At 45.4% G+C, this 72,089-nt stretch overlaps 3 protein-coding genes and 1 pseudogene across 5 annotated transcripts; 1 reads left to right on the forward strand and 3 right to left on the reverse strand.

Annotated features, from left to right (window-relative positions):
• Positions 1–43,696: 43,696 nt before the first annotated feature.
• Positions 43,697–46,104, reverse strand: LOC100277907 (uncharacterized). Its single transcript, NM_001151352.2, has one exon. It carries the CDS (start codon positions 46,048–46,050, stop codon positions 45,241–45,243), a length of 810 nt encoding a protein of 269 aa, NP_001144824.1. The 5' UTR covers positions 46,051–46,104; the 3' UTR covers positions 43,697–45,240.
• Positions 46,105–49,363: 3,259 nt separating this feature from the next.
• LOC111590563 (uncharacterized) lies at positions 49,364–50,546 on the forward strand. Its single transcript, XM_023301344.2, has one exon. The coding sequence runs from the start codon at positions 49,600–49,602 to the stop codon at positions 50,338–50,340; it is 741 nt and encodes a 246-aa protein (XP_023157112.1). The 5' UTR covers positions 49,364–49,599; the 3' UTR covers positions 50,341–50,546.
• On the reverse strand, positions 49,472–50,364 carry LOC107403165 (uncharacterized; annotated as a pseudogene). The gene is made up of 2 exons (NR_135647.1): positions 50,018–50,364; positions 49,472–49,888 (listed from the first exon to the last, which is right to left on the reverse strand). The product of NR_135647.1 is annotated as an uncharacterized protein (transcript).
• An 85-nt stretch (positions 50,547–50,631) lies between the features above and the next one.
• LOC103643542 (E3 ubiquitin ligase PQT3-like) lies at positions 50,632–59,410 on the reverse strand. 2 transcript variants are annotated; one of them, XM_008666713.3, is made up of 15 exons: positions 58,425–59,410; positions 57,689–57,788; positions 57,418–57,496; positions 57,118–57,278; positions 56,827–56,906; positions 56,505–56,567; positions 56,142–56,298; positions 55,892–56,040; positions 55,540–55,707; positions 55,176–55,466; positions 54,076–54,126; positions 53,727–53,979; positions 53,306–53,434; positions 52,094–52,349; positions 50,632–51,427 (listed from the first exon to the last, which is right to left on the reverse strand). In XM_008666713.3, the coding sequence occupies exons 1-15, from the start codon at positions 58,588–58,590 to the stop codon at positions 50,849–50,851; spliced, it is 2,682 nt and encodes an 893-aa protein (XP_008664935.1). In that variant the 5' UTR covers positions 58,591–59,410; the 3' UTR covers positions 50,632–50,848. The 2 variants fall into 2 exon arrangements, with proteins under 2 accessions (XP_008664935.1, XP_008664936.1); XM_008666714.3 differs by having other exon boundaries at positions 50,635–51,427; positions 54,076–54,120.
• Between the last annotated feature and the right edge of the window lie 12,679 nt (positions 59,411–72,089).

Consider the following 72,089-nt stretch of genomic DNA (forward strand, 5'->3'; position numbering starts at 1 on the left):
TCCTGGGCGATGGATTTCTTGGAAGCGCGCAGTTCTTTGATAGCAGCATCCTTAGCCGATATCAACTGCCTGAGACGGATCACGTCATTCGTGGATTCCTGCAGCTTACAACGATGGTTGTCTAACTCCTCCATGGTAAAGCGATGACTCCTCTCCAGAATGGTCAATGAGTTGCTAGAATCATGATATAGTCTGTCAAGATTGTCGCGAGAAGCAACAAGGGCACGTTTTTCTTCCTACAAACAAGAATCAGCTCCTTCAAACATCAAGCAAGCAATAGGAACACAGCAATACAAGGCACAGTTTCATAAATCACCTTTTCAGAATCAAGCTGAGCGCGAAGAGTAGAGTTCACCGTGTTAGCGTCACTCAGAGCAGCAGAGACCTGGCCAGCTCAGTCTGGCTTTGAGAATACTTTTCCTCAAAATCAGAACACCGCCGGACCAGTTCGGCCTGACCTTGAGAATGTTTTTCTTCAAGAACGGAAATCTGCCGAGCCATATCTAGCGAGAGACAATCAAGCAAAAAGGGTCAAAGTGTAAAGAAGTTCAATAAGGTAGACGAAGAGAAGCAAAAGAGCACTAACCAGCATTTGTCGCCTCCAAGTTAGAGACACGATGTTGAAGCAACACCGGATTCCAACGTGCCAGAGACGAAGCTCCTTCTGGAACAGAAGCACCTTGCAACCTCAGCTGACTAGCCATCCCGTCCACCAATGCCTGATATGGAGAACAGATGAGTGTAATGACAGCAGTTCGTATGGTGTAAAAGTCAGGCTAGAATATATCACAGTACCTAGAGGTTGGAGAAGAACGAAGGGACTCCCAAATCGTGAGAGATCAATTGATGACTTGGCATAGGGTCACCACCTGAAGCAGCTCGCAATGAATCAGCAGGAACCAACTCAGTGCCATCAACAGAGCCCAAAACTTGGTCGACGGGAACGCTAGCCTCTAAAGCGACTCCCTGGCCCAAAGCTTGGGCTACCACCATGCAACCAGAGTGTGGAGGAGATCCTGCGTGAACATCCATGGAAGTACAAGAGGGAGACCCCGCTCGGACACCCTCGGGGGCTGGGCCATAGTTTGCGCTACCCACTTGAGCCGGATCATCTCCGGCAGTACCCTCGGGGGCTGGGCAGTGGCTTACGCTTCCCACTCGAGCCGAATCATCCCCGGCAACACCCTCGGGGGCTGGGTAAGTGTCAACACCATCCTTGAGGACCAAGTTCTCTACAGTAGCCGCCTCTAAGGCTGAGGGTCCCTTAGTTACTTCCATGGGAACTGAAAGGGAATTAGGCTTACACCTAGTTCCTAATTGATTTTGGTGGTTGAATTGCCCAACACAAATAATTGGACTAACTAGTTTGCTCTAGTTTATAAATTATACAGGTGCCAAAGGTTCACACTTAGCCAATAAAAAGACCAAGAATTGGGTTCAACAAAGAGAGCAAGGGATAACCGAAGTGTACCCTGGTCTGGCGCACCGGACTGTCCGGTGTGCCACCGGACAGTGTCCGGTGCACCACCGGACAATGTCCGGTGCACCAGGGGACTTCACTCTGAACTCTTCACCTTCGGGAAAATCCAGGGACGCTCCGCTATAATTCACCGGACTGTCCGGTGTACACCGGACTGTCCGGTGTACACCGGATAGTGTCCGGTGCCCCAGGAAAGAGCGACTCTGGAACTCGCCAGCTTCGAGAATTCGCTCCGCTATAATTCACCGGACATGTCCGGTGTGCACCGGACTGTCCGGTGAGCGAGCGGAGCAACGACTACTTCGCGCCAACGGTCACCTGCAACAGCATTTATTGCGCGCCAGAGCGCGCAGAAGTCAGGCACACGCGAAGTGGCGCACCGGACACTCTACAGTACATGTCCGGTGTGCCACCGGACATCTAGGCGGGCCCAGCAGTCAGAGCTCCAACGGTCAGAACCCAACGGCTTGGTGACGTGGCTGGCGCACCGGACACTGTCCGGTGGCGCATCGGACTGTCCGGTGCGCCATGCGACAGCAGCCTCCACCAAACGGCTAGTTTGGTGGTTGGGGTTATAAATACCCCCAACCACCCCACATTCAAGTCATCCAAGTTTTCAACCTTCCAACCACTTACAAGAGCTAGGCATTCAATATAAGACACACCCAAGTGATTAAATCCTCTCCCAACTCCACAAAAGCTTTAGTGTTAAGTGAGAGTGATTTGTTGTGTTCGTTTGAGCTCTTGCGCTTGGATCGCTTTCTTCTTTCTCATTCTTCCTTGTGACCAATACTCAATTGTAACCAAGGCAAGAGACACCAATTGTGTGGTGGTCCTTGCGGGGAAGTTTTGTTCCCAGTTGATTTGAGAAGAGAAAGCTCACTCGGTCCGAGGGACCGTTTGAGAGAGGGAAAGGGTTGAAAGAGACCCGGTCTTTGTGACCACCTCAACGGGGAGTAGGTTTGAGAGAACCGAACCTCGGTAAAACAAATCCGCGTGTCACACTCTTTTATTTGCTTGCGATTTGTTTTGCACTCCCTCTCACGGACTTGATTATATTTCTAACGCTAACCCGGCTTGTAGTTGTGATTAGTTTTGTAAATTTCAGTTTCGCCCTATTCACCCCCCCTCTAGGCGACTTTCAATTGGTATCAGAGCTTGGTACTTCATTAGAGCCTAACCGCTCGAAGTGATGTTGGGAGAACACGCCAAGAAGGAGATAGAGACCGGCGACAAGCCCGCTACAAGCCATGGGAAAGCTTCATCGGAAGAGTCCCGCAAAAAGGGAAAAGAGAAGGAGAAGAAAGCCTCTTCCCACAAGTCGCATCGGAGTGGGGACAAGAAAAAGAAGATGAGGAAGGTGGTCTACTACGAGACCGACACTTCATCACATTCCACCTTCGGCTCCGACGCGCCCTCCGTAACTTCTAAGCGCCATGAGTGCAAGAAGTTTAGTAAGATTCCCTTACACTATCCTCGTACTTCTAGACATACTCCATTACTTTCCGTTCCATTAGGCAAACCGCCAACCTTTGATGGTAAAGATTATGCTAGGTGGAGTGATTTATTGAAATTTCATCTAACCTCACTCCACAAAAGCATATGGAATGTTGTTGAGTTTGGAGCACAGGTACCATCTGTAGGGGATGAGGATTATGATGAGGACGAGGTGGCCCAAATCGAGCACTTCAACTCCTAAGCCACAACCATACTCCTCGCCTCTCTAAGTAGGGAGGAGTACAACAAGGTGCAAGGATTGAAGAGCGCCAAGGAGGTTTGGGACGTGCTCAAGACCGCGCATGAGGGTGATGAACTCACCAAGATCACCAAGCGGGAAACGATCGAAGGGGAGCTCGGTCGCTTCCGTCTTCGCCAAGGGGAGGAGCCACAAGACATGTACAACCGGCTCAAAACCTTGGTGAATCAAGTGCGCAACCTCGGGAGCAAGAAGTGGAATGACCACGATGTGGTTAAGGTTATTCTAAGATCACTTATTTTCCTTAACCCTACTCAAGTACAATTAATTCGTGGCAATCCTAGATACACAATAATGACTCCCGAGGAAGTAATCAGGAATTTTGTGAGCTTTGAATTTATGATCAAGGGCTCACGGAAGATCAACGAGCTTGACGGTCCTTCTACGTCCGAAGCTCAACCGGTCGCATTCAAAGCGACGGAGGAAAAGAAGGAGGAGTCTACACCGAGTAGAACACCCATCGACGCCTCCAAGCTCGACAACGAGGAAATGGCGCTTGTCATCAAAAGCTTTCGCCAAATCCTCAAGCAAAGGAGGGGGAAAGATTACAAGCCCGGCTCCAAGAAGGTTTGCTACAAGTGTGGTAAGCCCTGTCACTTTATAGCTAAATGTCCTATTTCTAGTGACAGTGACAGGAGCGACGACAAGAAGGGGAGAAGAAAGGAGAAGACGAGGTACTACAAGAAGAAGGGCGGCGATGCCCATGTTTGTCGCGAGTGGGACTCCGACGAAAGCTCTAGCGACTCCTCCGACGACGAGGATGCCGCCAACATCGCCGTCACCAAGGGACTTCTCTTCCCCAACGTTAGCCACAAGTGCCTCATGGCAAAGGACGACAAAGAGAAGAAGGTTAAATCTAAATCCTCCACTAGATATGAGTCCTCTAGTGATGATAATGCTAGTGATGAGGAAGATAATTTGCGTACCCTTTTTGCCAACTTAAACATGCAACAAAAAGAGAAATTAAATGAATTAATTAGTGCCATCCATGAAAAGGATGACCTCTTGGACTCCCAAGAGGACTTCCTAATCAAGGAAAACAAAAAGCATGTTAAATTTAAAAATGCTTATTCTCTAGAAGTTGAAAAATGTGAAAAATTATCTAGTGAACTAAGCACTTGCCATGAGACTATAGACAACCTTAGAAATGAGAATGCTAATTTGTTAGCTAAGGTTGATTCTATTGCTTGTAATGTTTCAATCCCCAATCTTAGAAATGATAATGATGATTTGCTTGCTAAGATTGAAGAATTAAGCATATCTCTTGCTAGCCTTAGGAATGAAAATGAAAAATTGCTTGCTAGGGCTAAAGATTTTGATGTTTGCAATGCTACTATTTCCGATCTTAGAGATAAAAATGATATATTGCGTTCTAAGATTGTTGAACTAAAATCTTGCAAACCATCTACATCTACCGTTGAGCACACTACTATTTGCACTAGATGTAGAGATGTTGATATTAATGCTATACATGATCATATGGCTTTAATTAAACAACAAAATGATCATATAGCTAAACTAGATGCAAAAATTGCAGAGCATGAAATTGAAAATGAAAAATTTAAATTTGCTCGTAGTATGCTTTATAGTGGGAGACGCCCTGGCATTAAGGATGGCATTGGCTTCCAACAGGGAGGCAATGTCAAACTTAATGCCCCTCCTAAGAAATTGTCTAATTTTGTTAAGGGCAAGGCTCCCATGCCTCAGGATAACGAGGGTTACATTTTGTACCCTGCCGGTTATCCCGAAAGAAAAATTAGGAGAATTCACTCTAGGAAGTCTCACTCTGGCCCTAATCATGCTTTTATGTATAAGGGTGAGACATCTAGTTCTAGGCAACCAACCCGTGCTAAGTTGCCTAAGAAGAAAACTCCTAGTGCATCAAATGATCATAGCATTTCATTTAAAACTTTTGATGCATCCTATGTTTTAACTAACAAATCCAGCAAGGTAGTTGCCAAGTATGTTGGGGGCAAGCACAAGGGGTCAAAGACTTGTGTTTGGGTATCCAAAGTTCTTGTGTCTAATGCTAAAGGACCCAAAATCATTTGGGTACCTAAAGGGAAGAACTAAACTTGTTTTGTAGGTTTATGCATCCGGGGGCTCAAGTTGGATCATCGACAGCGGGTGCACAAACCACATGACAGGGGAGAAGAAAATGTTCTCCTCCTACGAGAAAAACCAAGATCCCCAACGAGCTATGACATTTGGGGATAGAAATCAAGGTTTGGTCAAAGGATTGGGTAAAATTGCTATATCTCCTGACCATTCCATTTCCAATGTTTTTCTTGTAGATTCATTAGACTACAATTTGCTTTCTGTATCTCAATTATGTCAAATGGGCTACAACTGTCTATTCACTGATGTAGGTGTCACTGTCTTTATAAGAAGTGATGATTCAATAGCATTTAAGGGAGTGTTAGAGGGTCAGCTATACTTGGTAGATTTTGATAGAACTGAACTCGACACTTGCTTAATTGCTAAGACTAACATGGGTTGGCTATGGCACCGCCGACTAGCCCATGTTGGGATGAAGAATCTTCATAAGCTTTTAAAGGGAGAGCACATTTTAGGATTAACAAATGTTCATTTTGAGAAAGACAGGATTTGTAGCGCATGCCAAGCAGGGAAGCAAGTTGGTGCCCATCATCCACACAAGAACATCATGACGACTAACAGGCCACTGGAGCTCCTACACATGGATCTATTCGGCCCGATTGCTTACATAAGCATCGGCGGGAGTAAGTACTGTCTAGTTATTGTGGATGATTATTCTCGCTTCACTTGGGTATTCTTTTTGCAGGAAAAAACTTATACCCAAGAGACCTTAAAGGGATTCTTGAGACGAGCTCAAAACGAGTTCGGCTTAAGAATCAAGAAAACAAGAAGCGACAACGGGACGAAGTTCAAGAACTCACAAATAGAAGGCTTCCTTGAGGAGGAGGGCATCAAGCATGAGTTCTTCTCTCCCTACACGCCACAATAAAATGGTGTGGTGGAGAGGAAGAATCGAACTCTATTGGACATGGCAAGAACCATGCTTGATGAGTACAAGACATCAGATCGGTTTTGGGCCGAGGCAGTCAACACCGCCTGCTACGCCATCAACCGGTTATATCTACACCGAATCCTCAAGAAGACATCATACGAACTCCTAACCGGTAAAAAGCCCAATATTTCATATTTTAGAGTCTTTGGTAGCAAATGCTTTATACTTGTTAAAAGAGGTAGAAAATCTAAATTTGCTCCTAAGACTGTAGAAGGCTTTTTACTAGGATATGATTCAAACACAAGGGCATATAGAGTCTTTAACAAGTCCTCTGGACAAGTTGAAGTTTCTTGTGACGTTGTGTTTGATGAGACTAACGGCTCTCAAGTAGAGCAAGTTGATCTTGATGAGATAGGTGATGAAGAGGCTCCATGCATCGCGCTAAGAAACATGTTGAAAGGGAAATGTGCCCTTGGGCCATTTCTAAGTATTTTGGTGATTGAGTGCCAACACAAGTGCTTAAATGTGAATCTATACCCATGGATGGACAAAGTGCAAATCAAGAGTAAAGGTATGTTTCTAAGAATGCTCTGATACCAATTGAGAGCACCTAGAGGGGGGGTGAATAGGTGATCCTGTGAAACTTAAACTTATAGCCACAAAAACTTGTTAAGTGTTAGCACAATAATCGCCGAGTGGCTAGAGAGGAGTCTCAACAAAACACAATACCACAAGAGATCAAACACAGAGATGACACAGTGGTTTATCCCGTGGTTCGGCCAAGACCAATGCTTGCCTACTCCACATTGTGGCGTCCCAACGGACGAGGGTTGCAATCAACCCCTCTCAAGCGGTCCAAAGACCAACTTGAATAACACGGTGTTTTGCTTTGCCTTTCAATATCCCGTTTGCGAGGAATCTCCACAACTTGGAGCCTCTCGCCCTTACACTTGAGATTCACAAAGAAATATGGAGTAAGGGAGGAACTAGCAACGCACACAAGACTCAAAATCAGAGCAACAGCACGCACACAAGTCGCAACAAAAGCTCGCAACACAACTCAATGAGTTCACAACTCAACAAGAGCTCTAGATGCTATCACAATGAACCAAATGCGCGGAATCGATGTCTTGGTGCTTAGGAATGTTGTAAGAATGCTTGGTGTTCTCCTCCATGCGCCTAGGGGTCCCTTTTATAGCCCCAAGGCAGCTAGGAGCCGTTGAGAGCAAATCTGGAAGGCTGATCTTGCCTTCTGTCGACTGGTGCACCGGACAGTCCGGTGCACACCGGACACTGTCCGGTGCCCGATTTCTTTCCTTAAACGGCGTAGCCGACCGTTGGCTGCCAGAGAGCCGTTGGCGCACCGGACAGTCCGGTGCCCCCTTCTAGCCGTTGGCTCGGCCACGTGTCCCGCGCAGATCGCGCGGCCGACCGTTGGCCCGGCCGACCGTTGGCTCATCGGACAGTCCGGTGCACACCGGACAGTCTGGTGAATTATAGTCGTACGTTGCCGGTAAATTCCCGAGAGCGGCCAGTTCGCCCGAGTCAGTCTGGCGCACCGGACACTGTCCGGTGCACCACCGGACAGTCCGGTGCTCCAGACCGAACAGCCTTTTGGCTGTACACAGCCAACTTTTCTCTGACTCGATTTCTCCTGTTTCAAGCACTTAGACACAATACATTAGTCTTCAAAACAATGTACTAAGGCTTAGAAACATACCTTTACTCTTGATTTGCACTTTGTCCATCCATAGGTATAGATTCACATTTAAGCACTTGTGTTGGCACTCAATCACCAAAATACTTAGAAATGGCCCAAGGGCACATTTCCCTTTCAATCTCCCCCTTTTTGGTGATTTATGCCAACACAACATAAAGCAACTAGAACAAGTGCAATATCACTTCAAATAAAACTCAAATTTATTTTGATTCAATTTTGGCATATATGGATCATCCTTTGCCACCACTTGGTTTGTTTTTGCAAATCAAACTCAAATATCTATCTCTAAGTCAAACACACATGTTGAAGCATAAAGAGAGTCATTCCAAAGGATATTGATCAAAGATTTCAAAAACTCCCCCCTATTTCCCATAATCAACACTTCTCCCCACAAGAGGCCAACTTTTGACAAAAGAGACAATGCAAGAGTTTTGACAAAACAAAAAGCTCTATTTTACTATTTTCAAAATTTCTCAAGTGGTAGCTGATCCATTTATTGCTTTGGCCTTCATTTTCTCCCCCTTTGGCATCAAGCACCAAAACGGGATCAATCTTGGCCCTATAACCCCATTGCCTCACCAAAATCTTCAATTAAGAGCAAATGGCAATAAGAGTTCATGAGATGAACTTGGAATAAGTTACCCTCTCATCGGAGTGCAGTGGAAGTCTTTCATGGTCCAAGTCCACCTTTTGTCCCTGTCAATTCTCCTTCGAGACTAAATCAACCAAACTCAAGTACATGGTTAGTCTCAAAGGGTCAAGTTGTAGCACAGCTCCCCCTAAATATATGCATCACTTGCAAACAGGACTTGTGAGGTCCAGGGAGTGTTTGTACAACTTGAGCACCACAATAAACAGCAAAATGCAGAATGAACATGATCAAAAGCATAAACACATGTATGCTACATTTCAATCCAAGTTCCGTGAATCTAAGATATTGAGCTCACTACGCAGCCTGCAAAAGGTCTTCTCATCTAGAGGCTTGGTAAAGATATCGGCTAGCTGGTTCTCGGTGCTAACATGAAACACTTCGATATCCCCCTTTTGCTGGTGGTCTCTCAAAAAGTGATGCCGGATGTCAATGTGCTTTGTGCGGCTGTGCTCAACAGGATTTTCCGCTATTCGGATAGCACTCTCGTTATCACATAGGAGTGGGACTTTTCTCAGATTGTAGCCAAAGTCCCTGAGGGTTTGCCTTATCCAAAGTAGTTGCGCGCAACACTGTCCTGCGGCAACGTACTCGGCCTCAGCGGTGGATAGGGCAACGGAGATTTGTTTCTTAGAGTTCCATGACACCAGGGACCTTCCTAAGAATTGGCACGTCCCCGATGTACTCTTCCTATCGACCTTACATCCAGCATAGTCGGAATCTGAGTACCCAATTAAGTCAAAGTTAGACCCCTTTGGATACCAGATCCCGAAGCACAGCGTAGCGACTAAATATCTAAGAATCCGCTTCACAGCCACTAAGTGACACTCCTTAGGATCGGATTGAAATCTAGCACACATACATACGCTAAGCATAATATCCGGTCTACTAGCACATAAATAAAGCAAAGAACCTATCATGGACCGGTATGCTTTTTGATCAACGGACTTACCTCCTTTGTTGAGGTCGGTGTGTCCGTCGGTCCCCATCGGAGTCTTTGCGGGCTTGGCGTCCTTCATCCCAAACCGCTTCAGCAAGTCTTGCGTGTATTTTGTTTGGGAGATGAAGGTGCCGTCCTTGAGTTGCTTCACTTGAAACCCAAGGAAGTAGTTCAACTCGTCCATCATCGACATCTCGAATTTCTGCGTCATCACCCTGCTAAACTCTTCACAAGACTTTTGGTTAGTAGAACCAAATATTATGTCGTCGACATAAATTTGGCACACAAAAAGATCACCATCGCAAGTCTTAGTAAAAAGAGTTGGATCGGCTTTCCCAACCTTGAAAGCATTAGCAATTAAAAAGTCTCTAAGGCATTCATACCATGCTCTTGGGGCTTGCTTAAGTCCATAGAGCGCCTTAGAGAGCTTACACACGTGGTCGGGGTACCGTTCATCCTTGAAGCCAGGGGGTTGCTCTACGTACACCTCCTCCTTGATCGGCCCGTTGAGGAAAGCGCTCTTCACATCCATTTGGTACAACCTGAAAGAATGGTGAGCGACATATGCTAGCAAGATGCGAATTGACTCTAGCCTAGCCACAGGAGCAAAAGTCTCCTCAAAGTCCAAACCTGCGACTTGGGCATAACCTTTTGCCACAAGTCGAGCCTTGTTCCTCGTCACCACCCCGTGCTCGTCCTGTTTGTTGCGGAACACCCACTTGGTTCCCACAACATTTTGCTTGGGACGAGGCACCAGTGTCCAAACTTCATTGCGCTTGAAGTTGTTTAGTTCCTCCTGCATGGCCAACACCCAGTCCGGATCTAGCAAGGCCTCTTCTACCCTGAAAGGCTCAATAGAAGAGACCAAAAGAGTAATGCTCACAAAAATTAACTAATCTCGAGCGAGTAGTTACTCCCTTGCTAATATCACCCAATATCTGGTCGACGGGATGATCCCTTTGAATCGTCGCTCGAACTTGGGTTAGAGGTGCCTGAGGTGCTTCTTCCTCTTCAACTTGAACATCCTGTGCTCCCCCTTGATCATGCGCCTCCACTTGAGGTACCTGTTCGTCATCTTGGGTTGGGGGATGCACCATAGTTGAGGAAGACGTTTGATCTTGCTCCAATTGTTCCTGAGGCCGTACATCTCCAATCGCCATGGTGCGTATCGCGACCGTTGGAACGTCTTCTTCATCTACATCATCAAGATCAACAACTTGCTCTCTTGGAGAGCCATTAGTCTCATCAAATACAACGTCGCTAGAGACTTCAACCAAACCCGATGATTTGTTGAAGACCCTATACGCATTTGTATTTGAATCATAACCTAATAAAAACCCTTCTACGGCTTTAGGAGCAAATTTGGAATTCCTACCCTTCTTTACTAGAATGTAGCATTTACTCCCAAAAACACGAAAATACGATACATTAGGTTTGTTACCGGTTAGCAGCTCATACGAAGTCTTCTTGAGGAGGCGGTGAAGGTAGACCCTGTTGATGGCGTGGCAAGCCGTGTTCACGGCTTCCGACCAAAAGCACTCGGGGGTCTTGAACTCTCCAAGCATAGTCCTCGCCATATCTATGAGCGTCCTGTTCTTCCTCTCTACCACACCATTTTGCTGAGGTGTGTAGGGAGCGGAGAACTCGTGCTTGATCCCCTCCTCCTCAAGGAACTCCTCCACTTGAAGGTTTTTGAATTCGGACCCATTGTCGCTCCTTATCTTCTTCACCTTGAGCTCAAACTCATTTTGAGCTCTCCTTAGGAAGCGCTTGAGGGTCCCTTGGGTTTCAGACTTATCCTGCAAAAAGAACACCCACGTGAAGCGGGAAAAGTCATCAACAATAACTAGACCATACTTACTTCCTCCTATGCTCAGATAGGCGACGGGTCCGAAGAGGTCCATATGCAGCAGCTCCAGAGGTCTTGATGTGGTCATCACATTCTTGCTGTGATGTGCTCCACCCACTTGTTTACCTGCTTGACAAGCTGCACAAGGTCTATCTTTTTCGAAATGAACATTGGTTAGACCTATCACGTGTTCTCCCTTTAGAAGCTTGTGGAGGTTCTTCATCCCCACATGTGCTAAGCGGCGATGCCACAACCAGCCCATGCAAGTCTTAGCCATTAAGCATGCATCTAGACCGGCCTCTTCTTTTGCAAAATCAACTAAGTAAAGTTTGTCGTCTAGTACACCCTTAAAAGCTAGTGAACCATCACATCTTCTAAAGACAGACACATCTATGTTTGTGAATAAATAGTTATATCCCATATTGCACAATTGACTAACAGATAGCAAATTGTAACCAAGAGACTCAACTAAAAACACATTGGAGATAGAGTGCTCATTAGAAATTGCAATTTTACCTAACCCTTTTACCTTGCCTTGATTCCCATCACCGAATATAATTGAATCTTGGGAATCCTTATTCTTGACGTAGGAGGTGAACATCTTCTTCTCCCCCGTCATATGGTTTGTGCATCCGCTGTCGATAATCCAGCTTGAACCCCCGGATGCATAAACCTGCAAGGCAAATTTAGGCTTGGGTCTTAGGTACCCAACTCATGTTGGGTCCTACAAGGTTAGTGCAAATATCCTTAGGGACCCAAATGCAAGTTTTGTCTTCCTTGCATTTTGCCCCTAACTTCCTAGCAACTATTTTCCTATCCTTTCTACAAATAGCAAAGGAAGCATTTAAAGCATGATAAATTGTAGAGGGTTCATTCATTACTTTCCTAGGAGCATTAACAACATTTCTCCTAGGCATATTATGAACAACATTTCTCCTACCAACATTTCTATCATGCACATAAGAAGAACTAGAAGCAAACATGTCATGAGAATCAAAAGCATCATATGCGTTACATCTCCTATAAGCATTTCTAGATTGTCTCCTATCATGGTACATGAAGGCATGGTTCTTTTGCATACTACTAGCCATAGGGGCCTTCCCTTTATCCTTGGCGGAGATGGGAGCCTTATGGCTTGTCAAGTTCTTGGCTTCCTTCTTGTAGCCAAGTCCATCCTTAATTGAGGGGTGTCTACCAATTGTGTAGGCATCCCTTGCAAATTTTAGTTTATCAAAATTACTCTTGCTAGTCTTAAGTTGAGCATTAAGACTAGCCAATTCATCATTAAGTTTGGAAATTGAAACTAGGTGTTCACTACAAGCATCAATGTCAAAATCTTTACACCTATTGCAAGTTTCAACAATTTCTACACAAGATGTTGATTTACTAGCTATTTCTAACTTAGCATTCAAATCATCATTAACACTTTTTAATTTAGAGATGGATTCATGACAAGTAGATAATTCACTAGAGAGCATTTCATTCCTTTTAATTTCTAGAGCAAGAGAATTTTGTGCACTAACAAATTTATCATGCTCCTCATATAAAAGATCCTCTTGTTTTTCTAGTAATCTATTCTTGTCATTCAAAGCATCAATCAACTCATTAATCTTATTAATTTTAGATCTATCTAATCCCTTGAATAAGCATGAGTAATCTATCTCATCATCATCACTAGACTCATCCTCACTTGAAGAAGCATAAGTACTAGTATCATGAGTGCTTACTTTCTTCTCCCTTGCCATGAGGCAAGTGTGACGCTCGTTGGGGAAGAGGGATGACTTGTTGAAGGCGGTGGCGGCGAGTCCTTCATTGTCGGAGTCGGAGGAGGAGCAATCCGAATCCCACTCCTTTCCGATATGTGCCTCGCCCTTGGCCTTCTTGTAATGCTTCTTCTTCTCCCTTTTGTTCCCCTTTTCCTGATCACTTTCATTATCGGGACAGTTAGCAATGAAATGACCAATCTTACCACATTTGAAGCACGAGCGCTTCTCCTTTGTCTTGGTCTTGCTTGGCTGTCCCTTGCGACCTTTAAGTGTCGTCTTGAAGCGCTTAATGATGAGGGCCATCTCCTCATTATTTAGCCCGGCCGCCTCAACTTGCGCCACCTTGCTCGGTAGCACCTCCTTGCTCCTCGTTGCCTTGAGAGCACTGGGTTGAGGCTCATGAATAGGACCGTTCAACGCGTCATCCACATATCTTGCCTCCTTGATCATCATTCGCCCGCTTACGAACTTCCCCAGAACTTCTTCGGGCGACATCTTGGTGTACCTAGGATTTTCACGAATATTGTTCACCAAATGAGGATCAAGAACGGTAAAGGACCTTAGCATTAGGCGGACGACGTCGTGATCCGTCCATCGCGTGCTTCCGTAGCTCCTTATTTTGTTGATAAGGGTCTTGAGCCGGTTGTATGTTTGAGTTGGCTCCTCGTCCCTTATCATTGCGAATCGTCCAAGCTCGCCCTCCACCAACTCCATCTTGGTGAGCAAGGTGACATCATTCCCCTCATGAGAGATCTTGAGGGTGTCCCAGATCTGCTTGGCATTGTCCAAGCCGCTCACCTTATGGTACTCGTCCCTGCACAAAGAGGCTAGCAACACAGTAGTAGCTTGTGCATTTTTATGAATCTGTTCATTAATAAACATGGGACTATCCGTACTATCAAAGTGCATTCCACTTTCTACAATCTCCCATATGCTAGGATGGAGAGAGAACAAGTGACTACGCATTTTGTGACTCCAAAATCCATAGTCCTCTCCATCAAAATGAGGAGGTTTACCAAGTGGAATAGATAACAAATGAGCATTAGTACTTTGAGAAATACGAGAGTAATCAAAAGAAAAGTTCGAATTGACCGGTTTCTTTCTCTCGTATTCGTTGTGGTCGTCGTCCTTTTGGGAGGAAGTAGACTCATCGCTGTCGTAGTAGACGATCTCCTTGATGCGTCTTGTCTTCTTCTTCTTCCCATCTTTGCGTCTGTGGCCCGAGCCCGAGTCGTTGGACTTGTCATCCCTTGGCTCGTTGACGAAGGACTCCTTCTCCTTGTCGTTGATCACGATTCCCTTCCCTTTAGGATCCATCTCTTCGGGCGGTTAGTCCCTTTGTGAAAAGAACGGCTCTGATACCAATTGAGATCAAAGGCAGGTTGGCCCAGTGCATTCTCAGACAAATCTCGGCTCACAATGTGTGAGGGGGAGATTGTTGGGAATAGTCCCACATTGTCTGGTGAGAGTGGAAAAGCATGGTTTATATGGTTGAGGGTGCAACCCCCTATAAGGCTAGCTTTTTAGGGGGAGTGTTGGCCCAAAAGACCTAAAGCCCGCTGCTATACGTGCGGGCGCGTGTGTCGCGGCCCGACAGCCTAGGTGGGCGCACCGTGTGTGCGGGCGGCCTCGACGGACACGCCATGTGTCGGCGGTCCGGTTCCAACCCAGTGCATTCTCAGACAAATCTCGGCTCACAATGTGTGAGGGGGAGATTGTTGGGAATAGTCCCACATTGTCTGGTGAGAGTGGAAAAGCATGGTTTATATGGTTGAGGGTGCAACCCCCTATCAGGCTAGCTTTTTGGGGGGAGTGTTGGCCCAAGAGACCTAAAGCCCGCTGCTATACGCGCGGGCGCGTGTGTCGCGGCCCGACAACCTGGGTGGGGCGCGCCGTGTGTGCGGGCGGCCCTCAGCGGACACGCCATGTGTGGCGGTCCGGTTCCATCAATTGGTATCGGAGCCGTTCTCTTCACAAAGGGACTAACCGCCCGAAGAGATGGATCCTAAAGGGAAGGGAATCGTGATCAACGACAAGGAGAAGGAGTCCTTCGTCAACGAGCCAAGGGATGACAAGTCCAACGACTCGGGCTCGGGCCACAGACGCAAAGATGGGAAGAAGAAGAAGACAAGACGCATCAAGGAGATCGTCTACTACGACAGCGATGAGTCTACTTCCTCCCAAAAGGACGACGACCACAACGAATACGAGAGAAAGAAACCGGTCAATTCGAACTTTTCTTTTGATTACTCTCGTATTTCTCAAAGTACTAATGCTCATTTGTTATCTATTCCACTTGGTAAACCTCCTCATTTTGATGGAGAGGACTACGGATTTTGGAGTCACAAAATGCGTAGTCACTTGTTCTCTCTCCATCCTAGCATATGGGAGATTGTAGAAAGTGGAATGCACTTTGATAGTACGGATAGTCCCATGTTTATTAATGAACAGATTCATAAAAATGCACAAGCTACTACTGTGTTGCTAGCCTCTTTGTGCAGGGACGAGTACCATAAGGTGAGCGGCTTGGACAATGCCAAGCAGATCTGGGACACCCTCAAGATCTCTCATGAAGGGAATGATGTCACCTTGCTCACCAAGATGGAGTTGGTGGAGGGCGAGCTTGGACAATTCGCAATGATAAGGGGCGAGGAGCCAACTCAAACATACAACCGACTCAAGACCCTTATCAACAAAATAAGGAGCTACGGAAGCACGCGATGGACGGATCACGACGTCGTCCGCCTAATGCTAAGGTCCTTTACCGTTCTTGATCCTCATTCGGTGAACAATATTCGTGAAAATCCTAGGTACACCAAGATGTCGCCCGAAGAAGTTCTGGGGAAGTTCGTAAGCGGGCGAATGATGATCAAGGAGGCAAGATATGTGGACGACGCGTTGAACGGTCCTATTCATGAGCCTCAACCCAGTGCTCTCAAGGCAACGAGGAGCAAGGAGGCGCTACCGAGCAAGGTGGCGCAAGTTGAGGCGGCCGGGCTAAATAATGAGGAGATGGCCCTCATCATTAAGCGCTTCAAGACGGCACTTAAAGGTCACAAGGGACAGCCAAGCAAGACCAAGACAAAGGAGAAGCGCTCGTGCTTCAAATGTGGTAAGATTGGTCATTTCATTGCTAACTGTCCCGATAATGAAAGTGACCAGGAAAAGGGGAACAAAAGGGAGAAGAAGAAGCATTACAAGAAGGCCAAGGGCGAGGCACATATCGGAAAGGAGTGGGATTCGGATTGCTCCTCCTCCGACTCCGACAATGAAGGACTCGCCGCCACCGCCTTCAACAAGTCATCTCTCTTCCCCAACGAGCGTCACACTTGCCTCATGGCAAGGGAGAAGAAAGTAAGCACTCATGATACTAGTACTTATGCTTCTTCAAGTGAGGATGAGTCTAGTGATGATGATGAGATAGATTACTCATGCTTATTCAAGGGATTAGATAGATCTAAAATTAATAAGATTAATGAGTTGATTGATGCTTTGGATGACAAGAATAGATTACTAGAAAAACAAGAGGATCTTTTATATGAGGAGCATGATAAATTTGTTAGTGCACAAAATTCTCTTGCTCCAGAAATTAAAAGGAATGAAATGCTCTCTAGTGAATTATCTACTTGTCATGAATCCATCTCTAAATTAAAAAGTGTTAATGATGATTTGAATGCTAAGTTAGAAATAGCTAGTAAATCAACATCTTGTGTAGAAATTGTTGAAACTTGCAATAGGTGTAAAGATTTTGACATTGATGCTTGTAGTGAACACCTAGTTTCAATTTCCAAACTTAATGATGAATTGGCTAGTCTTAATGCTCAACTTAAGACTAGCAAGAGTAATTTTGATAAACTAAAATTTGCAAGGGATGCCTACACAATTGGTAGACACCCCTCAATTAAGGATGGACTTGGCTACAAGAAGGAAGCCAAGAACTTGACAAGCCATAAGGCTCCCATCTCCTCCAAGGATAAAGGGAAGGCCCCTATGGCTAGTAGTATGCAAAAGAACCATGCCTTCATGTACCATGATAGGAGACAATCTAGAAATGCTTATAGGAGATGTAACGCATATGATGCTTTTGATTCTCATGACATGTTTGCTTCTAGTTCTTCTTATGTGCATGATAGAAATGTTGGTAGGAGAAATGTTGTTCATAATATGCCTAGGAGAAATGTTGTTAATGCTCCTAGGAAAGTAATGAATGAACCCTCTACAATTTATCATGCTTTAAATGCTTCCTTTGCTATTTGTAGAAAGGATAGGAAAATAGTTGCTAGGAAGTTAGGGGCAAAATGCAAGGAAGACAAAACTTGCATTTGGGTCCCTAAGGATATTTGCACTAACCTTGTAGGACCCAACATGAGTTGGGTACCTAAGACCCAAGCCTAAATTTGCCTTGCAGGTTTATGCATCCGGGGGTTCAAGCTGGATTATCGACAGCGGATGCACAAACCATATGACGGGGGAGAAGAAGATGTTCACCTCCTACGTCAAGAATAAGGATTCCCAAGATTCAATTATATTCGGTGATGGGAATCAAGGCAAGGTAAAAGGGTTAGGTAAAATTGCAATTTCTAATGAGCACTCTATCTCCAATGTGTTTTTAGTTGAGTCTCTTGGTTACAATTTGCTATCTGTAAGTCAATTGTGCAATATGGGATATAACTGTTTATTCACAAACATAGATGTGTCTGTCTTTAGAAGATGTGATGGTTCACTAGCTTTTAAGGGTGTACTAGACGACAAACTTTACTTAGTTGATTTTGCAAAAGAAGAGGCCGGTCTAGATGCATGCTTAATGGCTAAGACTTGCATGGGCTGGTTGTGGCATCGCCGCTTAGCACATGTGGGGATGAAGAACCTCCACAAGCTTCTAAAGGGAGAACACGTGATAGGTCTAACCAATGTTCATTTCGAAAAAGATAGACCTTGTGCAGCTTGTCAAGCAGGTAAACAAGTGGGTGGAGCACATCACAGCAAGAATGTGATGACCACGTCAAGACCTCTGGAGCTGCTGCATATGGACCTCTTCGGAACCGTCGCCTATCTGAGCATAGGAGGAAGTAAGTATGGTCTAGTTATTGTTGATGACTTTTCCCGCTTCACGTGGGTGTTCTTTTTGCAGGATAAGTCTGAAACCCAAGGGACCCTCAAGCGCTTCCTAAGGAGAGCTCAAAATGAGTTTGAGCTCAAGGTGAAGAAGATAAGGAGCGACAATGGGTCCGAATTCAAAAACCTTCAAGTGGAGGAGTTCCTTGAGGAGGAGGGGATCAAGCACGAGTTCTCCGCCCCCTACACACCTCAGCAAAATGGTGTGGTAGAGAGGAAGAACAGGACACTCATATATATGGCGAGGACTATGCTTGGAGAGTTCAAGACCCCCGAGTGCTTTTGGTCGAAAGCCGTGAACACGGCTTGCCACGCCATCAACAGGGTCTACCTTCACCGCCTCCTCAAGAAGACTTCGTATGAGCTGCTAACCGGTAACAAACCTAATGTATCGTATTTTCGTGTTTTTGGGAGTAAATGCTACATTCTAGTAAAGAAGGGTAGGAATTCCAAATTTGCTCCTAAAGCCGTAGAAGGGTTTTTATTAGGTTATGATTCAAATACAAAGGCGTATAGGGTCTTCAACAAATCATTGGGTTTGGTTGAAGTCTCTAGCGACGTTGTATTTGATGAGACTAATGGCTCTCCAAGAGAGCAAGTTGTTGATCTTGATGATGTAGATGAAGAAGACGTTCCAACGGCCGCGATACGCACCATGGCGATTGGAGATGTACGGCCTCAGGAACAATTGGAGCAAGATCAAACGTCTTCCTCAACTATGGTGCATCCCCCAACCCAAGATGACGAACAGGTACCTCAAGTGGAGGCGCATGATCAAGGGGGAGCACAGGATGTTCAAGTTGAAGAGGAAGAAGCACCTCAGGCACCTCTAACCCAAGTTCGAGCGACGATTCAAAGGGATCATCCCGTCGACCAGATATTGGGTGATATTAGCAAGGGAGTAACTACTCGCTCGAGATTAGTTAATTTTTGTGAGCATTACTCTTTTGGTCTCTTCTATTGAGCCTTTCAGGGTAGAAGAGGCCTTGCTAGATCCGGACTGGGTGTTGGCCATGCAGGAGGAACTAAACAACTTCAAGCGCAATGAAGTTTGGACACTGGTGCCTCGTCCCAAGCAAAATGTTGTGGGAACCAAGTGGGTGTTCCGCAACAAACAGGACGAGCACGGGGTGGTGACGAGGAACAAGGCTCGACTTGTGGCAAAAGGTTATGCCCAAGTCGCAGGTTTGGACTTTGAGGAGACTTTTGCTCCTGTGGCTAGGCTAGAGTCAATTCGCATCTTGCTAGCATATGCCGCTCACCATTCTTTCAGGTTGTACCAAATGGATGTGAAGAGCGCTTTCCTCAACGGGCCGATCAAGGAGGAGGTGTACGTAGAGCAACCTCCTGGCTTCAAGGATGAACGGTACCCCGACCACGTGTGTAAGCTCTCTAAGGCGCTCTATGGACTTAAGCAAGCCCCAAGAGCATGGTATGAATGCCTTAGAGACTTTTTAATTGCTAATGCTTTCAAGGTTGGGAAAGCCGATCCAACTCTTTTTACTAAGACTTGCGATGGTGATCTTTTTGTGTGCCAAATTTATGTCGACGACATAATATTTGGTTCTACTAACCAAAAGTCTTGTGAAGAGTTTAGCAGGGTGATGACGCAGAAATTCGAGATGTCGATGATGGGCGAGTTGAACTACTTCCTTGGGTTTCAAGTGAAGCGACTCAAGGACGGCACCTTCATCTCCCAAACAAAATACACGCAAGACTTGCTGAAGCGGTTTGGGATGAAGGACGCCAAGCCCGCAAAGACTCCGATGGGGACCGACGGACACACCGACCTCAACAAAGGAGGTAAGTCCGTTGATCAAAAAGCATACCGGTCCATGATAGGTTCTTTGCTTTATTTATGTGCTAGTAGACCGGATATTATGCTTAGCGTATGTATGTGTGCTAGATTTCAATCCGATCCTAAGGAGTGTCACTTAGTGGCTGTGAAGCGGATTCTTAGATATTTAGTCGCTACGCCGTGCTTCGGGATCTGGTATCCAAAGGGGTCTAACTTTGACTTAATTGGGTACTCAGATTCCGACTATGCTGGATGTAAGGTCGATAGGAAGAGTACATCGGGGACGTGCCAATTCTTAGGAAGGTCCCTGGTGTCATGGAACTCTAAGAAACAAATCTCCGTTGCCCTATCCACCGCTGAGGCCGAGTACGTTGCCGCAGGACAGTGTTGCGCGCAACTACTTTGGATAAGGCAAACCCTCAGGGACTTTGGCTACAATCTGAGAAAAGTCCCACTCCTATGTGATAACGAGAGTGCTATCCGAATAGCGGAAAATCCTGTTGAGCACAGCCGCACAAAGCACATTGACATCCGGCATCACTTTTTGAGAGACCACCAGCAAAAGGGGGATATCGAAGTGTTTCATGTTAGCACCGAGAACCAGCTAGCCGATATCTTTACCAAGCCTCTAGATGAGAAGACCTTTTGCAGGCTGCGTAGTGAGCTCAATATCTTAGATTCGCGGAACTTGGATTGAAATGTAGCATACATGTGTTTATGCTTTTGATCATGTTCATTCTGCATTTTGCTGTTTATTGTGGTGCTCAAGTTGTACAAACACTCCCTGGACCTCACAAGTCCTGTTTGCAAGTGATGCATATATTTAGGGGGAGCTGTGCTACAACTTGACCCTTTGAGACTAACCATGTACTTGAGTTTGGTTGATTTAGTCTCGAAGGAGAATTGACAGGGACAAAAGGTGGACTTGGACCATGAAAGACTTCCACTGCACTCCGATGAGAGGGTAACTTATTCCAAGTTCATCTCATGAACTCTTATTGCCATTTGCTCTTAATTGAAGATTTTGGTGAGGCAATGGGGTTATAGGGCCAAGATTGATCCCGTTTTGGTGCTTGATGCCAAAGGGGGAGAAAATGAAGGCCAAAGCAATAAATGGATCAGCTACCACTTGAGAAATTTTGAAAATAGTAAAATAGAGCTTTTTGTTTTGTCAAAACTCTTGCATTGTCTCTTTTGTCAAAAGTTGGCCTCTTGTGGGGAGAAGTGTTGATTATGGGAAATAGGGGGGAGTTTTTGAAATCTTTGATCAATATCCTTTGGAATGACTCTCTTTATGCTTCAACATGTGTGTTTGACTTAGAGATAGATATTTGAGTTTGATTTGCAAAAACAAACCAAGTGGTGGCAAAGGATGATCCATATATGCCAAAATTGAATCAAAATAAATTTGAGTTTTATTTGAAGTGATATTGCACTTGTTCTAGTTGCTTTGTGTTGTGTTGGCATAAATCACCAAAAAGGGGGAGATTGAAAGGGAAATGTGCCCTTGGGCCATTTCTAAGTATTTTGGTGATTGAGTGCCAACACAAGTGCTTAAATGTGAATCTATACCCATGGATGGACAAAGTGCAAATCAAGAGTAAAGGTATGTTTCTAAGCCTTAGTACATTGTTTTGAAGACTAATGTATTGTGTCTAAGTGCTTGAAACAGGAGAAATCGAGTCAGAGAAAAGTTGGCTGTGTACAGCCAAAAGGCTGTTCGGTCTGGAGCACCGGACTGTCCGGTGGTGCACCGGACAGTGTCCGGTGCGCCAGACTGACTCGGGCGAACTGGCCGCTCTCGGGAATTTACCGGCAACGTACGACTATAATTCACCGGACTGTCCGGTGAGCCAACGATCGGCCGGGCCAACGGTCGGCCGCGCGATCTGCGCGGGACACGTGGCCGAGCCAACGGCTAGAAGGGGGCACCGGACTGTCCGGTGCGCCAACGGCTCTCTGGCAGCCAACGGTCGGCTGCGCCGTTTAAGGAAAGAAATCGGGCACCGGACAGTGTCCGGTGTGCACCGGACTGTCTGGTGCACCAGTCGACAGAAGGCAAGATCAGCCTTCCAGATTTGCTCTCAACGGCTCCTAGCTGCCTTGGGGCTATAAAAGGGACCCCTAGGCACATGGAGGAGAACACCAAGCATTCTTACAACATTCCTAAGCACCAAGACATCGATTCCGCGCATTTGGTTCATTGTGATAGCATCTAGAGCTCTTGTTGAGTTGTGAACTCATTGAGTTGTGTTGCGAGCTTTTGTTGCGACTTGTGTGCGTGCTGTTGCTCTGATTTTGAGTCTTGTGTGCGTTGCTAGTTCCTCCCTTACTCCATATTTCTTTGTGAATCTCAAGTGTAAGGGCGAGAGGCTCCAAGTTGTGGAGATTCCTCGCAAACGGGATATTGAAAGGCAAAGCAAAACACCGTGGTATTCAAGTTGGTCTTTGGACCGCTTGAGAGGGGTTGATTGCAACCCTCGTCCGTTGGGACGCCACAACGTGGAGTAGGCAAGCGTTGGTCTTGGCCGAACCACGGGATAAACCACTGTGTCATCTCTGTGTTTGATCTCTTGTGGTATTGTGTTTTGTTGAGACTCCTCTCTAGCCACTCGGCGATTATTGTGCTAACACTTAACAAGTTTTTGTGGCTATAAGTTTAAGTTTCACAGGATCACCTATTCACCCCCCCTCTAGGTGCTCTCACATGTCCATTGGGGATGTGTGTCCTAAGGAATCTGAAGAGTCTCCAAATGCACAAGATCAACCATCCTCCTCCACGCAAGTATCTCTACCAACTCAAAATGAGGATGAGGCTCAAAATGATGAAGGAGAAGATCAAGCAAATGAGCTACCTCAAGATGACGACAATGATCAAGGGGGAGATGCAAATGATCAAGATAAGGAGGATGAAGAACAAAGGCCGCCACACCCAAGAGTCCACCAAGCAATCCAACAAGATCACCCCGTCGACACCATCCTCGGCGACATTCATAAGGGGGTAACCACTAGATCTCGTGTTGCACATTTTTGTGAGCATTATTCTTTTGTTTCCTCTATTGAGCCACACAGGGTAGAGGAAGCACTTCAAGATTCGGATTGGGTGGTGGCGATGCAAGAGGAGCTCAACAACTTCACTAGAAATGAGGTATGGCATTTGGTTCCACGTCCTAATCAAAATGTTGTAGGAACCAAATGGGTGTTCCGCAACAAGCAAGATGAGCATGGTGTGGTGACAAGGAACAAAGCTCTACTTGTGGCCAAAGGATACTCTCAAGTCGAAGGTTTGGATTTCGGTGAAACCTATGCACCCATAGCTAGGCTTGAGTCAATTCGTATATTATTGGCCTATGCTACTTACCATGGCTTCAAGCTTTATCAAATGGACGTGAAGAGTGCCTTCCTCAATGGACCAATCAAGGAAGAGGTCTATGTTGAGCAACCTCCCGGCTTTGAAGATAGTGAGTACCCTAACTATGTGTATAAACTCTCTAAGGCGCTTTATGGGCTCAAGCAAGCCCCAAGAGCATGGTATGAATGCCTTAGAGATTTTCTTATCACTAATGGATTCAAAGTCGGAAAAGCCGATCCTACACTCTTTACCAAAACACTTGAAAATGATTTGTTTGTATGCCAAATTTATGTTGATGATATTATATTTGGGTCTACTAATGAATCTACATGTGAAGAGTTTAGTAGGATCATGACACAAAAATTCGAGATGTCTATGATGGGGGAGTTGAAATATTTCTTAGGATTTCAAGTAAAGCAACTCCAAGAGGGCACCTTCATAAGCCAAACGAAGTATACTCAAGATATTCTAAGCAAGTTTGGGATGAAGGATGCCAAACCCATCAAGACACCCATGGGAACCAATGGGCATCTCGACCTCGACACGGAAGGTAAATCCGTCGATCAAAAGGTATATCGGTCGATGATAGGCTCTTTGCTATATTTATGTGCATCGCGACCGGATATAATGCTTTCCGTATGCATGTGTGCAAGATTCCAAGCCGACCCTAAGGAAGCTCACCTTACGGCCGTAAAACGAATCTTGAGATATTTAGTTTATACTCCTAAGTTTGGGCTTTGGTATCCTAGGGGATCCACATTTGATTTGATTGGTTATTCGGATGCCGATTGGGCGGGGTGTAAAATTAATAGAAAGAGCACGTCGGGGACTTGCCAGTTCTTGGGAAGATCCTTGGTGTCTTGGGCTTCAAAGAAGCAAAACTCCGTAGCTCTTTCTACCGCCGAAGCCGAGTACATTGCCACAGGCCACTGTTGTGCGCAACTACTTTGGATGAGGCAAACCCTTAGGGACTACAGTTACAAATTAACCAAAGTTCCTCTTCTATGTGATAATGAGAGTGCAATCCGCATGGCGGATAATCCCGTTGAGCATAGCCGCACTAAGCACATAGCCATTCAGTATCATTTTCTAAGGGATCACCAACAAAAGGAAGATATCGAGATTTCTTATATTAACACTAAAGATCAATTAGCTGATATCTTTACCAAGCCTCTTGATGAACAAACTTTTAACAAACTTAGGCATGAGCTAAATATTCTTGATTCTAGGAACTTCTTTTGTTAATTTGCACACATAGCTCTTTTATATACCTTTGATCATGTCTCTTTCATATGCTATGACTAATGTGTTTTCAAGTCTATTTCAAACCAAGTCATAAGGTGTATTGAAAGGAAACTGGAGTCTTCGGCGAAGACAAAGGCTTCCACTCCGTAACTCATCCTTCGCCGTCGCTCTGCGCAACTCTCCATCTTTGGGGGAGAGAGCATCTCTCCTACTTTGGTATAATCTTCACTCATATTTTACTTTACCAAAGGGGAGAAAAGTAAAAAGGCTCTTATGATTCCGTTTTTGGCGATTTATGCCAAAGGGGGAGAAAGCATGAGCCCAAAGCAAAAGGACCGCACCACCACCTAATTTTAAAACTAAGGATTTTCAATTGGTAAATTTCAAATTGGTATCTCTTTGTGTTCACCAGGGGGAGAGAGTAGTTTTTCAAAATTAATATATCAAAACCCTCTTGAACACTAAGAGGAGATTTTATTTAGGGGGAGTTTTGTTTTAGTCAAAGGAAAAGCATTTGAAACAGGGGGAGAAAATTTCAAATCTTGATAATGCTTCGCAAAATATTATTCATTTACCTTTGACTATTTGCAAAAGAACTTTGAAAAGGATTTACAAAAGAACTTGCAAAAACAAAACAAGTGGTGCAAGCATGGTCCAAAATGTTAAAAATGAATAAACAATCCATGCATATATTATAAGTATTTATATTGGCTCAATTCCAAGCAACCTTTACACTTACATTATGCAAGCTAGTTCAAATTATGTACTTCTACACTTGCTTTGGTTTGTGTTGGCATCAATCACCAAAAAGGGGGAGATTGAAAGGGAATTAGGCTTACACCTAGTTCCTAATTGATTTTGGTGGTTGAATTGCCCAACACAATGAATTGGACTAACTAGTTTGCTCTAGTGTATAAATTATACAGGTGCCAAAGGTTCACACTTAGCCAATAAAAAGACCAAGAATTGGGTTCAACAAAGAGAGCAAGGGATAACCGAAGTGTACCCTGGTCTGGCGCACTGGACTGTCCGGTATGCCACCGGACAGTGTCCGGTGCACCAGGGGACTTCACTCTGAACTCTTCACCTTCGGGAAAATCCAGGGACGCTCCGCTATAATTCACCGGACTGTCCGGTGTACACCGGACAGTGTCCGGTGCCCCAGGAAAGAGCGACTCTGGAACTCGCCAGCTTCGGGAATTCGCTCCGCTATAATTCACCAGACATGTCCGGTGTGCACCGGACTGTCCGGTGAGCCAGCGGAGCAACGACTACTTCGCGCCAACGGTCACCTGCAACAGCATTTATTGCGCACCAGAGCGCGCAGAAGTTAGGCACGCGCGAAGTGGCGCACCGGACACTCTACAGTACATGTCCGGTGTGCCACCGGACATCCAGGCGGGCCCAGCAGTCAGAGCTCCAACGGTCAGAACCCAACGGCCTGGTGACGTGGCTGGCGCACCGGACACTGTCCGATAGCGCACCGGGCTGTCCGGTGCGCCATGCGACAGCAGCCTCCACCAAACGGCTAGTTTGGTGGTTGGGGTTATAAATACCCCCAACCACCCCACATTCAAGTCATCCAAGTTTTCAACCTTCCAACCACTTACAAGAGCTAGGCATTCAATACAAGACACACCCAAGTGATTAAATTCTGTCCCAATTCCACAAAAGCTTTAGTGTTAAGTGAGAGTGATTTGTTGTGTTCCTTTGAGCTCTTGCGCTTGGATCGCTTTCTTCTTTCTCATTCTTCCTTGTGACCAATACTCAATTGTAACCAAGGCAAGGGACACCAGTTGTGTGGTGGTCCTTGCGGGGAAGTTTTGTTCCCGGTTGATTTGAGAAGAGAAAGCTCACTCGGTCCGAGGGACCGTTTGAGAGAGGGAAAGGGTTGAAAGAGACCCGGTCTTTGTGACCACCTCAACGGGGACTCGGGGAGTAGGTTTGAGAGAACCGAACCTCGGTAAAACAAATTCGCGTGTCACACTCTTTTATTTGCTTGTGATTTGTTTTGCACTCCCTCTCACGGACTTGATTATATTTCTAACGCTAACCCGGCTTGTAGTTGTGATTAGTTTTGTAAATTTTAGTTTCGCCCTATTCACCCCCCCCCCTCTAGGCGACTTTCAGGAACAAGACGATCCAAGTCAGTTTCCTGACCCTCAAGACCGCGCTCTAAGGTCGATGAGGCGCGGGACGCTGCCCGGGATGACCCAAACTCGGCGTCGAGCACATCAGCACAAACATCTGTCGCACCATCATCCGCTGGCTCTGATAACAGATCCTCTGGAACCATATCTTCAAGAGTCTGATCAATGTTCGCTAGGGACAATTCTTGTAGACCAATGAGGGCAGACAGAGCAGGAGAAGGAACTCCACTACTTTCCCCACTGGCGACATACTGCCGACTGTTCTTCCGAGTCAAAGGGACCTCATCTTCTTCCTCCTCGTCGTTTTCATCAGCAACACAAACAACACCCCCATTGGGATCAGTAGCAGATGGAGCACCCTCATTGGGATCAGCAGCAGATGGAGCACACCCATTGGGGTCAGTGTTAGTAAATTCAGGCACAGGCACTTCCTCAGCAGCAGGAACCGAAGGACCAACGTCCCGATCCAAACTAGATACTCGCCGAAGACGTCTCTTTTTATTTTTCTGCTCATCAGCAGGAGAATCAAGTTGATTGGCTCGGCAAGGGCGTCTCGGGCGAACACTGACAGGTCTCTGAATATCCAATGTTGTATCAGCTTCTGGGAGAGGCGCCACCACCAATGTCCCAGCAGGAGCAGCATCAGAAGAGTCCTCAGCCAGCATATCAAGCATAGCACTTATCTCTGCATCACTAGGATCCAAAGGCACCTCAAAGTATGCCACTGGGGCACCAACATTTGATACCTTGCCTCTAAGAATCATTTCAAGTCGGTTCACCAAGTCTACAGCGGGAATTCTTCTGTTGGTAACCCGAGTTGAGTCAGCTAGACCTCGGTACAGATAAGCCGGGTATGCCCTATCCTTCAATGGCTGAATGTTCTTGAAGACAAAATCAGCAACCACAGCCTCTGCAGTCAGACCCCTCTCCTTCAGCAGTCCAACTTCAGCTAGCAAAGCCCCTGCCTCAGCCACCTCCTGATCCGTGGGGGACTCGGTCCAACTCGGAGTGCGAACATCCGGCTGTCTCCCCGACCGTGGAGGGAGAGAACTTCCGTGGTTCTCAACAATAAACCACTCCAAGCGCCATCCCTTGATACTATCCTTGAGAGGGATTTCAAGATAGTCAGTCTTCCTCCCACGGCGCATCTCCAAACTAGCACCCCCAACCAGCTGATGCTGCCCCCCGGCCATCCCAGGGCGACAGTGATACAAGTACTTCCACAGTCCAAAATGTGGCAGGACGCCAAGAAAAGCTTCGCATAAATGAATGTAAACGGAAATTTGCAGAATGGAATTGGGATTCAGATGGGTCAAATTAAGACGATAGAAATCAAGGAGGCCGCGGAAAAAGGGAGAAATAGGAAGAGCAAGACCGCGGAGAAGAAAAGGAACATAAATCACGGATTAGTGGGTATCCTCTGTCGGAAAAGTGACCCCGTGACAAATCCGCCAAGAACAGAGCTCCCTCGGGGGAAGGACCCCGATGGACACGAGATGGAGAAGGTCAGGCTCGGAGACAACAGACATATGGTTACCTGTAAAAGGCAACTGGCTGTTGGGGTCGATGGGGGGAATCACCGCAGCGGATGAACTCGAGGCCTTTTGCTTGGGCGCCATCTCAACTCCACTGGCGAACAGATCAGGAGCCGAATTGCGGAGAGGATCTGGAGGCAGGAAAGCAAGAACTAGGGCGCGGAAAGCAGAGGCGGCTGAAAGCGCAGTACTTATGGGATATTCCCGAGTCAGATACCGTTTCCAAAAAGTGCCCAGTCAGCACCCGGCGGTTACTTCTAAAACACCGGTGTGCCATGTCATCACCCGGTGGTTACTTCTAAAACACCGGTATGCCACATCATCACTCGGCTATTATCCTCAAAGTGGCCGACGCAGCCCGTTCTAACTCGGCTGTTATTTCTAAAACACCGACGTTACCACCAGTCGCTCGGCAGTTATCTCTAAAACGCTGACGTCGTCTTAAGTCGCTCGGCAGTTACCTCTAAAACACCGACATCGTTTTCAGTCGCTTGGTAGTTACCTCTAAAACGCCAACGTCGTCATAAGTCACTCGGTTGTTACCTCTAAGAGCGCCGACGTGGTCATCAATCATTCCGACGCTGGCGTGGTTTCGTCATCACCCAGACGCTATCTCAAAAGCATAGATGTTGACAATAATAGCTCGGCCACCACCCCTAAAAGCGACGATATGACGCCCGAGTTACTCAGTTACTATTCCAGAGGAATCAACTTCGCAAATAAGGCAAATGGAGGAATGATTCAAGAACTCTAAGTTATGCCACAAACATAACAGATAGAGAACATCACGGGCAATAAATATCATGACAGAGATCAACTGACTACGAAGCAAAATAATCGACACAAGAGGAAACGAAATCAATCTTCATTAAGGGAAGTTACAGTACTTACAAATCAACTCATTATGAGTTGATACTTCCCTACTGCTACTACTACTACTACTACGCTACACTATACTACTCTACACTACTAAATACTACTACATTATTTCATTATACTACTTCTAACCTATACTAACATCTAAAGACCAGTGGCATCTAGCCACTGGCCTTGTTGCTACCCTTGCTGCTGTCGCCGCTGTCACCGTCATCGTCGCCGTCGTCACCGTCGCCTCCGTCGTCGTCGTCGTCTCCGCCATCGCCGCCACCACCCTCCTCGGACGAGTCCTCCTCGTCCGAGGAGTACTCCGACTCATCCGAGCCCTCGAGCCCGAAGCGCTCGACGGCCCGGCTATAAGTCCAGACCTCCGCGGCAAGCCCCTGGGAGTCGTCTGAATCGTCAGACGACGCCGGGGGAGAGACGGGAGCCGGAGACCCCTCGGACTCGGAGGAGAACTCCTCCTCCAAGTATTCCGAGTCGTCGAAGTCCTCTGATGGAGGAGTCGGCTCGCGCTTGCGTTTGTTGCTCTTGCCCATGGTGGAAATGAAAGGAGAGGAAGAAAGCAAGCAGCGGAGAATAGCAAGAGATGTGAAAAAACCAGAAGGGCAAATGCACTATTTATAGAAGAAGAAGGCAACCGCTCACCTCCTACCACGGTCACTGAACAGTCGCAAAATATTCAATATACTGAACAACCCGTCTGAAGATACGTCAGGCGGCTGACGCCGTTTCACGCAACGCAACACCCATTGGGACTCCAGTCAACTGCACGGGCGATATGATTACACCCGCCATCACATCACATTACTACTCAGAAGCAGCCGGCTAAAACACTCAGCGTACCAAGCCGTCCCTTGCCCACACCCATTGGGGGGGACGCCCAGGAATTATCAGTATATTTTTCAAAACTATCACATCCGTGCAGGGCATGCAATGAATACCTCAAGACAAAAATGAGATATCAGTAAGGATCAAAGGAAAGCCAAATATAGCCAGTGAAGTACAAAATCTGACCGACAGAAGCGACGTGAAGACTAGCCAGGGAACGTCCATCAAACGTCCAATCAGTCGCAGAGCAAATAAATTGCACCACCTAGCAAGATATGGGCGGATCACGAACTCGGCCGCAAAAGACAAAATACATGCTGACCTCTAAATCATAATATCGATGACATAATGCTGACCTCTAAAGCATAATATCGATGACATAATGCTGACTTCTAAGGCATTCGAAAAAAGAAAAGATGACTCTCAGCAAAAAGACACGAAATGAAGACCTTCGAGTGGGTTATTTTCAAAAATCCACTCAAAGCTCGGGGGCTACACCCATTGGGTGCACCTTCGGTGCACCCCATGAATCACCATTTCAAGTCAAGACAATGCCAACTTCTAAGGCATAAGGCAAGATTAAAGACAAGGCTGACCTCCAACCAAAGTGCAAGTGGAAAATAAAAATGATTTCTGATGAAGACCTTCGAGTGGATTATTTTCCAAAATCCACTCGAAGCTCGGGGGCTACACCCATTGGGTGCACCTCCGGTGCACCCAATGAAGTTCAGGGTCCTACAATACGAAATGCCGATCTCCAAGGCATGAGTATGAGACAAAGCTCTAGTTTTCAAGTGATCAAAGCAGAAGGAGACAGTAAGAAATCGTTTTTACCAAACTGCCCGGAAAGCATTTCTTGTCATAAACAAAGACCGCAAGCTGGACCTAGGATCTTTGGGACGATTATCTCAAAATCAACCCAAAGATCGGGGGCTTGTGGGGGACAGATATCCCTCGGGTCCACTGGAAGGATAAAAGACCTCACGAAAGGCCCAAGGGCCCAATAGATCGTAAGGTCACTCCTTCATGGGCCTGGGGAGGAACAATCAGTAAAGCAGATTGACATAAGGCCGGATCGGTGCAAGCCCGGACGGCCCCACAATGTTGAGCAAGCAACCACAACAGAAGATCCGACTTTCCCGCGCCGGAGCCCCGTACAACGGAACCAGGCGAAGATAAGTCGGCAGAACTATAGGAAGATAGACTCAATCAGTTCACTATCTCTTAGGTGCAGTTTGTTATCTCATCCGCATGTATTGCCTCACGGTCGAATATATAAGGCCTAGGGGCACCCCTTCAAGACGATCGATCCCACTACTCAGCCATCCACCCCAACTCTCTAAGTTCTAGCTTTAGGGAGCTCCCTTGTAACCCATTACATAAAGCATACTCGCCAGGACGTAGGGTGTTACGCATCTCAAAGCGGCCCGAACCTGTAAACACTGTCCATTGTTCCTCGTGCATCTGGCACGAACCATTTAGCTACAGTCGGCGACACCGTCCTACTCCTAAAACACCTTGAGGGGCAACCCCGGGTGTGCGGTCGGACCCAAAACACCGACAACTTTTGCTTGAGCTTTTGCCTTTGTTTATCCCCGGTCATCGCCTTGCATTGGAAAGACTTGTGGCCTTCCATGTGGCATAGCCTACAAAACACAGTTTCTCCCTTCATAGGCTTGTTCACTCCCGCAGTGGTGTTATCCTGTGGAGGTTGGATTTGTTTGGCTTTGCCTTTCTTGTCATACAAAGCCTTGCCAAGGCGAGCCACTTCTTGCTTTAATTGTTCATTTTCCTTTGCAACCTCATCCGAACATGTCTCTACAACAATATTCTCAACAACGACTTGGTTGCAGGGGTTAGAATCATCAATTAAATCGAAGCATGAAGTAGAAGCATCTTTCTTAATTATTTCAGGTATTTCAACTAAAGATGCTGCTGGGGTGCTACCAATGTTTTCTAGCTTAGTAGTTAGCTCATTATTGTGTATGCTAAGAATTTTCATTTTCTCTAGCAAATTTTCAATAGCTTCTTGGGAGCTAGCTAACTTAGCCTTAAGTTTTTCATTCTTTTTGATGAGACCATCATCGGTAGCAGTGGATGGAGCACTAGATTCTAATAGCTCAATTTTAGTTGATAGCTCACTATTTAAGTTTGCAAAAGTTTCAAATTTTTCTAGCAAACCTTTGTAATCATTTTGAGAGCTAACCAACTTATTTTTAAGGTTTTAAGTTGAGCTTTTTGTTTAGTGCAAACATCCTGAAAAAATTCAACGGCTTTCGCAAGCTCATCTATGGAGGGCTTTCCCTCACCTTCATCATCACTACTGCTATCATCACTAGAGGATGGAATGCTTTTGTTACCTCTTGCCATAAGGCATTTGTGTGATGACCGTGATGAGCGTGATGAGGACCGGTGGCTGTGCGTCCTTGGAGGTTCATCTTCACTTGAAGCATCATCCCAAGTTCTAACACTTGTTAGTGCCTTGCCTTTGCTCCTCTCCTTTTTGGGTTTGGCCATATTTGGACAGTTGTCCCTGAAGTGGCCCTTCTCCCCACATGCGAAGCATCCTCTCTTCCTTTGCTTTTTCCTGTCAATATTAAAGAGAAGATCCTCGACCTGCAGGGGCACACCCATTAGATTAATCTTGCGGATCATCCTCATTACCTTTCCAATGTGTCGGATTGTTTCTTCGTCCTTGGAGGATGATGTGCATGGTTGATTATCTTCATCATCATCACTTTCTTCTTCTTCCTCTTCTTCACTTGAGGAACTTGGAGTGGGAGCCTTCTTTTTGCCCTTCCTTTCATCACATGCAAAAGCATATGGTCTTGAGGAAGTTGGCTCCTCTCCACGACACATTTTTCGTGACATCTCAAAAGCCGCGATTTTCCCAATCACAATGGTCGGGGTCATGTTGCTCAAGTCCTCCATGTTGTGAAGGATGGTGATGATGCTCCCATATCTTTGTTATGGTAGCAGGGAGATAATCTTCCTCACAATGTCCGCATCACCTAGCTTATTAATGCCAATAGAATTGAGCTCGTTGATAATTAGATTCAAACGAGAATACATGTCTCTAACAAGCTCATCATCTTTCATAGCAAAAGAATTATACTCATTTAAGACTAGGCAATATTTTTGCTCATGGACATTGGATGTGCCGTCATGGAGCTCATGCAATTTTAGCCAAATCTCATTAGCAGTTTTCAAGGTAAATACTTGATTAAAAATATCCATGCTAAGAGATTCATATAAGCAATTTTTGGCTCTAGCATTTAGATGAATTTCTTTTTCCTCACTCGTGGTGGGTTTCTCGGGATTCTTGAGGGGTTTCATCCCGTCACGAGTGACTCTCCAAACACCTAGATCAACGGCCTCTAGGTAACAAGCCATTCTAGCACTATAATATGGGAAGTTAGTGCCGTCAAAGTGTGGTGGCCTATGGGTATCCATCCCTTCCTCTAAAAAGCGTCGGCTCTTTTAGCAGTGAAGCTAAAGTGTTTCAAATGAGCCAAACCGGGCTCCGATACCACTTGTAGGAAACGGGTGACGCCTAAGAGGGGGGGTGAATTAGTACTTCTAAAACTTTTACTAAACTAGGCCACAATTAAATCCCTAGAGCAAAACCTATGCAAATAATCAAACTAGAATGTGCAAACTAGGTTTTGTCTAAGTGTTGCTATCTCTACCGCAATAGCTAAGTTTCAATCTACACTAAATAAGTATGAATACAAGATTGAAACTTAAATGCTTAATATAAATGCGGAAACTTAAAGAGCAAAGTAGAGAAGCAAACTCTCGTGGATGACGCCGGTATTTTTACCGAGGTATCCGGAACCACGCAAGGTCCCGACTAATCCTCGTTGGTGCCCCTACACAAAGGGAAGCCCACGCGAGGGCCAAGCACCACGGTCGAGTAACTCCGTTGAGAGCCATGGGCCTTCTCCACGCGCAAGTGGTGCTCCACTTCCAGCTCCTCTCGGACGCTCCCTGCCGTCTCCACTATCGAGCTTCCGGCCGAAACGCCGCGGGCCTCGTTCCCTCCGGTACACGGTGGCGGCCGTGACACAAACGCGGTTGTCACGGTCTCGGTCTCGCAAGACTCTCGCCCCACTCGGTACAATTACAACGACTCACGCAAGATCCGAGGGGTTGTGTGGTTTTACAAAACTCACTCAACTAACTAGGGTTCACCTAGAGCAAGCGCTAAAGCGGTCTAACTAACCTAAGCACTTCGCAAAGCACCTACGCTAATCACCGAGTGATTTTATTAAGCACTTGGGTGTTTGAGCTCTTGGAAATGTGCACTATATGCCTTGGTATGTTGCTTGGGCTCCCACACATTCAAATGGCCGGTTGGGTGAAGTATATATAGGCCCCAACTCAATTCTAGCCGTTGGAGAAAAGCTGCAGTTCTCTGCGGCACACCGAACAGTCCGGTGGTGCACCGGACAGCGCACTGTAGCATGTCCGGTGCGCCTAGTCGTTGCTCTGTCAGAGCAGGTGACCGTTGGCGCCACAGGCTTTTCCACACCGGACAGTCTGGTGCTCACACTGGACAGTCTGGTGGTCTTCTCTCCGAGTGCCACCTAGAACTAGCCGTTGCGCTGAAGTTCCCGGGTGCACCGGACAGTCCGGCGTGTGGGCACCGGACAGTCCGGTGCGCCTTCGCACAGACAGTCCGCAGCAGCACACTTGGACTTTTCTTGAATCTTCTTAATGTCTTCTTTTGAGGTGTTGCTTTCCTCAATTCCTTAGTCCAAGTAAATCTTGCATCCTATGAACTACAAACATAAATACTAGAAAACTTATTAGTTCACGGATTGTGTTGTTCATCAAACACCAAAACTCGATTAGCCAAATGGCACGGGGTCCATTTTCCTTACAAATAAGAATAAAGCATTTGCTACCAAAGACTCTAAAATATAAAACATTGGGATTTTTACCGGTGAGGAGTTCATATGATGTCTTCTTGAAGATTCGGTGAAAGTAGAGCCGGTTGATGGAGTAGCAGGCGGTGTTAATCGCCTCAGCCCAAAACCGGTCCGGAGTCTTGTACTCATCAAGCATGGTCCTTGCCATGTCCAATAGAGTTCTATTCTTCCTCTCCACTACACCATTTTGTTGAGGAGTGTAGGGAGAAGAGAACTCATGCTTGATGCCCTCCTCCTCAAGAAAGCCTTCAATTTGAGAATCCTTGAACTTCGTCCCGTTATCGCTTCTTATCTTTTTTATTCTCAATCCGAACTTATTTTGAGCCTGTCTCAAGAATCCCTTTAAAGTCTCTTGGGTTTGTGATTTTTCCTTCAAAAAGAATATCCAAGTGAAGCGAGAATAATCATCCACAATAACAAGACAATACTTACTCCTGTCGATGCTTATATAAGCTATCGGGCCGAATAGATCCATGTGGAGTAACTCCAATGGCCTGTCCGTTGTCATGATGTTCTTGTGTGAATGGTGGGCACCAACTTGCTTTCCTGCTTGACATGCGCTACAAACCATGTCTTTCTCAAAGTGAACATTTGTTAGTCCCAAAATGTGTTCTCCCTTTAGAAGCTTATGAAGATTCTTCATCCTAACATGGGCTAGTCGGCGATGCAGAGCCAACCCATATTAGTCTTAGCAATTAAGCAAGTATCGAGTTCAGCTCTATTGAAATCAACCAAGTATAGCTGACCCTCTAATACTCCCTTAAATGCTACTGAATCATCACTTCTTCTAAAGACAGTAACACCTATATCCGTAAAAAGATAGTTGTAGCCCATTTTGCATAATTGAGATACAGAAAGCAAATTGTAATCTAAAAAGTCTACAAGAAAAACATTGGAAATGGAATGGTCAGGTGATATAGCAATTTTACCAAGTCCTTTGACCAAACCTTGATTTCCATCCCCGAATGTGATAGCTCTTTGGGGATCATCGTTTTTCTCGTAGGAGGAGAACATCCTTTTCTCCCCAGTCATGTGGTTTGTGCATCTGCTATCAATTATCCAACTTGAGCCCCCGGATGCATAAACCTGCAAAACAGTTTTAGGCCATGTTCTTAGGTACCCAAACAGTCTTGGGTCCTTTCACGTTAGAAACAAGCACCTTGGGTACCTAAACACAAGTCTTTGACCCCTTGTGTTTGCCCCCAACATATTTGGCAACTACTTTGCCTGATTTGTTAGTAAGCACATAAGCATCAAAAGTCTTGAATGAAATGTTAGGCTCATTTGATGCAGTAGGAGATTTCTTTTTAGGCAATTTAACATGGGTTGATTGCCTAGAGCTAGAAGCCTCATTCTTATACATAAAAGCATGGTGTGAAACATTATGAGGTTTCCTAGCATGAATTCTCCTAATCTTATGTTCGGGATAACCAGCATGATATAAAATATAGCCCTCGTTATCCTGAACTATGGGAGCCTTGCCCTTAACAAAATTATACAATCTTTTATGGGCATTAAGCTTGACATTGCTTCCCTGTTGGAAACCAATGCCATCCTTAATGTCAGGGCGTCTCCCACTATAGAGCATGCTTCTAGCAAATTTAAAATTTTCATTTTCTATCTCATGCTCATTAATTTTTGCAGTTAGTTGTGCTATATGATCATTTTGTTGTTTAATTAAATCAAGGTGATGATGAATAGCATCAACATTAACATCTCTACATCTAGTACAAATAGTGACATGATCAACAGTAGATGTAGAGGGTTTGCAAACATTTAATTCATCTATCTTAGATTTTAGCATGGCATTTTCATCTCTAATATAGGAAATAGATTCATTGCAAACATTTAAATCTTTAGCCTTTGAAATTAAACTAGCATTTTCAGTTGTAAGGCTAGAAATTGATTCATCCAACTTATCAATCTTAGCAATTAAACTAGCCTTTTCATTTCTAAGACTGACAGTTGAATCATGAAAAATATTTGATTTTTCAACCTTAGCAATTAAACTAACATTCTTAGTTCTAAGGTTGGAAATAGTGTCATGGCAAATGCTAAGCTCCTTAGTCAAATTTTCATTTTTCTCTACTTCCTGAGCATAAGCATTCTTCACCTTAACATGCTTTTTATTTTCCTTAATAAGGAATTCCTCTTGGCTATCCAAGAGTTCATCCTTCTCATGAATAGCACCTATCAATTCATTCAATTTTTATTTTTGTTGCATGTTAAGGTTGGCAAAAAGTGTAAGCAAATTATCTTCATCTTCACTAGAGCTACCATCATCACTAGATATTGTATATTTGGTGGAGGCTCTAGATTTTACCTTCTTTCTTTTGCCATCCTTTGCCATGAGGCACTTGTGGCTGACGTTGGGGAAGAGGAGACCCTTATTGACGGCGATGTTGGCGGCATCCTCGTCGAAGAAGGAGTCGGTGGAGCTCTCATCGGAGTCTCATTCCCGACACACGTGGGCATCGCCGCCCTTCTTCTTGTAGTATCTCTTTTTCTCTTCTTCTTCTCTCTCTTGTTGTCGCCCCTGTCACTATCACTAGACATAGGACATTTGGCGATAAAATGATCGGGCTTACCACATTTGTAGCACACCCTTTTGGAGCGGGGTTTGTAGTCCTTCCCCCTCCTTTGCTTGAGGATTTGGCAGAAGCTCTTAATGATGAGCGTCATTTCCTCGTTGTCGAGCTTGGAGGCGTCGATTGGAATCCTACTTGGTGTAGATTCCTTCTTTTCTTCTTCCGTCGCCTTGAATGCAATGGGTTGCACCTTAGGTGTCGAGGTGGCGCCTTGTTCCAAGTTGATAATTTGATTGGAGCCTTTGATCATAAGTTCAAAGCTCACAAACTTTCCTATAACCTCCTCGGGAGACATTAGCTTATATCTAGGATCACCACGTATTAATTGAACTTGCGTAGGATTGCGAAAAACGAGTGATCTTAAAATAACCTTGACCATTTCATGGTCATCCCATTTTGTGCTCCTGAGGTTGTGCACTTGGTTCACCATGGTCTTTAGCCAGTTGTACATGGCTTGCGGCTCTTCCCCATGGTTGAGGACGAATCGACCGAGCTCTCCCTCGATCATTTCCCTTTTGGTGATCTTGGTCACTTCATCCCCTTCGTGTGCGGTCTTGAGGACGTCCCAAATTTGTTTGGCGGTCTCTAACCCATGCACTTTGTTATACTCCTCTCGACTTAAAGAGGCAAGGAGTATAGTAGTTGCTTGGGAGTTAAAGTGTCGTATTTGGGCGACTTCGTCCGAGTCATAGTCCTTATCCCCCACCTGTGGTACCTGCGCTTCATACTCAACAACATCCCATATGCTTTCGTGGAGTGAGGTTAGATGACCTTTCATTTTAACACTCCACATAGAATAATCTTCACCATCAAAAACTGGTGGCTTGCCTAATGGGACGAAAAGTAAAGGAGTGTGTTTAGAAATGCGGGGATAACGTAGGGGGATCTTACTAAACTTCTTGCGCTCATGGCGCTTAGAAGTGACGGACGCCGCGTCGGAACCGGAGGTGGATGGTGACGAAGAATTGGTCTCGTAGTAGACCACTTTCTTCATCTTCTTCTTCTTGTCGCCACTCCGATGCGACTTGACTCGTGGAGGTGATTCCTCCATTCCTTTGGTGCCAAACTCCTTTGATGGAGCCTTCCCATGGCTTGTGCCTGTTTCCATTTCCCTCTTGGCGGATCCTCCCGACATCACTTCGAGTGGTTAGACTCTAATGAAGTATTGGGCTCTGATACTAATTGAAAGTTGCCTAGAGGGGGTGGATAGGCGGAAACTGAAATTTACAACTTTAAACACACTACAAGCCGGGGTTAGCGTTAGAATAAAATCTGAGTCCGGGAGAGAGGGGAAAACAAATCAACCAAGAATATAAAGCGGATGACACGGTGATTTATTTTACCAAGGTTCGGTTCCAAAGAACCTAGTCCCCGTTGAGGTGGTCACAAAGACTGGGTCTCTTTCAACCCTTTCCCTCTCTCAAACGGTCACTTAGACCGAGTGAGGCTTCTTCCTTAATCTCACGGGTCACTTAGACCCCGCAAGGATCACCACACAATTGGTGTCTCTTGCCTCGCTTACAAAGCACTTGAGAGTAAGAAGTGAGAAAGAAAAGAAAGCCAAGCCAAGCAAACAAGAGCAACAAAGAAACACAAGTAATCCTCTCACAAGTTCTAATGCACTAGAATTGAATTGGGGACTTTGATCGGATTGGTGGCTTTGATTTGTGTCTTGGAGTGTTGCACTTTGCTCTTGTATTGAATGGAGAGTGTTGAATGCTTGGATGGTTGGGGGTATTTATAGCCCTCAACCACCAATTCAACCGTTGGGGGTGGCTGCTGTCGATGGGCGCACCGAACAGTCCGATGCGCCACCGGACACTGTCCGGTGCGCCAGCCAAGTCACCCAACTCTTAGGGTTCTAGCAGTTTCGACCGTTGGAGCTTTGTCCTCTTGTGGCACCGGACAGTCCGGTGCTGCACCAGACAGGTACTGTGCACTGTTCGGTGCGCCTCTAGCGGCTGCTCTGACTTCTGCGCGAACTGTCCGCGCACTGTAGTGTTGCAGGCGACCGTTGAGCTGGCTAGTCGTTGTTTCGCTGGTGCACCGGACAATTCGGTGAATTATAGCGGAGTGCGGCCTCAGAAACCCGAAGGTGAAGAGTTTGGAGTCGTACGGCCCTGGTGCACCAGACACTGTCCGGTCGCACACCGGACAGTCCGGTGCGCCAGACCAGGGTACTCTTCGGTTTCTTTTGCTCCTTTCTTTTGAACCCTAACTTTGATCTTTTATTGTTTTGTGTTGAACCTTTATGCACCTGTAGAATATATAATCTAGAGCAAACTAGTTAGTCCAATTATTTGTGTTGGTCATTCAACCACCAAAATTATTTATAGGAAAAGGTTAAACCCTATTTCCCTTTCAGAACCCAATACTCTAAACAACCTGAGCCGCCTCGAATTCTGTGGTGGAATCGACCACAGAAAAATCCTACCGAGCCCACAGAATCGGCTAAGGGTTTAAGAGCACGAGGCGTCGCTGACCTGGTAGATGACGAGCATGATGAGCGTAACGACGAGAAAGAACGCGGTGAGCCACACGAACACGCTATCCACCTTGCCCCCTCCGGGCGGCGCGGGTGCCACCACTCTCACTTTCGTTAGGAGGGGAGGCGCGCGCGAGAACCCTAGCCGAGCACCTTAGCGCGGTGGACCGCAGTGATGCGAGCCTAGTAATCCTAGAAAGGTGGGGTCGCTAGTAGAGTGGATTGTAAGACTGGGCCACCGGTTGACTATAAATAAATATAAAAGGGTTTTTACAAAACGATGACGATGAAAACCGTTGAACCAAAGAAATTGCTTTATAATAGAATAATATATATATATATAATAGACTCTTAGATGAGCCTTTGTAAGTTAATAAAAAACAATAATCACAATAGTTCATTTAAATGAGTTGGGTCTAATTGGTTAGGGCACTAACATCCAAGTCCACAGGTTTAGATTTCAAACCTTGAAAATATTTCTTTCTTTTCTACAATTTAGCCCATCGATGTTTTGTTTGTTTTAATTAATTTTTAGTTATTTTTTACTTTTCTATATTTTTAATAAGATCTTTTGTCATCTAATTTCTTGTGGTGTGTAAGTCAATCATCGTTACTAAAATTATCCTGCTCTATAGCGATCTATCATTAGTCTTCAACTGTCTCTATAGCAACCTATCATAAGTTGTTAAATTTTTAGACTTTTAGGAACCAACAAATTATGGCTACAAACGTATTTCACAACCAATTATCAGTCTATAACTTTTAGAAACCAAATGTCGGTAACTAACAAGGGTCACTAAAACTTAACGGTAGTGTACTGCTTATAGCCAAATAATTCACTAGTGGATCCTAGATTTACTATTAGAGCTGCTGCATACTGAATCCGAGCGTTACATGCTGACCATTTCTAAAAAACACTTCTAAATAACTTTCTTGGCAACGGCGGATTTTCTTTCGCGGGAGATCGCACATGCTGCAGCATCTGCATCGCGGCAACCCTTCTTCCACGCTCCGGGCACTCCCAGAGCACGCAACGGACGCTCGCAACACAGCCGGCAGATTGTCACAACCACGTACTACGTTCATGGAAATTACAGAGTCTGTTATCATAATCAAGCACGAGCTAAGAAACACGGCACATGGAAGCTCTTGTCATGGCTCCACCGCCACCTGCACGTGCGCTCTCGTCGCGACCCGACACCGATGGCCTCTGTGAAGTGAACTCAGTCCTGTAAAAGTGCCAGCAGCTCAGCACCACGCACGAACACGGCCAGGCCAGGTTCGCCGCGGCCAGCACGGCGAGGAACGCGTAGTAGCAGTCGAGGTGTGACGCGTTGATGTCGTTGGTGAACCATGGCGCATGGGCGAATTTAGCGGGTTTATCAGGTTAGATGACTCTGATAAAATTTATAAATCTTTTAATAAAGTATTATTAAAATTTATATTGTATAGTAAAGCTAATTCTGATGCTCCCACGATATTTTTAGTTTGATTTGCCGCTGCATCCTCCCCGCCGTCATCCGCTCCACGACCGAGAGACTCCCGACGTCGTATGCCATCAGGGACATGGTCGAGCCGAGTCTGTGGCTGGCCAGACGTGGCCAGCGACGGCCATGGCCACGGCGCGAAGGAGCAAAACTACTACAACATGGTTTTATTTCATAAAAGTAAGTAAATAATAAACTCAAACTCTTAATTTGTAAATATAGAACCATATATACTGAAGTCATATCCTCGTCTTGCATTGTATATAATTTCTAACATTTTGTTCCTAAATAACATTATCTATTTCCTAATAACATGACGTAAGACTTTAATTGTTGGAGTTGCAAATGTTTTTTTTTTACCCTAAACATTTTAAATTGGATACTATTTTAATTTTTAGACCTCAAAATACAGGACTTGTGGGAGATTCTCTAAGGTAGGAATAAGATACGCGCCATTTTGAGTGCGTGTATTTTTTCCACACGTAGTAGTCAGTTTGATTGGGAGCTATATAAGCTATGGTTAAGAGTCGTTAGGAATTTTTTTTTTATAAATCTTACCAAAAACCCTAAATTTGGAGATTATTTTGGAACTTTCGGAGACGCTCTTTTTCCTTGTGCCCTCATAAAAAATTTAGGGTGCTAGTCTTTGGTTAGAGAATATTTGGATCCCAATCAGATTATGGTAAAATAAGATAAAATCATAAAACAATCCGAATGCGATCCAAACACCTCAAATCCGAATTTAGCGGGTTTATCAGGTTAGATGACTCTGATAAAATTTATAAATCTTTTAATAAAGTATTATTAAAATTTATATTGTATAGTAAAGCTAATTCTGATGCTCCCACGATATTTTTAGTTTGATTTGCCGCTGCATCCTCCCCGCCGTCATCCGCTCCACGACCGAGAGACTCCCGACGTCGTATGCCATCAGGGACATGGTCGAGCCGAGTTTGTGGCTGGCCAGACGTGGCCAGCGACGGCCATGGCCACGGCGCGAAGGAGCAAAACTACTACAACATGGTTTTATTTCATAAAAGTAAGTAAATAAACTCAAACTCTTAATTTGTAAATATAGAACCATATATACTGAAGTCATATCCTCGTCTTGCATTGTATATAATTTCTAACATTTTGTTCCTAAATAACATTATCTATTTCCTAATAACATGAAGTAAGACTTTAATTGTTGGAGTTGCAAATGTTTTTTTTTACCCTAAACATTTTAAATTGGATACTATTTTAATTTTTAGACCTCAAAATACAGGACTTGTGGGAGATTCTCTAAGGTAGGAATAAGATACGCGCCATTTTGAGTGCGTGTATTTTTTCCACACGTAGTAGTCAGTTTGATTGGGAGCTATATAAGCTATGGTTAAGAGTCGTTAGGAATTTTTTTTTTATAAATCTTACCAAAAACCCTAAATTTGGAGATTATTTTGGAACTTTCGGAGACGCTCTTTTTCCTTGTGCCCTCATAAAAAATTTAGGGTGCTAGTCTTTGGTTAGAGAATATTTGGATCCCAATCAGATTATGGTAAAATAAGATAAAATCATAAAACAATCCGAATGCGATCCAAACACCTCAAATCCGAATTTAGCGGGTTTATCAGGTTAGATGACTCTGATAAAATTTATAAATCTTTTAATAAAGTATTATTAAAATTTATATTGTATAGTAAAGCTAATTCTGATGCTCCCACGATATTTTTAGTTTGATTTGCCGCTGCATCCTCCCCGCCGTCATCCGCTCCACGACCGAGAGACTCCCGACGTCGTATGCCATCAGGGACATGGTCGAGCCGAGTCTGTGGCTGGCCAGACGTGGCCAGCGACGGCCATGGCCACGGCGCGAAGGAGCAAAACTACTACAACATGGTTTTATTTCATAAAAGTAAGTAAATAAACTCAAACTCTTAATTTGTAAATATAGAACCATATATACTGAAGTCATATCCTCGTCTTGCATTGTATATAATTTCTAACATTTTGTTCCTAAATAACATTATCTATTTCCTAATAACATGAAGTAAGACTTTAATTGTTGGAGTTGCAAATGTTTTTTTTTTACCCTAAACATTTTAAATTGGATACTATTTTAATTTTTAGACCTCAAAATACAGGACTTGTGGGAGATTCTCTAAGGTAGGAATAAGATACGCGCCATTTTGAGTGCGTGTATTTTTTCCACACGTAGTAGTCAGTTTGATTGGGAGCTATATAAGCTATGGTTAAGAGTCGTTAGGAATTTTTTTTTATATAAATCTTACCAAAAACCCTAAATTTGGAGATTATTTTGGAACTTTCGGAGACGCTCTTTTTCCTTGTGCCCTCATAAAAAATTTAGGGTGCTAGTCTTTGGTTAGAGAATATTTGGATCCCAATCAGATTATGGTAAAATAAGATAAAATCATAAAACAATCCGAATGCGATCCAAACACCTCAAATTTTCTGTTGGATTGTAATAATTCAAACTCCATGGTTGTTGTAATCCTATAATATATCTCAATTCTCAAACCTTTCTTCTTTTCCAGATTATAGATCATTTGTACTCCAACTAACAATATTTCGCCTCTGTAACTTTGTAATCCAAAGTGTAGATTAATCCATAATTCAAATTATTATAATCCCATACACAATATAGATTACTGTAGTCTAGTTGGATTCCCTCCTCCATCCTCGGACTCAAAACCTTAAGGCCCCAAGATTTTGGGTCCATTGAGATGATAGATTATAGGGAAAAGAATTATATACAGGACCAACATGTTTACAGGACGATCTCGATGCATATCACGTGTCTCTTAGGCTTTGTTCGTTTACACCAATCCAGCTTTGGATTAACATGGATTGGAATTAAATCCATGCCCCAATCCATACCTCAAAATAATCCATGGCTACTTAAATTTTTTTATTCGGTTAAACCCATCATGGAATATAACCCAAGGGTTTGGGAATTTTTTAAACTATGGAAGACATGGATTCTATCCATAGCTCATTAGGTATGGAACAAATCCATGAGATATTGCACAAGTTTACATTAGAATCCATGGATCAAAAGAATAACTAGCTTTGAAAGACACATGGATTAGTTGATGGATTTAATTCCACCATGGGATTGGGTGTGAGATATGGATTCACCCAATCCATACCCGGATTAAATCCATGGTGGGATTTTATCCCATGTAACCGAACAAGGCCAAGTGTCTGTTCCACCAGACGAGCAGTCGAATCCAGCTTGCTTAAATAGCTAGACCGAACAGCTACATTGAGGATTTCAGCACCAACATAATTAGACACCATCTAGCTAGTGCTCCAGGGGCTCCAGTATACATGACTTCTATATATGGAATTTTTTTCCCCAGTTGATAGCCGCATTTTATCTGGCTATAATGATTTTTGCATTAGCACGGTTTTGTTACAATGGTCACGACCTACACCAATTCTAGGAAAGGTTCAATCTCAAACACAGCTACATTGAGAAATAAAATGTGTCATTATTATTGTTTCCTTTTAGAAAAACTAGAAGCCGGCAAGCACAACTGCACACAACAACAGCCGGTCTTACCTTACGTTACGACCTAAATCAGCTTTCTACTCTTTGTTCGTTCCTACAACGACCTCAGCTCGCTCAACAGCTACTCACGATGCTCACGTGCGCCGTCGTGTGCGGACGCGCCACGCGCTGTGCCATCTATCTATCTATCCGCATCCGCCTGCTCGTCGGCGTTGCGCTTCTCCCCGCCATCGACGACGACGGCAGCGAACGTGGCGTCGTTATTGTTGCCGCCGTCGACGTTGAGAAGGCACATGAGGTCGGCGAACGCGCCGAGGATGTCCCTGAGCGCGTCGCGCTCGTTGAGCGCGATGTAGCAGAGTAGCAGGTCGTGCAGGCGGGCCAGGTCGGCGTCGCGGCGGCGCGGGTCCAGCTCCAGCGCCTCCACCATCTCCAGCATGGACTTGCGGAAGTCGGCGCGGGGCGCATCCGTGGACACCAAGACCTTCCGCACCGGCGGCTGCATGCCGTCGTTGTCATGCAAGTGCGCTTTGGTGGCGGACGCCGAGGAGGAAGAGGAGGAGGAAGAGGAAGAGGGGGAGGAGGATGAGGAGGACGCAGCGGCAGACGCGGGGGACGCTGAAGTGGACGCGCGCCGCAGGGAGCGCGTGTTCGAGGCGCTGTCGCAGGCGTGGCAGGCTGCCGGGTGCTCGACGGAGTCGACGATGGAGTTGGAGAGGCCGGGTGTCGCGAGGAAGAAGCGGCGGGAGGCGATGGCGGTTGACAGCCTGCCCGCGTCCGGCTCGGGCTCGGCGTCGTCGGGGTACAGCGCGTCGTCGTCGTCGAGGAAGGCCGGGGACGACGTGGACGCCGTGGACGTCGGCGGCGAGGCCGTGCTCGCGGCCGACATCGACGCCGCCGACGTGGAGCCCTCCTCGTATGACAAGGACGGCCGACGCGCGACCGGGAAGCAACCCAGCACCAGCATTGCGCGCTCCGTGCCTCTCGGCATCGTTCCTTCTAGCTGGAGAGAGAGAGAAGAAGATCGAGGAGGTGGGGATGGAAATAGACACGGAGACTGGTGAACACGCGTGTATATAGCAAACGGGGAGGCAAAGGCCAACAAGGCCAACGGCCAAGGCCCAAGGGAGGGGGGCGTGATTATGCTGGGAGGGTGCTTAGCAAAATAGCGAGAGACGAGACGGCGACCTATAATTGGTGAGATTAGCCTAATCCCTCCTGCCAAGACGCACCCTAATTAAGCAACAGCGCGACAAGCGCGTGCCGTTAACCCAACTGAGGGCTCTTGCTAATTCCTCTCGCAGATATTATAATAACCTCAGCACGGATGGAATTTTGAATTCAATTTCTATCCCGTTGGACCGTCCACACGGCTATGGCCCCTCCTAGAATCAATTGTTAGGGATATGGCCATGGTTCGTAAGTAAAACCGTGGCTGCGCCGTGTCCCACGCATTTAGAGGGCCGGGATCGTACTGGAGATTCGTCGGCACAATCAGAGCCGCCGAATCCTAAAACGGTCCAGGATTTTTTTTGAGTCGGAAACTGTGGGAAATGCGGGATATGATGGTGAGCAGATATTTGCAAATGTATCCTTGGAAAGATGTTTCGGAAGATTTCATTGCAATGGGTTTTCAAAATTCTCCGTTTATTATTCTATGTTTGTTAGATGTTGACCCTTGACTAGTGTCTACGTATTGTCAAACCTTCTTACAGTAGAAGTCAACGCTATGAACCAAGCAGATTAAACTAGTGGACGGTAGTCAAATATTTTTTGAGGTATTCAATCCGTTATGTTTTATTTTTATTTGTCAGGTTTTAGTTTAAAAATAGACTAGCAGACGATAAATATTAGCAAACGGGGTAATATTTTGTTTTATTATACATTAATTATCTGGTTTGCCAGATTATTAATTAATTACTTGGACGTTGTTGCTGCTAACGGTCATTGTTTTTCGAATTTTCATGCAAAACAAAGTAATGCTATACGGATTTGGGGGTTCTAGAGAAAATCTCTTGCAATATCTTCAGTATCTATTCCTTATTCTCTTTTACTTAAATAATATGGTTTCAATATTGAAACCGGTTCATGGAACAAGCCACTGTCTCTAAGGGGATTTGAGTTTTCAAAGTAGACCTAAAAGAAAAAAAAAAGTATGACATGGTTTCAAAACTGAATCCAAGTGGTAAGATCAACAATAAGGGTAGATAATCAAAGTAGCACAATTTTTTTCTATATGGGAACTTTGGGTTCGAAACCAAATCCAGATCATGAACACGTGGTACATGATTATCTCCGGAACAAATAACAGGGAGGGGGATAAGTACGTAGGTAGAGGCTAGATATAGTCCCTATATTGCATAGATGTGTGGATATTTACGGTGCGTTTGGTTGCGGGACAGCCAAGATAGGGACATCTCCTGGCGTTCTCTCTTATCCCTCTAATTTTGAGGGATAACTGGAGACAACACTGGAATAGTTATGTCTCAACCTTTGACCCTAAACCAAACAACCTTATTTGAAGAATCGTACCATCTCGTCATGTCATATCATTACAACCAAACGCACCCTAAGGTATGCTTGGAGTATTTGCCAAACATTGTGTAACTTAGCTGAGCTAGAAATTAGAGCGAGCAGATCGTCTCGATGTATAGTTAGCTAGCCTTGATTTTTGTGTGTGCAAGATTTTCCTTTTGAATTAAGGTGAGCCAAATTGGCTCTCTTGGTCTAGTAAGATATTAGGACATGTACAACTTTATTTAATATCTTACCTGTTGAGAGGCCTTTAGGTGGTAAACGGAAAAATTCATGAGACTGTCTCTTTACATAGAGTCTGTCTCTTACATGACCCTAGTTAATAATTTAATATCCATCTTTGAGCTGTCTTTAGAGATAATAAATTTATTAAGAGATAGGATTTAAAGACACTATTGTATGAATGTAGTCTTTTGATTGTCTTTTTATGCTTAGAGAACTATTCCATTGGTTCTAGTAGGACTGGGCATTCGGTGTATTAGAATAATTTGGTTTGGTGTATTCGGATTTTGAAATTTCGGGTTACGAGAAATGAGAATCAAAATTTTCATAATATTATAGCAACCGAACCTGAATAGACTCACAATTTCAATTTGATTTATTCGGTCTAGCGAATAGACCAAAAAGTAGAGAGACTAAGGTATAAACGTATGCAATGAATAATTAAATAGAAATATTATTAGTACAACATGTAACTATAAAAAATATCATATATATATATATACACACTATTATTAAGATGATATCATAATTTCTAGCTAATACGTTCATAAATCATATAATATTACCACTAAATACTAAAAAAAAGTTATATTTTAAATTATTCGATCTATTCCGATTTTAACCCTAGCACGTATCCGAAATGTAGCGAACCAAACGTGAAAACCCGCAAGAGCAAGCCTAGCCAATTTCGTTGATAAAAAGATTTGTCAGGTAAAGAGCGAGCTGTTTGTCAACGAATAAATACACCTTTTTCGGCTTTGCTGCCTTAAAAGCTCGTTTACAGAAAAGCAATTTGAAAGTGCTCGAGAAGATAGCAGAAGTTCCCTATGCGCTATCCTGTTCACAGTTGGAGTTGGTGGCCGCCGTCCTGGTGCCGCACGCGCGCACGGATGGGACTCGGAGGCAGCGAGGGCACGTATGGGTGCCGGCAGCCGCCGGTCCGCAACTGCCAACCAACCGAGCTCCTCACCACACACGTCTTGCTGTTGCACCCCCGCGCGTCCCAAGAGACGAGGGGCTCAGCGAGTCAGCGGCGCCTCTAGGTGCGCGGTGACCACTGGCAGCGGCCGTGGCCGATGGATGGATGCGCCAGCGTGCGGCATGTGACGGCCGCTTCCCTCTACGTATGCCTTTCGCTAGCCCGTCTCCATCCGACCCGAAGTCACGAACCGACCGCGCCTACACGTATGGTGGTGTGCTGTGCTCGTCGGATGCATAATCAGGTTCGCTGGAGTGGACTGCAAAAACTGATTAGACCTTGTTCGGTTATATGGGATAAAATCCCACCATGAATTTAATCCGAATATGAATTGGGTGAATCCATATCTCACACCTAATCTCATGGTGGGATTAAATCCATCAACTAATCCATATGTCTTTCAAAGCTAGTTATTTTTTTGATCCATGAATTCTAATATAAACTTGTGCAATATCTCATGGATTTGTTCCATACCTAATGAGCTATGGATAGAATCCATGTCTTTCATAGTTTAAAAAATTCCCAAACTCCTGGGTTATATTCCATGATGGGTTTAACCGAATAAAAAAATTTAAGTAGTCATGTATTATTTTGGGGTATGGATTGGGGCATGGATTTAATTCCAATCCATGCTAATACAGAGCTGGATTGGTGTAAACGAATAAAGCCTTAATTGTTTCGGTCGCTTCTCCGTCTCTCGATCCATGCTTTTTACAGCTTGTTGTTGGTGCAAACAAAACTCGCACTGCAAACAGCAGCAAGCGTGTAGCGTATCGTCATTCGTCGGTCGATAGGATCTTCGGCATGCGTCCCAGCTACTACTGCCGGCCGTGGTTCACCCGCGCGGCGGCGGCGGCGATGGACGCGCCCACCCCACCCGGCCGCGCCGCGTCTTACCGCTCCACCTCCTTGTCCGCCTCGTCCAGCCCGGTCGCGCGCGCCTCGGCCGCGTCGCTCGCCTCCACTCCACAGGCTCGTCGCCTGCGGAGAACGCGGTCGCCTCCAGCGCCTTGCCGATCGTTATCCTGCTCCCGGCCGTCCAGCACTCCGCGGACACCGCGCCTTGCCTTGCTGTTCCGCCGCAAGAGGTGTCCTGCCCGACAGGCATATACATACATAAACAGAACATCTCATTTTGTGAAGAACATATGTAGCGGACGTACGCACGGACGGCTTCAAACAGTTCAACGCGACGGTTGCGTCCACGCGAAACGGTCTGCACCTGGTCGGCCACGAACTCCGTGCGTGCTTGACGCGGAAGCCCGGCACGCGCGCCTCGGTGACGGCGACCCAACCGTCAGCGGCTGCGTCGGTGGCCTCGTCGCGGGGCACGACGCCGAGGCGGCCTTTGCGCCTGGATGCGGACTGCATGACGGCAGCGGCCTCGCCCCTGGGCGCCTGCCCCAGCACGGCGTTCTCCGCGGCCTGCATCATGGCCGCGTCCTCCAGCCCGGTGGGCGTCCTGGCCAGCTCTCCCTTGACGGCGAACACGTCTGCTGCTGCTCCTGGCTCATCATGGAATCCGATGCTTCGTTGCTCGCTTAGTGAAGTCTTGGTAGGCGGTGTCCGTGGACGTGAGTGATTATGGGGCCGAGTCGTGAACGTGGACGTGAGAGGAAGCGAGAGACGTGGATTACCACACCTGCAGGCACGTAGCGTCGGCACTGCGAGGTGGTGCATGCGCAGCAGCTCCACACCAACACGGTGGACTGGTAGGAGCAAAATGAACGCTGCAGTGCCTCCGCGTGTGTACAAGCGTCAGAGTTCGATCAGCTAAACACTGAGGATTCCCGAATGGCATAGTAGTCCTCACCCACCCCAGCAAGAAGGGAAACATAATTAAACAGCGATTAAGATGATCCATCAAATCAAACTTATTATAATCCCCATTTGATCCGATCCGATTTAAACAAAACATGATAATCGCGGGAAGGCAATGTACAGGGCCCAACTCCGACGCGACAGGGAAGCAGGACGGCTCTGATCTGCGGAGGCGACGACCTCCCAACTCAAGCTTCTAAGATTTATATATCACGGACGGACGGGGCGACGCTCACCGGCGCCTGTGGTCCCTGGACCGTCGCGAGTGGCGCGGCTGCTCTTCCGGCGCGTCCTGCTCGCGCTCGCGCCGGGAGGACGAGGACGGCCGCCGCTTGAAGTGCTGCTCCTCGTCCTCGCTCTCCTCTCCGTCCGTGCCGCCGTAGTAGTCGCCACCGGAGGCAGCGGGCCTAGGCTTCTCCTCCTCGGCGGCCGCGGGCTCACGGTGGTGGCGGTGGCCGCGGCCGTCCCCGCCCTCTGCCGCGGCGCTCTTCTTGGAGGAGGAAGAGGAGCGCGCGGGGGGCTTGTCGGAGGCCCTGCGGCTGCGCTTGGCGTCGGAGGGGTTGGCGCCGTCTCCGGGGAAGCTGATGCGGGAGAAGACGCTGGCCTTGGACTTGGACGACGACCCCGGTGCCTTGGCGGGCTCGGCCTCGTGCCGCGTCGCGGGCAGCGGAGGGGGAGGTGGGAGCGGCATGTCGTCGTAGCGGTCGGAGGAGGAACGCTTCTTGCCGGAGGAGGAGCGACGCGACTGCCGGTCGGGGCTGGACGGCTGCGGCGGGCCACGCTCCGACCTGTCCGGCTGGGACCTCGACCTCTGTAAAGAAAAACAAGAAATAATAAAATAAAGCACGTGGCATCACTACCTTCTCCAAATCGTACGGTCAGAAACTCCTCAGGGCTCAAGTTTTCGCCACGTCAGCTTGCGGCCCACTACACACGTCAGCAGCAGCAGCATTGCATTTAGCTTGCCGTATAGAAAAATGAGGTCGCAAATCTTCTTCTCTATCGTGGCCTAACATCGGTTGTGGGTTCCACTAGTACTACTTCTTACCTTAAAAATTCTAATACTATCCCCTGCAAGCAATTACAGAAACGTATATAGCAAATAAATAAAAGATGCGAATGGAAGAATAAAGCAAAAGCGTCATCTTTCAGAAAGCGCAGAAGACATGGATGGAAAAGAAATAAATAAAAAGACAAGTAAAAAAAAGGACAAACCCAGTCCCAAAGAGAACACACAAAAAAATACAAATAATAAACAACCTAAAGATCTTTCCGCCGTAGCGATGGCATCCTGTAAAACCCAGGAAAGCACAATCACAAGGGCAAATGCTACCGCTGGTGACTGCTGCTTGTAACCCAAAGCAAACCGCTGGATCAAGCTGTCTACTGTGGCGGAGACGGCGGCGAAGATGATCCACATGGAACCGATAATAGTACAAAACTTGGCATGATAACAGATTGACAGGAAAAGACATACATCATTCCGCCTCATCGAGGAACTATCATTAATGGCCCCTGGTGATGCTCTGGCCTCTCTGCGTGAGTCCCTGTCCCTGTCCCTGCCTCGCTGCCGTTCACGGTCACCCTCGCGGGAACGCTCCAGCTCTCGAACCCGCTCCCGCTCCCTCTCCAGAGAACGGCCACGCTCCCGCTCCCGCTCCCTCTCCCTCTCCAAGGAACGCTCCCGCTCCCGTTCTCGCTCTCGCTCTCGAGAACGGTCACGCTCTCTTTCCCTGCAAGAGCACAACTCAACAGATTATCTTTGAGAAAACAACGCAGTAAAGGAACGAACGACTAAAGATACTGAATGTAGACTTGGTTCATCATTAGATTCGTACCGGTAAGGCCATGAAACTATTACACATTGAAAATAGCACTTGCAATCCCTAAATTCGTGTGGTTCTGCCCTTTTAGATTCATATACAACAAAGCTAGCTATAATAGGACCAAAACTTGAGCAAGTATGTTTCAGACTCTCAGTCATTCAGCAGTTGTTCACTGAGGCATGAGATTCAAGTCGTGGACGAGCTTTTAGTGAATCTAAAAGGAGAGACATTCATGGATAAAGTGTTTCAAAGTTTAGGGGCATAATCACATAAATAGCGCTAGTATATCACTAACGCCTAGACTAGCTATTTTGGCAAGCAGTGACTTGGAGACTTCACAAAGCACCAACGGATGGTAAATGCAAATAACAATACAAACTAAAGAGCGATATTTCTCGAGACAGCAACCACAAGAATGACTAACGCAAATAGCATGGTCAAGCTCAGGATACGCCATATCATCTAAGCGCAACTTGTACAGCACAGCTTAGGGAGTAGGGACATTGGATGCAGTTTACTCTATATATGGTTCTTATATATCCTTCAGAATTTACTGGTGATGCGGTTTAAAACGGTCCATGCATCCATAAGAGCGGAAGAAATCAACGCTCAAGGCAAAATGGAACATTGACGATTCCATGCAAGACATTCTAGACCAACTTCTCACTTATCCTAACCTCAAAAATTAGACTACATTTGGTTGGTCATTATGGGCCTGTGCGTTTGAAAAATGGTGGATGATCCAAATTGGTGCCATCCACTGATTCAACTTAAAAAGAACGTGACTTCAGGGATCTAGAAATGTCATGGAACAGATGCACAATTTGTTCAAATATAGAGGGGCATCTGAAGTGTCCAATCACCTATCATTGAACCGATCCATTTCACGTCTCCTCCTATGTTCAGGTTTCCTGGGATCGAATTCTTCTCTGCTCATAACTGGCGGGCCCATGTTTATTCCCATAGCGTTAACTGCCAATTCAGAAAGATCCCTGAAATGAATAATACAAGACTTTAGAAACGACCATAGTAAGGTGTTGTTCACCTGTTAATCAAAGAAGTAAAATACATATAACCGTTCGTGGATAATGGGCTGTTAACCAAAAGAGGTAAACATCAAACTAATGCTTATATCTCACCAAAATGGAGAAATACAGCCACAAAGTTTGCAACCTACACATTCCTCCTAACTTTCAGAGGTACAAAGAAGATAACCGGTACATACGGCATTGGTCATGTACACATTTCTTTTGCATATAAGCCAACTGGTGCTAAATGATATACCTAGGAACTCCTGGCATCATGTATCCTGGGGGCATAAATGGATCTTGTGGGAGAACACCCCCACCAAAAGGGTCAAATGGACCTGGTGGATAACCCATGTAAGGCATGGGACCAGGAAACGGTGCATTCATGTAATCCATTGGCAATGGCACTCCTCCGCCCCAGTAAGGGTTGAATGCTCCAGTTGGACCCAAGGGCATCCCCGAAAAATTTTCAGTTCCAAAATCTTGAAAATTTTTCCATTGCTCTTCAGCTGTCAACAGAATAAACATTCCATTTATTAAGCCATTACTTGCACTTGCAGCTATATCTTGATGATAAATGATCATGATCAGGCATAAGGACTTACCATTTCCAGGAACACGTGGCTTCTTCTTTTTCTTCTTCTTTACCGCTGAAGCTTCCAAAAGAAAATCAGTATCTCAAAGAACAGAAATAATTTGACTAAAGAAAGAAAGACAATTGGTGTCAATCACTTTATCTAATTCCAAGAGTTATCGCCATACTCCGAAAATCTATGCTTAGACAAGATCTTTTGACTAGTTTGACCTATGAGAAAGATGTTATGCTTCCTCTGTTCTAATGATTGTGAAAAAGGAAAAGAACCAGATAAACCAGTCATAATTCTCGTTACCTCATTACGTTCAATTACCTTCTAAAGTATCTTTTAAGCTAGCAATCAGGGAGTTAGCCTTGATTATTGTTATTAAATCATGGTTTGACTTAGCTGAGTATCCAAAACAAGACTTTTACTAATATATACTACAATCCTTGTAGCAACAAAACCTTACCCACAAGAAAATACATCCAAATGTGAATCTAACAAAATTCATATCAATATCATATGAGGCTAGCTGTGGGTTGAATATTATCTTTGATTCCAAGAATGTGTACACACCATATACAAATGAAATGTATAATAACATCAAACAAAATACATCACTTCTTCACTCTTAGACATCAGATAATTCATGCAGTCACAAATACTCCTAAGTGGCATTTTAGGTCGTGCAGTCAAATCATTCCAAGCACCGTTACAAATTACTCCCTCCGTCCCAAATAAAATTCGTTTTAACTTTTTAGTTGATTCATACAATAATTAATGTATTTGTTTTATATATGTGTCTAGATCCATCATCATCCATTTGAACATAGACATAAAAATCAAGAGCTAAAACGACTAATATTTTGGGACGGAGGGAGTACTTTTTATGTATTGGATTTAGACATTTGAAAATCATAGGACTAGAAAATGCTTTCACAGAAGTATACGATACAACAAAACATAATAGTAAAAAGTGATGTTTTGGAGACCATATTATTGTCCAATATGTTATTTTTGACAAGGTAAACTGAAGTATAAATTCTTCAGCACTTATTGTTTTAAGGGAAGCTGCAACACAGGAAAGAGCTAGCTACAAATAAAAACAGGAGCAGAGGCTTTTTCACCTTGTTCCCCTGCAGGAAACTTTTCTTGAGAATCTTTTGCCACTGGGGTTGCTTCTACTGGTTTATCTTCTTTCGCTTTCTTAGAATCCAAGGTCCCTTCAGCAATATCTGGAACTGTCAAAGCTTTCTTATCCGAAGAACTCGCATCAATATTTGTAGCTTTTGTTCCATTGAGGCTCTCAGCATCTGGAGACTCTTCTACAAGTGTGGATGCTTTAGCCTCTTCCTTTGAAGCAGCAGAAACAGCAGGAGACCTATGCTTAGGTTGTACAGGTAGAGCTGACTCCATGTCTACAAAGCATACATCATCATTTTCCAATTGCGAACAAAGCAAATCCAATGACAGACATATATACAAACATACCCTGTACTTGCACCATGCTTCCCACATTTTCTGTACTGCTAGTTGGTGGTGCCTCTAATATGCGACTGATGGTTTCTCTTAGAGTTTTATTAGGGAGAAGATCATCAGCTAATATGCTTGTGGCACCACAGACACACATTGACTTGTTAATTATGTAGTCCCTGATGCCTGCCAGAAAAATACAACTAGCACTTAACTCCTCGAATAGCTCCATATTTTTAATGAGAAAAGGGAAAGGACACATTCTGTGGTATAAAAAAATATATAAGAAAACAACAAAGGACAGTCATATTATATGATATCAGTATGAATAGTTGTGCAACACACAATCAGGAATTTGAAGACATCTTACATTTATCACAGAAACTCCTAAAGCAGCATTTACTAGTTAGAACAGCATCCTTCATTACTTCTTTGCACAATGGGCAGCGTAGCTCTGGTGGAAGATCACCAACAGGACGTGTGGTAGGTAGGCCCTCTATCTCCTTCTCAAAAGCAGCTCTAACACAAAGAAAAAAAAATGTTGTGTATTTTTTCCCGAAGTACATATGCGCTGGTTATTATACAATCACAAAAACTGCTCAAAAAATATGGGTACTCACTCATTTGGCTTCAAAACAGCACCAGCTCCACTTGGTAGTGCGTATGAACCATCCGGAGTTTGCATTAGCATTGATTTTGGAATGCCAGTTGGGGGTTTCATCCTTTTCACATCATATCTAGCATCCCCATTTGTGGGGCAATGTTGAATAAAATGACCTGCAAAACAAGATCCATTGAGAGAAAGAACAGTGAAACATATCATGCTTAGAGCTAGTTTGGGAACTCCATTTTTCCAAGGGATTCCTATTTTCCCAAGGGAAAATGAACTAATCAACTAATTTCCTTGGGAAAATAAAAATCCTTTGGGAAAATGAGGTTCCCAAACAAGCCCTTAAAATTTTATTTACAAGCCGCCAACATACCAGGTACTTTGCATCTGTGACAAACATAGCCTGGAGGAGGTGTCCTGCGTTCTAGCCCACGTCCTTCAGAATAACAAACAAAGAGATATTAAGAAACTTTTTTCTTCTTCTAGAAACAAATAGAAAACATTCACAACCTATTTTATGTGTGTGTGTACAAGTATTTCATACCACTATATATCAAAGAACTTTTTACACAATGAAAAGAATATCCATGTTACCAAGGTGGACATAGCATTTTCCTCACAAAGATATATTTTGACCCATTTTGATAATACATCAAATGCCAACTCTTTAATTGCAAAAGGACACAGAGAATTACCAAAGCCACGTCCAGCCATCATTCTTCCACCCATCCCTCTACCATAGCCTCTTCCAGAACCATAACCATCAGGGATTTGGCTGAAAGCATCAACCATCCAACTAGATTATTATTAGAAAACCAATATAAGATTAGCAATACTCTGGCATAGTAAGAGCAACGGATCTCAGTTGCCAGACCAGCCTGGTCAGAGAAAAAGGGGTCAAAGGCATCGACCCTCAACCTGGGAACGTTGTCACAAACCCGAGTATGGGGTCTGGATAGGGGGGTCTAATACAGTAAGTTACTCACCTATAGTCAAGGGCAGATGTATCAATAAGTGCTTTTATTTTACTATCCTCGTCAACTTTATTTTCAATAGCATCAACCGCCTGGCAAACAGGCTGATAAGGAACTGAATCAGAAATATATAATTCGTTGCCAAACTCATCATCCCACTCAGATTCTTCAGGCTGCAGTTTTAATATATTGAATATCAGATCCCCAAAGTAAATAGGCAATTCCAGTAGATATATGAAAAAACTAATACACTTTCAATGGCCAACCTTGGCAAGAAAAATATAGAACCAAACAAGAGGTTGTCAATCTTACATATTTCATAGATGAATCACCAAGAAAAGCACCCGATGTGGGCATGACATCTTGTACACCATCTTCTGCAGCTTTTGTCCTGCACATTGGATACACATTTCAATATGTTCACCAACAAGCAAAGCTCTGACCATTTTTGGTGGCATGGTCGAGTCAAATAATCAAATGTAATGCACCACTTGTACACAGCCTTAAGTGAAATCCTAAAGATTCACTAAAAAAAGAGAGAGATATTGTTAATTGTTCAAGTAATCAAAGATCAAGACAGTACTCTTCAGGTTCTGTGACAATAGGCTTCCTTGGTCGTCCTGGTATCCGCCGAATCAATACTGACGTATTTTTCGGTATCATAGTGGCCTCATCAGCATACTCTGAAAGTTAAAATATCACCATGAAACATTAAGCAATACCTCAATAGCATGAGCTCATCACAAATCCACACAAGAAAACACAGTCCAAACTAGTTTATCACATGACAATTTGAATGTTTAGAGTACAAGTAAATATTGTTTTGAACGTGTCATCTTACAATGCAATGTGAAACGGCTGTTTGCTTGGAAACAAATAAAGCACCACTAATTAAACTAACTAAATATGCATCAAGGCAATACTTGGTCCATGCTCTCAACATATTACATCAAATCCAAAACCCTAAGGTTCGCCAAACAAAATGCAAGACTATGTATCAAAAATTTCCCAGCATATACTACAACTAATCCTTCAACCGTAAGCCCAACAAGGGACAGGACTGTCTTAGCAGGTTCAGAACGCAGGGAAAAGGACGCAAGATTAAAACAATTGATACCAGCTAGCTAAACAAACATCAGTATTCAGCATTCATCATGGTTGGTTGAGTTGACACAACTCGACTGCATGAACCAAATAATCGCTGATTCTATATAAATAAAGATTATACAGTTCTACAAACTGGTATGTCACAACTTTTACCAGGACCTATCAACTTACGCGCTTATTCACCCACACAATAGATCTGACAAAGAACCAACCTTCATCAGTCTGAGCATTTGAGATCATAAGGTCAAAATCTGTGCCCCTGCCGAGATGCTTGGACTCAAAAATCCGCTCCTTCAAGTTGGCAACAGAGATGAATTGCCCCTCAATCGGAATCGAGTCAAAGTCTCTAGCACTCTTGAACTTGTAATACACAGCCATTTGCTTGCCCACTCAAAAAAAATCTCTTTTTTCTGCTGGTTATATCTTTTTTGTATTTTATATTCCTCTTTTTTGTTGCTTTTCCACACTCCTCTTCTGTAATATAGAGATTATTCCATAGAAACCAACAAGGAAGGAACAAAAAAAGTGTCTTCGCCCTTAAATTGAGCGGAAAATTGATGCTTTAAACCACAACAGATAGCAGGAACAAATGAACATGAACAAGTGTACAAGCAAGCAATTTTTTTGTATCTCCACCGCCTCGTCGGCTCCTGCGCTCCAGTCCTACACCGTTGCGGTAGACACAAGCCGCGCGCCGCACGGAGAAATCTGATCACCCGCCGAAGGCCCGAACCTTTCCGCCTCTGCCAGCCGGAAACCCACCGGATTGGGGGTTACCACTGAATCGCCTCATCTATCGCCTTCCGCTTGCAGATCGCCGTAGATCCGGGCTCGGACACCACGAAACCGCCTTATGGAAGGCCTCCAAGAACGAGAACCCGCCGAGACTAGGTGCTTCCTCGAGCGTAGTCGCGGCGGCGCGCCGCCGCCGTCGATGCTGATGCAGCTGGGGAGCGGTGGAGCCCTATGCTGCTACGGGAGCCGAATCGCGGCGGGCTCCTGAGGAATCGATGACACCGGGGCTCAAATTAGGAGCTAGGGTTCGGAGCTCCCAGGATTGCGTCTTCTCGCGTCGTTGAGGAGGGAGGGGGAGGAGTAGGGACGCGCGGATGGGAAAGGGAAAGGGATCGGATGAGGTCATTGGCCTCACGCCAACTAGATGCAAATACATTGTTTTGTACATATAGATATGACAACCGATCGGATATTAATATCCGTCTGTAATCATATTTATTGTTGAACCAATATCTAACTGTGCTCATATTTGCGGGTAAAAATTTATATCAAAGTTCGTATTTATCGGATTTCGAACAATTTCATATATTTGTTGAATACGACAAACACAATTATTTTTCAAAAATTCAATAGCATAAGTAAACAAATTTCTTATCAATTCATCATCATACACAAGTAAAAACTTAATAAAAGAATTATTATGGACACGCGGACTGCAGCTAGGGGCACTGGAGCTTAGAAGGGGCGGAGGTCGGCCAGCCAACAGCAGCGTTGCGGCCTATGGGACTTGGAAGAGGCACGGGGCACAGTGCAGGAAGCCAATAAAGTTAGGATGGGTGGCCAACAAAGAGAATTGGGAGGCGTGGGGTTTATGGAGTTAGGGTTTTGCTCTTTGTTGTATAATATGGGCTAGGCAAAAAATAAACTATGGATTGATTTCGGATATCCAACAAATAACCTGTGGGTGAGATCAGGTGAGATGTAATATCCTAATCCATACCCTGCTTGACTTCGAGTCGGATACGGATTTGTCCACGAGTCAAAAAATGTATTCATATTCGACTTCGTCGGGTCGGATATCCAACGGATATCCAAATCTGTAGGTCAAATTTCTATCCCTATTTGTAGACTGAAATTTGAAATAGAGAATAAAATATGAAGGGAAATAGGTAATCTGCTGCCTCACGGTCATGGCACTAGCGAGCAAGCCAGCAATGCCGAACTATATGTGTGTTTGAGCCGGGTTTGGGCTTGCTTTCGCGTTATATGGTTTATTTTTATGGTTGAGTTATTGGTCTAATTTATGGAGCTAAAACAGGAAGAGGGGGATTCGATTTTTTTACTTACCATGTTCCTTAAAACCTGAACCAGTTTACCCTCACCCCCCGCGCTTCACACGTCCTACAACGTCTGCGATGCAGACACGTGGTGAACCTGGAAAGCGTGTTGTTCGTGCCCTCTCACCACAAGCTACGAGGGTTAGACACATACTCGTGAGACATGGACGTGGGCCCTGCCTCTGCTTCACCATAGTTGCGCCTTATCTCTACTCCTTTATTCCTCTTCCACTTCACGACCACAGCCTCCACGGACACGACGAAAGTGTAGCGACCACTCCACTACACTCCCCAACCACTCCTCGCTCCTTACTCTCGTCGCCTGTGCACCTCCCCCTCCATCCCCGTCATCAAACGCATTGTTGCAGTTGTCACATCACCATCAAAGTCGTCTACCGACACCAAGGCCGAGGCCGGTGCAGCCGGTGACGACAACCAGCAGCCTATTGAGCCTAACCAAAGGGTGAGGAATGGTGCCTCATCGCCTTCTCCAGCTAGATGCAGCTCAGCGATATGCACACCACGCTTGGATACATGGATGAGTCCATTGCCTCCTATGGCAAGGGTCTCAAGATCCAGATGGATGCGCTCGACGAGCATGATCCTCGCATTGTAGAGACCTGCACGTGATCATCAAATCCCCTTCGCTACTTCTCGATCTAGATTTAGGTGTTAAAATTGATTTCCTACATGTAAACACTAAATATTACAAGGGTCGAAGCATGACAAATTTGTTACTTTTTAGGACTAGTTAATGATCAGGTACCTAGCGAAAGCACATGTGCAAGCTCTGCAGTTCGAAGAGGCTTCTACTGTGCTTATAATCTGACTACATATTACAACCACAATCCCAATTGTACCGGAGAGGGTCAAGAATAAGAAGCCATTTGCTCCTCCAAGGGAGGTACGTGTATAGGTTACATATTCAATGTTTCCTCCTTGGCCCAACATTTGAAGTATTTCATGATTAAGTTAAGGTTCTTAGATGCCAAGGAGATCCCTAATGATTGTTTTGTTTGGTTGGTTGGAGACATGATTATTGAGGAAGCTCTTCCAACGTACCAGACTATGCTTGATAACTTCAATGATGCCAAAGATGAGACAAGTGCAAGCCCCACGGCTTGGGTTGTTAGGACGAGGGCATGGACTGATGAAGAGAACATGCATGATGATCTTCTCAACAAGTATATGTATCTCACTGGGAGGGTGTATATGAGGCAAACTGAGAAGACAATTCATTATCTTATTGGCTCTGAAATGCTAACATATTCTTTCTCTTATCCATTTTTTCTTACCTATTTAACATGTTTAGTCTTTCCATGTACATTCATGCTTCTAAAGTGTTTTTTTGGGTTGCGTGGAGTTTGGTTCTTTAGTGAAATTCTTTTGATATTAACTCATCATGTTGCCATATTTTTTTGAGCAACTATTGTTCTAAATTTCGAACAGTTGTTCTATTTCAGTTGGGTCATTGGTTATTTCTCTTTTGTTCACTTTTTTTGAAATCTATGCTACTGATTATAACTATGCAGGACTAATATGTACTTCTGAAAAGGAAATGTGCCATAGGGCTATTTCTACATGTTTTGGTGATTAAGTGCTCAACACACCACATTGGACTAACTACTTTGATATGAGCATGAACACATGTTCTAGCAAGAGCAAATTGAATGCAACAAGTCCAAATGAGTAGAAATGAAGGCCAAAAGTGCAACTTTGGGTAAAACTACAAAATCATGAGGTTTAAGTATTTGAATAAGTTGTGCATACCTTATACTATGTTTCTTGCATCCTGATTTGGCTACTAACTCTTTTATGCAAGAAAAATGACTTTTGAACTTAGTTGTGGGCTTCTTACAAATCCTGGAGAAAGTATGTGAAAAGGGTATGATTCCTACACTTAGTTAATTGTTTAATGAGTTAATTATGTTTGTCTAAGTCATAGGAAACCCCTCAAGGAAAAGCCAAAAAAGTTTGGAGAAGTTAGGCTCGGTCTGGTCTGGGAGCACCGGACCGGGGTTCGTGCCACCTAGATGAACAGTGCACTCATGGGATTTTTTCCTTTAAAATCACTAGACAGTGAATAGTGTCAGTATCGTGCACTGGACTGCCTCTCCAACGGCTCTTCGGTGACCAACGGCTAGCTAACATCACTAGACGGTCCGGTGGTGCACCGGACCGGTCCGATGCCCGTCAGCTAAGGAAGGTGGCCAAACAAGATCCAGGACTGGAGCTACAAGACCTGGTCCGATGTACACCGAATCGGTTTAGTGTGCCCACAGACTAGAAGTTTTTGGGACTTCCATATGGAGGAGGCAACGACTCCTAGGCCCCTTGGGCTATAAAAGGACCCCCTAGACGCCTCCAACCAGTACCCAAGCACTCCAAGAGCTATACAACACTCCGACACGCTACAACCACCCCTACTAGTGATTTTAGTGAGATCTGAGCGAGAGTCTGTTGTTTCTGTGATCTTGTGTTTTTGCCCTTGGTTCTTTATGATTCTTGCATGTGTTGCTACATTGTGCTCTTATGGGTGTATTCTATCTCCCTCACTTACTCTAAGTTGTGATTGTGATCATTTTTGTATGGCTATGAGAGACTCCAATTTGTGGAGATTCCTCACAAACGGGAATACATGATATAAGGAAGAACCGTGGCACTCAAGTTTGATCTTTGGATTACTTGAGAGCGGTTGAGTGCAACCCTTATCTAAAGGAGGACACCACAACATGGAGGTAGGGTTTGGCCAAACCACGGGATAAAAATCACTGTGTCTCTTGTATCATTTATTTATTGTGATTTCCCTTCTTCCTAAGTTCTCTCAACTCACTTGGAATATTGCTCTTAGATTTTTTCATATCTTGGAAAAGCAATCAAGTGAAGGGAACTTTTCTATCATCTTCTCTATTCAAACTTGGTTTTAGTTTACTCTAAGTTAATTATTAGACCAAGTTTGTGCGTTTTGAAGCTATTTTTGCAGGATCACCTATTCACACCCCTCTAGGTGCTCTCAATTTAGTATCGGAGTCGGTCTCTTTCGTTGGGTCTAACAACCTAAAGAGATGGCTAGAGATGACACTAAAGGGAAGGCGAAGGTGATCCAGGAGAAGGAGAAGATCCTCACCAATGACACGACCAAGGGAGGAGAAACCGACGACTCAGGATACAGCAAAAGAAAGGAAGGCAAGAAGAAGAAGAGGATCAAGAAGATCGTCTACTATGACAATGACTCTTCCTCTTCTTCGCACAAGGACGTCGACGACTCCTCCTCTTCAAAGAAAAAGACGATCAAGCATGATTACTCTAAAACGTCTCTTAATTATTCCCGCATTCCTTACAATTCAAATGCACATTTGCTCTCTATCCCTTTAGGCAAGCCTCCTCACTTTGATGAGAATGATTATTCTTAATGGAGCCATAAAATGAGTAGCCATTTATTTTCTCTTCATCCTAGTATTTGGGAAATAGTAGAAAATGGAATGTATGCTTTAGATATAAATGATGAAAACCATAATGTTATTTATCTTCAAGAGATGATTCATAAAAATGCCCAAGCTACTACTGTTTTGTTAGCCTCTTTATGCAGGGAGGAATATAACAAAGTGAATGGTCTAGACAATGCCAAATAAATTTGGGACACATTGATGATCACTCACAAGGGCAATGACATGACGATGATCACTAAGATCGAACTCATCAAAGAAGAACTTGGGAGGTTCGCCATGAAGAAAGGTGAAGAGCCCAGAGAAATGTACAACATGCTCAAGACCTTGGTGAACCAAATAAGGAACTACAGAAGCACAAGATAGATGGATCGCGACGTCGTATGCCTAATGTTAAGGTCATTTACTATTATTGATCCTAATCTTGTGAACTTGATTCGTGAGAACCCCAAGTACACCAAGATGACGCTCGAGGAGATTATTGAAAAATTCATGAGCAAGCGTATGATGGCTAAGGAGGCAAGGTACATCGACGATGTTGCCATCGAGCCTCTTCCCCACTACAACAAACCGCAACTCGTTGCTCTCAAAGCGACGAATAGCAAGGAGGCGCTCCACGACATGGTGGCGCAAATTGAGACAGTCGGCCTCAATGAAGGTGAAATGGCACTTGTGATCAAGCGCTTCAAGACTACACTCAAGGACAAACACTACACCAACAAGAACAAGGCAAGGGGAAAGTGATCCTGCTTCAAGTGCAGTAAGACTGGCCATTTCATATCTAACTATCAGGATAATGAGAATGACCAGGAATAAGATAAGAAGGGGAAGAAATAAAAGAAGAAAATCTATAAGAACAAGAAGGGCGAGGCGCACATTGGCAAGGAGTGTGACTCAGACTGCTCCTCCTCTGACTCCGACGATGAGGGACTCGGTGCCTCCGCCTTCAACAAGTCTTCTCCCTTCCCCAACGAGCGTCATACATGCCTCATGGTCAAGGAGAAGAAGATATTTACATGTGACACTCCCAAGTATACTTCTTTTAGCGTCGAGGAATCCGATGACGATGATGTAGACTATAGTTATCTTTTTAAAGGCCTAGATAGATCTAAAGTCTATAAAAGTAATAAGTTGATTGATGCCTTGAATGATAAGAATAGATTAATAGAAAAGCAAGAAGATTTAACGTATTAGGAACATGATAACTTTGTAGAGGTAGAAAATCTCTTGCTTTGTAAAAGAAGAAGAATGACTTATTAGTTGCTGACTTGTCTTCATGTCATTCCTCCATTTCTAGTCTTAAAAATGCTAATGATGATCTAAGTAAGAAATTGGATGAATATCATGTTGCTAGTTCTTCTCTTTCGCATGTATCAATTTGCAATAGATGTAAGGATTTTAATATTGATGTTTGTGTTGATCATGCATGTACCATTGCTAAGTTGAATGATGAAATTGCTAGATTAAATGCTTAACTTAAAACTTGCAAATATGAAGTTGAAAATATTAAATTTGCTAGGGATGTCTACACCAATGGTAGATATTCCTCCATTAAGGATGGTCTTGGCTTTCATGGGGGAGCTGTGGGTGACAGATATCCCCCGGGTCCACTAGAAGGATAAGAGACCTCACGAAAGGCCCAAGGGCCCAACAAATCGTAAGGTCACTCCTTCGTAGGCCTAGGGAGGAACGACCAGTGAAGCAGATTGACATAAGGCCGGGTTGGCGCAAACCCGGACGGCCCCACATCGTTGAGCAAGCGACCACAACAGAAGATCCGACTTTCCCACGCTGGAGCCCCGAACGACGTAACCAGGCGAGGATAAGTCGGCAGAATCATAGGAGGATAGACAAAAACGGTTCACTATCTCTTAGGTGCATATCCACATGTATTGCCTCACGACCGAATATATAAGGCCTAGGGGCACCCCTTCAGAACGATCGATCCTACTACTCAGCCACCCACCTCAACTCTTTACGAGAGCTCCCTTGTAACCCATTACACAAAGCATACTCACCAGGGCGTAGGGTGTTACGCATCTCGAAGCGGCCCGAACCTGTAAACACTGTCCATCGTTCCTCGTGCGTCAGGCACGAACCATTTGGCTACAGTCGGTGACACCGTCCTACTCCTAAAACACCTTGAGGGGCAACCCCAGGTGTGCGGTCGGACCCAAAACACCGACAGCTGGCGCGCCAGGTAGGGGGTGTGTCGTCGATCCAAGCTAGCTCAATGGACGTCACCTTCTACAGGAAGATCACCCTCCGACCCGGATCCGTATTCTGCTTTGGAACGATCTCGTCCATAGCAGATGAAGAGGGAACTCTACACCGCATCGCCGATCCGCCAAAGAAGAAGTCCACTCCAACACGCTCCAAGAATATCGGGGTGAGGAAGGAAAAAGCGCAACCTCCAGCGCTCCGAAAAAAGATCGCCCTCGGCAAGCCAGGGGCCGAGAGCCCGCTGACCCGGAGGACTCCATTGTCTACTTCCCCGACGAAAGAATGGACACAGATCGCAAGGAAGAAAGAGACCGGGAGGAAGCAAGTCGTTCTTTCCGTTCCTCCGCCCTCAAAGGAGAACGGGAAGAAGATCGCCATGACCGCCGCACCATTCTACCCCGACATCCTCTTCATCGGGAGAGTGGAGTCGCCCCCCCGTCTCCGACGACGAGCCGACCGCACCCGGAGAAGAACCACCTCAGCGGGAATCCCGCCGGCGGAGAAATCGGCGCCGAAACATTCGGCGACATCATGAGGCCGGAGAACGGGATCCGGAGCAACCTGTTTCGCGGGACGAGGTCTCGAAGATAGGAGAAACTCCGGAGGAACGCGTCTTTAGGGAACGAAGGAATTCCCGCCGACGTGATCGCCGACGAGCTCAGGAACAAGCCGAGCAGGACGCAAGGCAGCGCCGGGAAAATCCACTCTTTAGGCGCAACCTGAATCCCGACTTCGCTCGAGCCATGAACACGCCGAGTGAAGTCGGAGGGGTACTAGCTCGGATAGCAGATGGACTCCCTCGGACTCCCGACGCCGAAGGCTATCGACGACTGTTCACCCAGGCAGCCAACCATCTTCTACCGCTCGCTCACCCGCCGAACGATCTACGACACGCCATCAACAGTCGCCGGGACGCGCGAAGCTCCATCAACGCTTCGCGGGAACGACGGCATGAGAACGAGATCCGCCGCCGGGAGGAGTACGACAGGGATCACGACATCCCAGCTCGGAGTCAGGGCAACCAGAACCGAGTCAGCAATAGCTTCGACTGGCGGTACTACCCGGGGTCGGTCGAGGAACCACAACGACTACTCCCCTCCCCGGGACAGACATCATCCCCGACGACAGGAGGACACGTGTGGAGTGACAGCCCTTACTCCGCGCCTTAGGGCCATTCAGTGGCCCCCTAACTTCAAGGTATCCAATGTCGACAAATATGAACCTAAGCAGGATCCAGGAGGTTGGTTGGCCGTCTACACCACTGCCACCCGAGCCGCCGGAGCATCCGAGGACGTGATGACTGCATACTTGCGACGGAACCTCCCAAGTAATTAGGCCCACCTACAGTTGTCCTTGTCCAACGGACTTCAGACAACCCTGTAGGTGCCCCTGAACTACTTGACAAGTTTGGTATCTTTTCTTACCTTACCAGGAACGTTTCACCCGTCTTGCAGACATTACAGAACATCGGAGATAAAGAATTGCGGAAGCGATTACATAATTTATTTAAAAAGCAAGCTCAAGTTGTTTTATTACAGACCAGAACTAAAAAGGCGAGTGCTGAGTAGTAATATTATACAAACCAAGGGAGGCACAAACTCCTCCCGATAAGTTTTAAGCAAAAGATCCTATGTGGAGGACCAAGTCCTCCCGCACTTCAGTCTTGTTTTTCCTCTTTAGGAACCACCTTGGCACAGAAGCAACAGAAATCTGCTACTTCCTCACCTAAAAACAACGAAGGGATAAACCCTGAGTATGGAATTACTCAGCAAGTCTTACCCGACTAAAGAAAAGACTCTCAAGGGTATGCTGGTTATATGGGAGTCAAGGTAAGGCTTTTCAATAATCAAAGACTCTGTTTTGCAGAAATGCTTACTAAAGTGGATCCTTAAAAATCCAATTTTATTTGTCAAGTTAAGTACAATTACCTGCAACTAGAGTTCTTTCTACCCTAGTTCAATCACTGATCCTGCACTAGCCAATTTCTTAACAAAAACCCATCATCTTTAGTGGAATGCTACGTGTAAGTCAGTGGCCAAGTCTCCATAACCGCGGAGGTACGGCGATCCGAATCGATTATACTCAGCTGAGGATCTCCAATCACACGACATATGTAGCACTTAACCCTTGCATATGTCAACCCGCCACCGGGGTTCTTAAGACCAGATCAGGTTCACGCAAACCGAGAGCACAGATACACCACCGTCCAGCCTCTTGCCACGGAGGGTACACGCTACTCTCGCCACCGCTCCACGCCCATTTCGTGTTATCTTATTCTGGCCTTAGTCCACCCGAGGCAAGGCTTACCCATGACGAGGCATGTGACCAGTTAAAGGGTCCTCGGTCAGCAGGCCTACATCGAGATGGTCCTTAATCGACTCAGACGGAGACACTACACCGAGACTCTCTTCTCGTGCAAGTCACCCGCCCGGTCTCAGCTTAATCTTTTAACCCAAAAACTTGGTACCTGGCAGAGGTACATCTTTTCCGATGTTGAATCCATCACGGCCGTGATGGATTCACCATCAAGTTTTATTTTCGAAAACAACCCTCCCACTTTGCCAAACATCATTTGTAAAACAAATCCTTTTGTTTTTCTAGAGCAATACTAAGCATAGTAAAACCTTTTTGTAAAAACAGGGTTTCAAGGAGGGTAATCAAGATCAAGGAAGGTAATGCAGGAATTGTTTAATCAATCAACTCCTATCACCTATTGCAGCAAGCAAGTGAGAAAGATTTTAAAAACATCAAGGAAAGTGGCAAATGCACCGGGGCTTGCCTTCGTTAACAGGTGAGTCGGGTTCGGATCCACAAATATCGAAGTAGAAGCAGTTGCCTGCTTGAGAGTCCGAGGGTGGTGGTGTCCTTTCTTCGGTGACTTCTATTTCTTCTTCACGTTCTAACATAACCATACATATGTATAAGAATGGATGCCATGAGGTGCTCATGAGGATGCAAAGATAATATAAACTTATTATCTATGTCTTGAATACAACTTTCCTTCACGGAACTCCGAGAACTTAGGGTTTCCGGAGTCGGTAAAGGAGTTCAAAGGGCAGGGGTTGGTTTTGGGTTCTAGTTATCAAACATGGTCCAAATCAACTCAAACCCTACCCAAGGCTTCTAAATATTGCTTTAAGTTCCCATAAAAAGTTTGGGCATTTTTGGACTTACCAATTATTTTCTAAAAATCCATAACTAATACTTTTAACTACTTTAAATACCCTAAAATTTCTTATTTCCCCTAAAAATCATAAAACTATTTTTATTAAATTCTATGGAAAATAATGAACCTAGGAAAATTGGTTTCACAATTTTGCCATTTTTCTACATTTTTCTACAGATTTCTAAAGCTGGCTAAAAATAGAAAAAGGAAAACAATGAACAGTCTTGGGCCGAAATCAGTCCAAGTCGGCCCAACTACAGCAGAAACACGTCCACGCGCGCGCGCCCGCGCCCGCTGTGGAGTTTTTGCAACAGGGCCCTCGCGTTTTTATCTAACTGTGAACGGGTTCAACCACTATTCCTACGGGTCTCTGACGCTTTACACCGAGCCCCCCGGATTTCTAATTCTTTGCACGCCCAAGTCCACGACGACGGTAGCGCGGGGAGCACTCCGGCGAGCACCTGTACCGGCCGACTGGGGCCACGGCTGGATTCTCCGAGCATCAGACACCAAATTGGATCTACCGCGAGTACTTTCCCCAACCCAATTGCACGAATCGTGAACTACTGCGGTCTGGCCACGGTGGCCGTGAGCATCGCGGCAAGACCGACGCGTTCCCGGCGATTGGCGGGCTCCTAGCTCAATTCAGTGGCTCGGCAAGCATCGAAGAGTCATCAGAGTGCTCAAACAAGGGAGAGTGAGGGCTGAACGGACCTAGAAAGGGCTGGCCGCGGTGAGCAGTTTCTTGCGGTGGCGGAAACTTGATTTGGGGAGAACTCCAAATTCCCGAGCTCCGGCGAACGACTGTGGCTAATTGGCGGTGGCTGGTTAGCTGACAACCCTATGGAGCTGGTCACGGGCTCAATTTATAGGGAGGACGGGCGGTGGCCACGAATTTTGGACGGGACACACGGCGGTCGGGAGTGAGGAAGAACGCTGGCGCATCGAACACGTGTTCACCGGCGTGGCAGTAACTCCGGTGGTCGACGGGGAGTTTAGAGGGAGCCACGGCGACATGATGGTGAGGTTGGGACACGCGGTGGACAATGGCGAGGGCACGACGACGGTGAGCAGCTTTATTCACGGCGGTGAGCAAGGGGAGGAGTATTGCGGCCGACCGAGGTGGCTTCCAGCTTGACGACGATGAGGATCTTTTACCCCGAGAGGTTATCCACAAGTCCGATGCATGAATCCAAACGCCAGCGACACGAATCGCGGCGGAGGGATCCGTCGGCGGTGAGGACAGTCGCGCTGGCGGCCTGATCCGTTTGGTTACTGTACCATGGGGAAATGGTATTCAGACAGCCTGACAGTCACAGTTTAGGACCAATTTTCTCTAAAGTTTCTCTAGTAACTCGCTCCACTCTCTGTAGCAAAGTTTCAGAGCTACAAACCAGCTACAATTCGACTATAGAGATTGAACTCATTTAAGCACTGGATCAAGGTTTAATTCACACTCAAAGTTGACCCTGTTACACTGAAAAGCTGAATTTCAGAATGAAACTAGCCTGGCAGTCAAACTTTGAGCATAATTATCTCCAATATTTTTCTCAACAACATGGCTTGCACTCTTAAGCAAACTTGTTCTCCTTTAATTGGGCTACAAACTTGTTGTGGTCACTTTGGGCAAAAACCCTATGCTTTGAAAGTTACAAAGCCCCAAAGTTGAGCCTTCAACACTAAATTTCAGACTTAGAATAGAACTTAATTAAGGTCCATTTTGCATTTAAGTCCAAAATCCCATGTTTGGCTTTCAAGTCCACATATTTGTGAACCAAATGACTTAAAATACTTATTTGACTTGGTTTTTGCACTTTAGCCCAAAAGTGGACTAATTTTGCACATAGGCCCCTAGGGTTTAGTTTTAGGGTTTTCCAGGGTTCTAATTGAGATTCTTGATGTCCCAGGGGTATAAATGTGATTCAACTTTGTTTTTGGGGATATTTTATGACTCTTTCCCTAAAGCCTTTAGGTTTTCTCATATCAGGTTAGGTCTTACCCCTTCAATCCTTGTTTAGGGTTAGGTTTCCTATCCAGGGTTTTATTTGCAAAAACACTTAAGCAATACAACTTATTTGAAATTTTTGCCTAGTGAATGCACTCTAGGTGTGTCAAACATATGCAATGCCAATGCTTATGATGCCATGCTCAAGTTTTAGTTATAGTAACACCAGGGGTGTTACAATACTTACCCATTGTCCTCGGGCAAGACGCACTACAATGGCTGCGACATCTACCTCGACACTGCATCGACGACTGGAACGACTTCAGTCGACACTTCACCGCCAACTTTCAGTCCCTCTCCGACAAACCAGCGCAACCATGGGACCTCAAATCCATCAAGCGCCGGGGGGACAAAACTCTCCGGTCGTACCTTAAAAGGTTCCAGACCATGAGAAATCGTATCCCCGAGGTCACGGAGGCGGCCGTGATCGAGGACTTCTACAGGGGATCCAATGACTCGGCCTTCGTCCGAGCCATACTGCAGAAAGCGCCGACTACCTCCGAGCAGCTGTTCCGGGAAGCCGACCTCTACATCACCGCCGATGAGCGAGCTCAAGACCTCATCGGGGGAGCGAAGCCCGCACCGACAGCGCCACGACGCGACGTGAACCAGCAACCCGACAAACGCTGGGAGAAAAGACCTCGCGAAGAGGTGCACGCCGCCGGATCACCTGCCTCTCGTGCCCGGGGAGGACCTCGCGGAGGCGAGCGCACGCTGGACGACATCCTCGACGCCCGGTGCCCGTACCACAAGGACATGCGCCACACCCTGCGGAACTGCAGGGACTTCAAGCACTCCATCGGACACGGCCGACCCTTCCAACCTCTACCTCCTCCTCCGCCGCGGGGAGGACCAGAAGAACCACGACAACCCCAGCAGCAGGAGGAGGGGGAAGGAGGAGCCTTCCCACGCGTTGACAGGGAGGTCAACGTCATCTTCGGCGGACACGGATCGCAGGAGAACAG

Source organism: Zea mays, chromosome 1 (assembly GCF_902167145.1).
Source record: "Zea mays cultivar B73 chromosome 1, Zm-B73-REFERENCE-NAM-5.0, whole genome shotgun sequence".
NCBI classification, from domain to species: domain Eukaryota; kingdom Viridiplantae; phylum Streptophyta; class Magnoliopsida; order Poales; family Poaceae; genus Zea; species Zea mays.

Coding starts and splice junctions, on each gene's coding strand:
- LOC100277907 (NM_001151352.2), bottom strand. CDS start 46,050: ATGCCGAGAGGCACGGAGCGCGCAATGCTGGTGCTGGGTTGCTTCCCG.
- LOC111590563 (XM_023301344.2), top strand. CDS start 49,600: ATGCGTCCCAGCTACTACTGCCGGCCGTGGTTCACCCGCGCGGCGGCG.
- LOC103643542 (XM_008666713.3), bottom strand. CDS start 58,590: ATGGCTGTGTATTACAAGTTCAAGAGTGCTAGAGACTTTGACTCGATT. Junction 57,497..57,688: donor ATTGTCACAGAACCTGAAGA/GTACTGTCTTGA, acceptor TCCAATGTGCAG/GACAAAAGCTGCAGAAGATG. Junction 56,041..56,141: donor GCTGTTTTGAAGCCAAATGA/GTGAGTACCCAT, acceptor TCTTTGTGTTAG/AGCTGCTTTTGAGAAGGAGA.